The 72,089-nt window shown below is 34.0% G+C and overlaps 3 protein-coding genes across 4 annotated transcripts; 2 read left to right on the top strand and 1 right to left on the bottom strand.

The window, feature by feature from the left end:
* The first annotated feature begins 23,052 nt into the window (after window positions 1-23,052).
* Window positions 23,053-28,491, top strand: LOC130979869 (ATP-dependent 6-phosphofructokinase 3-like). Its single transcript, XM_057903414.1, has 14 exons — window positions 23,053-23,508; window positions 23,954-24,000; window positions 24,118-24,157; window positions 24,764-24,826; window positions 24,923-25,060; window positions 25,327-25,485; window positions 25,568-25,621; window positions 25,775-25,843; window positions 25,961-26,090; window positions 26,188-26,453; window positions 26,877-26,925; window positions 27,018-27,172; window positions 27,421-27,594; window positions 28,082-28,491. The coding sequence occupies exons 1-14, from the start codon at window positions 23,254-23,256 to the stop codon at window positions 28,163-28,165; spliced, it is 1,683 nt and encodes a 560-aa protein (XP_057759397.1). The 5' UTR covers window positions 23,053-23,253; the 3' UTR covers window positions 28,166-28,491.
* A 1,006-nt stretch (window positions 28,492-29,497) lies between these two features.
* Window positions 29,498-32,184, top strand: LOC130979686 (AP-4 complex subunit sigma). The gene is made up of 4 exons (XM_057903206.1): window positions 29,498-29,756; window positions 31,257-31,343; window positions 31,636-31,704; window positions 31,864-32,184. The coding sequence occupies exons 1-4, from the start codon at window positions 29,616-29,618 to the stop codon at window positions 31,996-31,998; spliced, it is 432 nt and encodes a 143-aa protein (XP_057759189.1). The 5' UTR covers window positions 29,498-29,615; the 3' UTR covers window positions 31,999-32,184.
* A 260-nt stretch (window positions 32,185-32,444) lies between these two features.
* LOC130979684 (glutathione hydrolase 3) lies at window positions 32,445-36,421 on the bottom strand. Of its 2 annotated transcripts, XM_057903203.1 has the most exons (7): window positions 36,164-36,421; window positions 35,151-35,488; window positions 34,457-34,975; window positions 33,985-34,220; window positions 33,601-33,865; window positions 33,223-33,360; window positions 32,445-33,130 (listed from the first exon to the last, which is right to left on the bottom strand). In XM_057903203.1, the coding sequence occupies exons 1-7, from the start codon at window positions 36,270-36,272 to the stop codon at window positions 32,882-32,884; spliced, it is 1,854 nt and encodes a 617-aa protein (XP_057759186.1). In that variant the 5' UTR covers window positions 36,273-36,421; the 3' UTR covers window positions 32,445-32,881. The 2 variants fall into 2 exon arrangements, with proteins under 2 accessions (XP_057759186.1, XP_057759187.1); XM_057903204.1 differs by lacking the exon at window positions 36,164-36,421 and having other exon boundaries at window positions 34,457-34,998; window positions 35,151-35,385.
* Between the last annotated feature and the right edge of the window lie 35,668 nt (window positions 36,422-72,089).

Below are 72,089 nucleotides of genomic sequence, written 5' to 3'. Positions count from 1 at the left end.
GATTTAGAGAGGAATCATATGGGGCTTTTAGAACTATATATGTTAATTCTTGGATAAAAGGGTGATATAGTTTTAGGAAATTATTTCCTATAATTAAATCTATTCCAGATTCTAATTTATATATAGATGGAATGATGAATCTGTAATTTTGAATGAAGACTTCAATCATTTCTGCTTTAAAATTAATTTTGTGTATAGATTTATCGGCTATTCTAATTCTTAGTGGATTTTCTAACTTTTTCCAGTTAAATCTTATATTTGAACTTGCAAAACATTTTGTTGCCCCTGTGTCTATGAAGGCATTAATAAATTTTTCTGTAATTTTTACAGTAATAAACGTAGCGCTATTACTCAGTTCCTGAGCTTGTCTCTGAGTCTGTTTCTGAGACATATTCGAAAATATATTTTAGTTCATTATCAGATTCTTCTAGAGGTTCCATAAAACAAGTTTTTGCGACTTCCAGTTGTTTAGTTAGGTCTTTTTTATCCTTCTTTTTTGGACATTCATTTGCATAATGTCCTTCTTCTTGACAATACCAACATTTACAGTTTTCTTTTTTATTTGGGCAATAGTTCTTTTGTTTTTTATTGATACTTCTTTCCCTAAAATATCTCTTTTTTCTCCAATTTGGGTAATATTTTCTTTTTCTAAAGTGATATTTTCTTTTTCTTTGGATATTTTTATAAGGATGGTATTTCCGAATATTTTTATTAGAACCATATTTTTGAGGAATTTCTTCGTTATCTTGACAACAAATTCTAATTATATTATTAAATCTTTTTTGAGTAGCTTCTTGCATACAGCGTTCTTTTATTTCCTCTCTTATAGCAAATGTTGCTCCACCGAAATTATTTTCAATTGTTTTATTATTTATTTCTCTAATAAACCTTCCCATAATAATTTCATTAGCAGGATATGGAAGTTTTGTGATATACATGCTAAGATAATGATTTTTATCTTCTTCTTTTAATTTATAATAATATATTCTATATTCACAGATATAGGATTCTATATAGCAAAGATCGAATATCTGAATATTGGCCAAATGATTTTTTGCCTCTAAATACTCTTTTTCAGAAATTTCTTTTCTATGATTTATGACATTTTTTCCAAAAAATTCTTTGTATAGAACCCTCATTATGTGTGCTATTCTATCATAAGCTGTTGTTTTTTCAGCTAATTCTTCTATTATTTTATTATCTATTGATAACATATAATTTCTTATGGTTCCTTTAGTGTGGAAACCTATGAAGTTCCAGATATCCATTTCAGATAATTCATTTAATTTTGGGTTCGTATAAGCTTCTAATAGAAAAGAGTTCATCCAATCTTCGAAAATTTCTTTTTCGTTCCTTTTGCAATCTAGATCAAGCATTTTTTCTCCTTCTAGATCTTGAATTTTAGGAATGTATTTAGATGATATTTTAGTATATTTCGAATTTTTGCTTATAAAACCTTTTTTGAAAGCATAATTTTCAAAACCCGTTTCCCATTTAAATTGGGTTTGATTATTATTATTCCCAGATGTTCCAGCTTCATCCTTTACTTGTACTGGATGTACTGGTTCTTCATCACTTGAATAGTCTAAAACATATTCTTCTCTTTCGGAATTTTCTGGTTCTTCTTTAATCTGAAAACCTTGTTCCATAAGATTGTCTTCTTGAGCCATTTTTAATTGTTTAAAAAGCATTGTAACTTCTTCTAATTTTTCATCAATATTCATAATTTTAAAGGTGGTCTAATCTTTAGATTTGTTGTATCAATTTTATTTTGGACTTCTTCTTTCTTAGGAATTTCTTTTTGGAAATGTTTATCAAGAATTTGTTCAATTTTATTTATCATATTAGGTTCTTCCTTTTCTTTATTTTTCTGAAATTTTAGAGAAACTAATATTTCTTCAAGCATATCTATTATAGAATTTAATTGTGGATTAAAAGTATGATGAAGATGGGGATAATTGTCTCCCTGATAACATTTTTTAGAAACTCCATGTGAAATATAAGTTTTTTCGGGCTTTTGAAGTCCTTCAATAAAACTTATAGTAAAATAAAGATTTTGAGAAAAATCATTTTGTATTGATTTTAAGAATTCGGTGTCATTACAATTGACATTAGTTAAAATCATTAATTTTTGGTCTATTAATTTTGATAGATTAATTATTTCTTCTCTTAAATTCTCTAATTTACTTTTTTCCATTAGGTGACGCTTTTCTTTGTGAAAGGTTACGCTTTTAAGTGTATCCTTAGCCACTATATATTTGTTATACCGAAAAAAATGGCAATATATGAAACTATTTTTTTATTAAAAAAAAAACTACACTTATAGATTACAGAAAAAATATAAGATTTATATCTAATAAAAAAGATAAATACATTTTATGATGAACTATTATTTAATAGAAGACATAATATTCGATTCAAAAGAATCTTAATATAAAAAAATAAAAATAAAGCTAAATCTTTTGCGTTTCTAAATCCACACATTAATAATAGAATGTTGTTTCTCTTTTTTTTTTAATATATCTAAATACTTTTTCAATCCTTAGAAACTTTTATGAACAACAGATTTTTTTTTATAGATGTCCCTCCAAAACTTGTGAAAATTGTATTACATGTTGTAAAATAAATATAAAATAAAAATATAAGTAGAAAATTTTAGTATCACAATTACTATTTTAATATAATAAAGATGATTAATATATTTACTAATATTATATATAAAGAGTGAGAGAGAAGAATATTCAAAAATACTTGTAAAATAACGAAAGAGAGAGAGAGTTGTATTAGTAATATAAAAGAGAAAGAAGATTTTATTGCTATGTGTAATATTCCTCATATTACTTCTCTATTTATAGGCATGTAAAGTTTACATTTTCAACTTCATTTAGTATTAAAAATAAAAAGCCGCCCATATTAATGGGCATCTAATTTGATCTTATCACAACACTCTCCCTTGAATGCCATTAGGATTATGTCTCATTAAAACCTTACTAAAGAAAAATCCAATGGAAAAAAATTTTAGTGAAAGAAAAAGAAGACAATATTCTTTGATGGGAACTGCCTCATTAAAAACCTTATCAAGAAAAATCTAATGGAAAAAACCTTACCAAGGGAAAAAGAGTACAGTCTCCCCCTCTTGTCGACATCATTTAATATCTCAAAATTGGCGCATCCCAATCTCATGTATTAGTATTTTAAAGAAGGATTTTGGGAGTAACTTTGTGAATAAATCTACCAGATTGTCACTTGAGCGGATTTGTTGGATATCAATTGTCCCTTAATTTTGAAGATCATGAGTGAAGAAGAATTTGGGAGAAATATGCTTTGTTCTATCGCCTTTGATGTATCCACCTTTAAATTGAGCAATGCATGCTGTATTATCTTCAAACAGGATAGTTGGAGCTATCTTATGATCAATCAGTCCACATGATGACAGAATATATTGGATCAAACCCCTGAGCCAAAAACACTCGCGACTAGCTTCATGTATCGCTAGTATTTCAGCATGATTAGAGGATGTTGCTGCAATCGTCTATTTTGTGGACCTCCATGATATAGCTGTACTGCCATATGTGAACAGGTATCCTGTTTGAGATCTCCCTTTATGTAGATCAGACAAGTATCCAACATCTGTATAGCCAACTAATTGTGAATTGGATCCATAGGGATAAAACAATCCCATATCAATCGTTCCATGAAGATATCGAAAGATTTATTTAATTCCACTCCAATATCTTCTGGTTGGAGAGGAACTATACCTTGCTAATAAATTCACAGCAAATGATATATCGAGTCGTGTATTATTAGCAAGATACATTGGTACTCCAATGGCACTAAGATATGGTATTTCAGGACCAAGGATATCTTCATTTTCTTCTTTAAGACGGAATTGATCCTTTTCCACATCCAAAGATTTTACAATCATTGGGGTACTTAATGAATGTGACTTATCCATATAAAATCTCTTTAAGATCTTGTCTGTGTATATCGTTTGATGAATAAAGATCCCATTTTTTGTATGCTCGATCTGAAGGCCGAGACAAAATTTAGTTCTTCCAAGATCTTTCATTTCAAATTATTCTTTTAGAGTTTTTATAATTGTTGGAATCTCTTCACGAGTTCCAATGATATTTAAATCATCAACGTATACAGCAACTATAATAAATCCAGATGCAGTTTTTTTTATGAAAACACATGGACAGATATTATCATTCTTGAATCCATTTTTGGCTAGATACTCAGTAAGACGATTATATCACATTCGTCTAGATTACTTTAGACCGTATAAAGATCTTTGCAATTTGACTGAGTATAACCCATGTGAATATTCATTTGATGGTTTAGATATCTTTAGTCATTCAGGGACTTTCATATAGATATCCCGATTTAATGAGCCGTATAAATAGGCTGTTACCACATCCATTAAATGCATATGCAGTTTATGATATGCAGATAACTGACCAAATAATGCAATGTTATCGCATCCACTATAGGGGAATACGTTTTTTCATAATCTATCCCGGGTCTCTGTGAAAAACCTTATGCTACAAGTCGAGCTTTGTAGTGTACAACTTCATTTCTCTCATTTAGTTTTCTCACAAATACCCATCGGTATCCAACAGGTTTCACATCTTCTGGTGTACGGACTACAGGTTCAAAGACATAACGTTTTGCTAATGAGTCTAACTCAGCCTTCATGGCTTCTTTCTATTTTGGCCAATCATTCCTTTGTCGACATTCTTCGACTAATCTTGGCTCAAAATCCTTACTTTCATGCATGATATTTAATGCCACATTATATGCAAATATTTCATTGATAACTGTCTTATTACGGTCCCATTTTTCTCCTATAAAGACATAATTTATCAAGATCTCGTTATTTTTACAATTTTTAGGTACCTGAACGTCTTCTGACGTTAAAACTATATCAGAATTTTGGACAACTGTAGGTGTCTTTACTATGTCCTTTTCAACAGGAATAATATTTATCTCTTTTCTCTTTCGAGAATTTTTGTCTTTAGAACTGACAGACCTGCCACGCTTCTGGCGTGAATTTGCTTCAGTGGCTATTTGTCCGACTGGGACATCAATTTGAATTCGGGCATTTTTCGCTGGTATATAAGACTTGGTTATCCTCTTTGTATCGGAAAATGCATCAGGCAATTCATTTGCTATTCTTTACAAATGTATAATCTTTTGAACTTCTAGTTCACATTGCCTTGATCGAGGATCTAAATACATCAACAATGATGCATTCCAATTAAGTTCCTTTTCAAGAAGCTTATTCTCTCCCCCTAATGTTGAAAATTTTGATTCATCAAAATGACAATCCGCAAATCGGGCTTTAAATACATCCCCAATTTGTATCTAAAGATTCCTTACTATAGAGGGAGAATCATATCCAACATATATCCCCAATTTTCTTTGGGGTCCCATTTTGGTGCAATTAGGTGGTGCAATGGGAACATATATCGCACACCCAAATATTTTTAAATGGAAAACATTTGGCTGCTGGCCAAAAGCTAATTGCATAGGAGAGAATTTATGGTAACTCGTTGGCCTCAAACGAATAAGTACTGCGGCATGTAAAATAGTATGCCCCAAACCGAGGTTGGGAGATTTGTTCTCATAAGTAAGGGTCTAGCAATTAATTGGAGGCGTTTAATAAGTGATTCTACTAACCCATTTTGTGTGTGAACATAAGCTACTAGATGTTCAACACTTATTCCATTAGCCATAAAATAAGCATCAAAGGCTTGAGAAGTAAATTCACAAGCATTATCAAGACGAATTGTTTTGATTGAATTTTCTAGAAATTATGCTTTTAATCGAATAATTTGAGCCAGTAATCTCGCAAACTCTAGGTTGCGAGAAGACAATAAGCATACATGTGACCATCTCGAAGATGCGTCTATCAGTATTATAAAATATCTAAAAGATCCACATGGTGGATGAATAGGTCCACATATATCGCCTTGAATCTTTTCTAGAAATTCAGAGGACTCAAATCCAATCTTTACTGGTGGTGGCCTTAAAATTAACTTCCCTTGAGAACGTGCAGCACAACAAAATTCACTAGATTTAAAAATCTTCTGGTTCTTTAGTGAATGTCCATGGGAGTTTTCAATAATTCTTCGCATCATGGTTGTTCCTGGATGACCCAATCGGTCATGCCAAGTTATGAATTCATTTGGGGTAGTAAACTTTTGGTTTACAGTGGCATGTGATTCAATTGCACTAATCTTGGTATAATATAACCCATATAAAAGTGAGGGCAACTTTTCTAATATAACCTTTTTATTAGAATCATAAGTTGTGATACATAAGTAATCATGACTTCTCTCATTCATAGTCTCAATGTGATATCCATTTCGGCGAATATCTTTAAATCTCAACAAGTTTCTTAGAGACTTTGTAGACAATAGTGCATTATTTATTATGAATTTTGTTTCTCTGGGAAATAAAATTATAGCTCTTCCGGAGCCTTTAATCACATTGCCTGAGCCAATAATAGTATTAACATATTCTTGTTTTGGCACAAGATGGGTAAAATATATATCACTTTTGAGAATGATGTGTGAACTTGCACTATCCGTAAGGCATACATCTTCATTATATATCCTTGCCATTTTCTTCAAAGACAAATAATAATAATAAAATGAGTAGTATGCACAGTTAAATTGAATACTTGATCGGAATTATTTTTGTAAGAAACAATGTACATAAAAATAATGTCATATACTAAAATTTTATTTTAAAACTTGACACATTTAATTATTTTAAAATTCATAAATATTAATATTTTATTATTTATATACATCATATTTGAAATTTAAATATATAGAAAATAAAACTTAAAAATAAGTTCTTTACATTATTTATTTACATGGATACTTAACAATCCCCCATATTAAACTATTCCATCATTGATCAAATGACCAATATTTCCTTCAGAATCCTCAAAGAAATTAGATACATCATAATGAGTGGTGGAATTTTCAGCATCATTTGAAACAAAATTCGTTTCCTTTCCTTTGTCGTCCTTTTTCAAAGATGCTTGATAAAGATCGACTAGATGCCTTGGTGTACGACAGGTACGTGACTAATGGCCCTTTCCACCACAACGGAAATACTTATTCTCTGTTGATTTATTTTGCCCAATATTTCTTTCTTTATCCCACTTCTGGTGAGATCATCTCTTTTGAAAATAATTCCTTTTTCTTCCATAATTTTTCTTGTTGCCAAAACCTTGCCATTTACCTCTTATGGAGTAATGATTTGACGCATTTACTTCAGAAAATGGGGCTGCACCAGCTGGGCGCGCTTCGTAATTCTTTAAGAGCAACTCATTATTGCGTTCAGCAACAAGAAGGTAAGAAATTAACTCAGAATATTTTTTAAATCCTTTTTCTCGATACTGCTGCTGCAGGAGCACATTCGAGGCATGGAAGGTTGAGAAAGTTTTCTCTAACATATCATTATCAGATATCTTTTTTCTCACATAATTTCATTTGTGAGGTTATTCGAAACATTACCGAATTATATTCATTTATGGATTTAAAATCCTGTAGACGCAAGTGCGTCTATTCATATCGGGCTTGAGGAAGTATCACCGTCTTTTGATGATTATACCTTTCTTCAAAGTCTTTTCAAAGATCAGCAGGATCTTTTAATGTGAGATATTCATTTTTCAATCCCTCGTCAAGATGACGACGAAGAAAAATTATGACTTTAGCTTTATCCTTCTGGGATGCATTATTTTTAGCCTTAATGATATCTTCAAGATCCATTAAATCAAGATAGATTTCAGCATCTAATATCCATGATAAATAATTGTTTCCAGATATATCAAGAGCATTGAATTCAAGATGAGAGAGTTTCGACATAATGAAAATTTGTTACCTGTCTTCCTAAAAATTTGATCAGAGTCTCGTGCTGATAACGTGTTGTAAAATAAATATAAAATAAAAGTATAAGTAGAAGACTCTAGCACCACAATTACTATCTCAATATAATAAAGATGATTAATATATTTACTAATATTATATATAAAGAGTGAGAGAGAAAAGTATTAAAAAATACTTGTAAAATTACGAAAGAGAGAGAGTTGTATTAGTAATATAAAAGAGAGAGAAGATTTTATTGCTGTGTGTAATATTCCTCATATTGCTTCTCTATTTATAGGCATATAAAGTTTGCATTTTCAACTTCATTTAGTATTAAAAATAAAAATCAATCGCCTATTTTAATGGGCATCCAATTTGATCTTATCACAATATTACAAAAGTTATAATCCTCATAAAAGAAAACTAATGTCACCGCACAAAGGAGATAAATATTCCAATAAGAGTTATTTTAAACTAAAATAGAAATCCAAAAAAAAAAGAAAAAAAATGAGATCCAAAACAAACACATATAACACAAATTGAAAATAAACAAGCAAACAGAAACAGAAGAAGAGGTTTATGAAGAAGAGGCAGTTAGATAGGCAATGGTAGGATCTACAATTTGAGGTGAAAGGAGGTGGGAGGAGCATCCATTGGGGGCAGAAGGTTTTAGGGGTGGCGGTGGAGTGAGACAATAGCAGACAGACGAAGAAGAATGTGGAAGAACTGGAGGGGCGTGGTGGGGGAAGTGGTGGAAAGGCGGTGGTGGCGAAAACTGTAACGACCCAATTTCTGGTACGTCATGATCATACTAGAAATTGAGCGCTACCAACTTGTCTACCTAATTATTATCTAATATTTATTATATGAGCCTGATTCATTGTTAAAAGCGTAGTTATTTTATGAGGTACTTTTTTTTTTTGAAAACATTTGGATTAACAAACGGTATCATTCATAATCAATTCACAACTAATAATATATAAAACATTTACAAACAACCACACATAAACATATCACAAGTAGTTGACAACATTCGGTGATTCAGCCTTTATTAGAATATAGACTGTTAGTTAGAACACCCCTAGATATAGCTAGATAATAACTATATACATATATATACATACAACATCCCAGGTCCTGACCTGTTCAAGAGGTCCCTAAGCTGGCACCCAGGCTAGCCTAGACTCTATACTCACCTAGTCCCTCTAAACTACTAAAGCGAGGGAAAGTACGTTCTAGGTCTTCAAAACTCAAGTCGGGTGGAACGTCATCAAAAGGTAGAACATCGTCTGCTGCTCCTCTGCACGATCAGACATTGCCATAGAACGTCTCTTTGGTACCACATCAAGTAGCCACACAACAGGAGTCTTGTACACGGGTTTTAGGTTAAAGTGCGCATACGAACGGGGTGCAGATGTTGGCTGGTCTCACATTATATACTTATAATCAGAGAACGAGATTCACCCTAGACTCAGAAGACTATCTAGAGCAGAATCCTCCTTGCAGAACCATCATCAACGAACTACGGTAAGGTACTCTTACTTCCATCTGAAGGGGAAGGGAGAGAGAAGGGGTAAGAACTGGGGAGTTCTTAGTAGGGTCGGGGTTATTAGTTACGTTCATTAATTTTGTGTTGTTTAGCAGACTAATACCAGAATATAGAGAAGTAGTAAATAGAAGATACATATAAATAGAGGGAATAGAGAAAATAGAAAACAGAACACAAACAGAAAAATACAAGAAAATACAACACAGACACAAACATAGAGAATAGAATGAAAACAAAGAAAGCATACATTCATGCAACAATCATAAAAGAGAAAATGCACAACCAAGTATGATGCATGTCTAGCCCTAGTGCAGGTAATGAGCTCATTTGTCGGTTACATACCCGCTCCCGACGTTACCCAGCAACCTTTGTCTGGATAAGGCTTTCCTGTTGGCAATAACCACTGCGAGCAACCTTTGTCTTGCAGGGTATCCACTGCAAGCAACCTTTGTCTTGCAGGGCAGCACTTATTAGCCAGTATACGCCCAACACACTGTAAGCAACCTCTGTCTTACAGGTGCAACAACACACTCACTGTAAGCAACCTCTGTCTTACAGGAGCACAACACACTCACTGTAAGTAACCTTTGTCTTACAGGAGCACATTCATCTTGATACCTCTATAAGCAACCTCTGTCTTACAGCAAAGCATTATAGCAAGGTATCCCAGGAAAGCGTTCTCAGTGGTCGTACCACCATCTATCTGACTGCCTTCATGCAGCAGATCATCACATAATCATTATCATTACCATCATTCATTATTAATCTCGTTATTCATCATCACTTTCACATTCTTATACATTACCTCTTTCTTTCTCTGTTCAATCACAACATAACAACTTTCTATAGGTGAACTTCGGCCTATAGAAATGGCACCTCTGTAAGTGAACTTCGGCTTACAGAAAAGGCGCCCCTGTAAGTGAACTTCGGCTTACAGGTATCATAACTCTCTGTAGGTGAACTTCGGCCTACAGGAGCAACACCCTGAGATGCACAATTGATATTCACTGTAGGTGAACTTCGGCCTACAGGAATAACAACTCACTGTAGGTGAACTTGGGCCTACAGGACCTCTAGGGCCAATGGAAAAGCAGCAGATGAACATACAACAGAACATCGTGCCACAAGGCTTAACTCTTTATTCTTATACTCTTCTCCTCTATTCTTTTTGTTATATTACTCTTTTCTCATTATCTCTTTACTCTGTTCTCTGTATCTTTTTACTCTGCTCTAGTTACTCTTTTCTCTGCTTAACGTATGTATTTAAAGCTTATGTAAATTTCGGTATGAATAGTTAGCCTGTCCCAAGTATAGGTTCATTAAGTCTATACTGAAACAGTTTAACTTTTCATATAATACTTAACCCTAGTCGCAACTCAAGGACTAACTATGATGCCCTAGTTCGTTCACTAATCTCTGTCTGTTTTTCTGCCATTAAAACATTACAGACTTTTTCTTCGACTTTTATCTTTTCTTCAACTTTTTATCTTTCTTTTATCTTTGCCTCACTAACATGTTATTACCACTCCCTAAGTGTTTTATGAAGGTAATTATGAGATTCTGCACTTAAAGTTGTCTTTCTAAAGCTTTTACAGAAAACTGCCTTTTCTGCATTATTTTATTATTTTTTATTAAAATATTATTTTTAATTAAATATTATTATTTAATATTTATTATTATTTATTATTTTATCATTAATTTTCGAAAATTAACTTTACTTTAACCTTTAACCTTTAAAATTCACTTTTTACCCCGGTAACTTTTAATATTTCTACTTTAACCACCCTAACTTTCAAAAATTACCAAATAACCCCTTAAACACCAAAATAATTACTTCCTTGCCCTTTCTAAGATCTAAAAGGTGTTCTTAAATGTTCTTCACCACACTCAAAGTGTTCTTCATGTTCTTCATAAATTCTTCAGATTCTTTCTCTGTTTTTACCCGTTTTTCAGTCTTTTCAGCAACCGATTTTTACCATAATTCAAAATAAAATTGCAGCCACTAAAACCCCATCTTTTCTACATGATTTCAACACAAATTGAACCCCAATTTAAGCTCTAGGGTTTCGTTTTCCAGCAGCCATAAGAACACACATTCATAGCTTGAATTTCATCAAATTTCATCAATTTTTTACCAAAATTTCAACAAGAATTACTCATACAAACAATCAATTTCAAGCACAGCCAAACCATATCATAATCACACAACTCAAACACAATCAATCAGGATTAAATTCGTCAAACCCTACCTGGTTTTGCTGCTCCTAATTCGGTTAAACTTTCAGGTGGTCCTTAAGCACTTTTTCCTCCTAAATCACATCAAGAACAACTTTAAATCCAAAAACTCTCAACTGACCAAATCTCACTCAGTATGTTAGGAAGAGATATCTCACCTTAGACTTGCTGGAAATTCACGTTTCTTGGCCCTCAAGTCAAGTTAAGCATGATTCCTAAGGAAAAACATCAAGAAAACACATGTTTACATGGTTTTCCTTGAAAACCGAATTGAAGAGGGAGGGAGACAGCCATCTCACCTTATTTCCAGCCTTGATAAGTCACATGGTTATGTAGAGGAAGAAGAGAGGATCATTTTGGTGAAATCGGAGTTTTGATTTGAGTTTTAGTTCAGAAGAAATCAAGCTTTGAAGATTTATGAACCAAGAACTTTCTCTCCTTTTTCTCTTGGTGATTTTCGGCCACAATGAGCAAATGAGGCAGCCTTGGGGGTTTTGGGGGTGTAGGGTGAGTTGTGATTGGTTGGCTTGGAGGTGGATTAAAATAATATTAAAATATCTCAGGTGTATAACTACTAAAACTAGATGTATCGGAACACTTGTAAAAACATCTCTAAAAATTATTTTCTGAGCTACTAGCATAAATGACACTAGTAACATATTTATTATGAGAATAGAACATGTATGATGAGGCCTTAGCATTGCTAAAGTCATCAGAGAGTGCTGGTGCTAAGCTGCACCAGTAAACTGTGAACCCGGTTAAACCGATTTTCTGTTTTTAACTAAAACTGACCAGGTAACCTTATAATATCATTCAAGAAGCTTCTAATACTCATATAATGATGATATTACCCTATTATCTCTCTTCTCTCATGAATTGAGTCCGGTTCGTCAAACTGAGACTATTTACGAAAAACCGGATCAAAACTCCTAACCAATACGGTTCAAAAACTATGTTCTTCATGACTGCGTTATCGAGCTTGACTCGGAAAAGGTTCTAGCTTAAAGATGACATAATGACAATGAGGATTGAGATACTTGATGATATATCAAAGGTTCTCCTTTTACCGATCCTCCGGAGTTCTCCGTATCTTTAGAAAAGATCTCACGTACTCGAAAATTAGGGTTGTTACATTCTACCCTCCTAAAAGAAAATTTTGCCCTCAAAATTTCAGCCGCATGCAAGAATCCATCTTCAAGCAGTCTATTTCCTTCAAGCCATCCTGACGAAGATATCAGTTCGTTCCTTACAGCATCTAAATATCACATAGCCATGGCCATGGAGATCATAACAGCTATAAGAATAGTTGTGCCTGACACGAATTTGTCGTTCGAAACTCGATTAAACCATGCCTATTCACAGTCATTGAGGTCTTATCCGCACCAAACAATCAATATTAAGGTGATCAGTCTTAATATCTCAAGTTAAGTACGAACATTCCCAAAATGAGCACTCATAGACATTCATGCCAAATGTATCTTAAAGATACCCTAACGGCGTGAGACACATAAGCAGAGTATGCAATGAAGCATAGTCAGTCCACTCCCCAGGCTCTACTGGGAACGAACTGCTCTGATACCAAATTGTAACGACCCAATTTCTGGTACGTCATGATCATACTAGAAATTGAGCGCTACCAACTTGTCTACCTAATTATTATCTAATATTTATTATATGAGCCTGATTCATTGTTAAAAGCGTAGTTATTTTACGAGGTACTTTTTTTTTTAAAACATTTGGATTAACAAACGGTATCATTCATAATCAATTCACAACTAATAATATATAAAACATTTACAAACAACCACACATAAACATATCACAAGTAGTTGACAACATTCGGTGATTCAGCCTTTATTAGAATATAGACTGTTAGTTAGAACACCCCTAGATATAGCTAGATAATAACTATATACATATATATACATACAATATCCCAGGTCCTGACCTGTTCAAGAGGTCCCTAAGCTGGCACCCAGGCTAGCCTAGACTCTATACTCACCTAGTCCCTCTAAACTACTAAAGCGAGGGAAAGTACGTTCTAGGTCTTCAAAACTCAAGTCGGGTGGAACGTCATCAAAAGGTAGAACATCGTCTGCTGCTCCTCTGCACGATCAGACATTGCCATAGAACGTCTCTTTGGTACCACATCAAGTAGCCACACAACAGGAGTCTTGTACACGGGTTTTAGGTTAAAGTGCGCATACGAACGGGGTGCAGATGTTGGCTGGTCTCACATTATATACTTATAATCAGAGAACGAGATTCACCCTAGACTCAGAAGACTATCTAGAGCAGAATCCTCCTTGCAGAACCATCATCAACGAACTACGGTAAGGTACTCTTACTTCCATCTGAAGGGGAAGGGAGAGAGAAGGGGTAAGAACTGGGGAGTTCTTAGTAGGGTCGGGGTTATTAGTTACGTTCATTAATTTTGTGTTGTTTAGTAGACTAATACCAGAATATAGAGAAGTAGTAAATAGAAGATACATATAAATAGAGGGAATAGAGAAAATAGAAAACAGAACACAAACAGAAAAATACAAGAAAATACAACACAGACACAAACATAGAGAATAGAATGAAAACAAAGAAAGCATACATTCATGCAACAATCATAAAAGAGAAAATGCACAACCAAGTATGATGCATGTCTAGCCCTAGTGCAGGTAATGAGCTCATTTGTCGGTTACATACCCGCTCCCGACGTTACCCAGCAACCTTTGTCTGGATAAGGCTTTCCTGTTGGCAATAACCACTGCGAGCAACCTTTGTCTTGCAGGGTATCCACTGCAAGCAACCTTTGTCTTGCAGGGCGGCACTTATTAGCCAGTATACGCCCAACACACTGTAAGCAACCTCTGTCTTACAGGTGCAACAACACACTCACTGTAAGCAACCTCTGTCTTACAGGAGCACAACACACTCACTGTAAGTAACCTTTGTCTTACAGGAGCACATTCATCTTGATACCTCTGTAAGCAACCTCTGTCTTACAGCAAAGCATTATAGCAAGGTATCCCAGGAAAGCGTTCTCAGTGGTCGTACCACCATCTATCTGACTGCCTTCATGCAGCAGATCATCACATAATCATTATCATTACCATCATTCATTATTAATCTCGTTATTCATCATCACTTTCACATTCTTATACATTACCTCTTTCTTTCTCTGTTCAATCACAACATAACAACTTTCTATAGGTGAACTTCGGCCTATAGAAATGGCACCTCTGTAAGTGAACTTCGGCTTACAGAAAAGGCGCCCCTGTAAGTGAACTTCGGCTTACAGGTATCATAACTCTCTGTAGGTGAACTTCGGCCTACAGGAGCAACACCCTGAGATGCACAATTGATATTCACTGTAGGTGAACTTCGGCCTACAGGAATAACAACTCACTGTAAGTGAACTTGGGCCTACAGGACCTCTAGGGCCAATGGAAAAGCAGCAGATGAACATACAACAGAACATCGTACCACAAGGCTTAACTCTTTATTCTTATACTCTTCTCCTCTATTCTTTTTGTTATATTACTCTTTTCTCATTATCTCTTTACTCTGTTCTCTGTATCTTTTTACTCTGCTCTAGTTACTCTTTTCTCTGCTTAACGTATGTATTTAAAGCTTATGTAAATTTCGGTATGAATAGTTAGCCTATCCCAAGTATAGGTTCATTAAGTCTATACTGAAACAGTTTAACTTTTCATATAATACTTAACCCTAGTTGCAACTCAAGGACTAACTATGATGCCCTAGTTCATTCACTAATCTCTGTCTGTTTTTCTGCCATTAAAACATTACAGACTTTTTCTTCGACTTTTATCTTTTCTTCAACTTTTTATCTTTCTTTTATCTTTGCCTCACTAACATGTTATTACCACTCCCTAAGTGTTTTATGAAGGTAATTATGAGATTCTGCACTTAAAGTTGTCTTTCTAAAGCTTTTACAGAAAACTGCCTTTTCTGCATTATTTTATTATTTTTTATTAAAATATTATTTTTAATTAAATATTATTATTTAATATTTTATTATTATTTATTATTTTATCATTAATTTTCGAAAATTAACTTTACTTTAACCTTTAACCTTTAAAATTCACTTTTTACCCCGGTAACTTTTAATATTTCTACTTTAACCACCCTAACTTTCAGAAATTACCAAATAACCCCTTAAACACCAAAATAATTACTTCCTTGCCCTTTCTAAGATCTAAAAGGTGTTCTTCAATATTCTTCACCACACTCAAAGTGTTCTTCATGTTCTTCATAAATTCTTCAGATTCTTTCTCTGTTTTTACCCGTTTTTCAGTCTTTTCAGCAACCGATTTTTACCATAATTCAAAATAAAATTGCAGCCACTAAAATCCCATCTTTTCTACATGATTTCAACACAAATTGAACCCCAATTTAAGCTCTAGGGTTTCGTTTTCCAGCAGCCATAAGAACACACATTCATAGCTTGAATTTCATCAAATTTCATCAATTTTTCACCAAAATTTCAACAAGAATTACTCATACAAACAATCAATTTCAAGCACATCCAAACCATATCATAATCACACAACTCAAACACAATCAATCAGGATTAAATTCGTCAAACCCTACCTGGTTTTGCTGCTCCTAATTCGGTTAAACTTTCAGGTGGTCCTTAAGCACTTTTTCCTCCTAAATCACATCAAGAACAACTTTAAATCCAAAAACTCTCAACTGACCAAATCTCACTCAGTATGTTAGGAAGAGATATCTCACCTTAGACTTGCTGAAAATTCACGTTTCTTGGCCCTCAAGTCAAGTTAAGCATGATTCCTAAGGAAAAACATCAAGAAAACACATGTTTACATGGTTTTCCTTGAAAACCGAATTGAAGAGGGAGGGAGACAGCCATCTCACCTTATTTCCAGCCTTGATAAGTCACATGGTTATGTAGAGGAAGAAGAGAGGATCATTTTGGTGAAATCGGAGTTTTGATTTGAGTTTTAGTTCAGAAGAAATCAAGCTTTGAAGATTTATGAACCAAGAACTTTCTCTCCTTTTTCTCTTGGTGATTTTCGGCCACAATGAGCAAATGAGGCAGCCTTGGGGGTTTTGGGGGTGTAGGGTGAGTTGTGATTGGTTGGCTTGGAGGTGGATTAAAATAATATTAAAATATCTCAGGTGTATAACTACTAAAACTAGATGTATCGGAACACTTGTAAAAACATCTCTAAAAATTATTTTCTGAGCTACTAGCATAAATGACACTAGTAACATATTTATTATGAGAATAGAACATGTATGATGAGGCCTTAGCATTGCTAAAGTCATCAGAGAGTGCTGGTGCTAAGCTGCACCAGTAAACTGTGAACCCGGTTAAACCGATTTTCTGTTTTTAACTAAAACTGACCAGGTAACCTTATAATATCATTCAAGAAGCTTCTAATACTCATATAATGATGATATTACCCTATTATCTCTCTTCTCTCATGAATTGAGTCCGGTTCGTCAAACTGAGACTATTTACGAAAAACCGGATCAAAACTCCTAACCAATACGGTTCAAAAACTATGTTCTTCATGACTGCGTTATCGAGCTTGACTCGGAAAAGGTTCTAGCTTAAAGATGACATAATGACAATGAGGATTGAGATACTTGATGATATATCAAAGGTTCTCCTTTTACCGATCCTCCGGAGTTCTCCGTATCTTTAGAAAAGATCTCACGTACTCGAAAATTAGGGTTGTTACAAAAACTAAGCCAACGAAGGCTATGATGGGCAGATGGTGAAAAAGAAGGAGCTTAGAAGGGAGAGGGTAGAGGAGGACTATTGCGGCTAAGATTAGGGCGGCTGCGAGGACACCAACCCTCAAAAAAGCGTTCTGCATGTGATTTATAGCCATTAATTAATTAAGTTCCGATCAAATTTTAATAAAAATAGTTTTAATAATGTAAAAATTTTTTTTATTAAATATTGACTAAATTTTAATAAGAGTGCTAATAAATCGAACCGATCATTGAACCGGTCGAGTAACTAGTTCAATAGTTCAATAGTTCAACCGTAGTCGAATCGTGGTCGAACCGGTTTTATTAAATATAAAATAAAATTATTAAAAATACAATATAAATCTTTTAAAATTTAAATTCAATCATTCATATAATAATAAAATTTAAAATTTCATAATCTATCCACTAACTAAGCTATATCTCATCTCATCATTAAAATTCTACATTCGAATTCAAACATCAAAATGTATAACTAAAAGAAATCATGGCACATTCAATCAACAATCACCAACATCAATAATTACTTAATTAGACAAAATTCACTCAATTAATGCCAAATTACTAATAATTAGATATAGCTATGAACTAATCTCAATAGTAATATTTTTTCAAAATGTGCAATACAAACCATGCCCTGCCCCCGAAAAACTCAACTTCCTGTTTCAGCCATTATAGCAATTATACTAAAATAAAATCTCAGCCATTATAACAATGACAGCAAAATTCAGAATTACAGCCATTCAAAATCCAAAATTATATCAATTCTGTTCAGCATTATAAAATTATACCAAAATTCAATTCAACATTCAAAATTCAGAATCCGAATTTATATCAAAATTAGGAGGATTATTAGAAGAATACATTATAGAATATAGAATTTCACAATATGTGATCACTAGTTTTCAATATCTATTCTTTATACTCTGTTACCACTGTATTCCATTAACAAAAACATGGAGAAGATTACGAATTTTTATAAACAATGTAGTAAAGCAATGCATCATAGCACTATCAACTGATAATAAAAAAAATCAGCAACAAGCAAGTGAAGCAACTCAGAAATCAGAATAAATAAAGTTAACAAATAATCAATGACTCCACAATAGAGGAAACAAATCAAAAACTAAAGTGAAACAGGGAGAAAATCAGTGAAAATAAAGAAGACCACTAAGAAGATGTTGAAGGATGGTGAAAATTGAAGATCTCATGGCGACGGTGAAGAGTCCACGGTGGCACGGGTACGTTCACACTTTGCACAAAGAGAGAGAGAGAAAGAGATATAGCTCGGAGACAGAGGCATTTTTGACGACGAAAAAGAGGCGGCCGACGACGGCGAGGACAGAGGCAGGCTTCACGACGAGCACAGAGACGGTGAGAAGAATAGTGGCGGCGGCTGAGACGGAGAGTGAGAGACACTGCAACAATGAGAAGAAGCCATGCACATCATCCTCAAACACAGTTCCACTGCCTCCTTCCTCTACCGCTGCCGTGCTGTGACAAGGGCGCCGCTCATTCTTCAGCTGCTCTCCAAAGCTGCCATCTTTAGAATTAGGGATTTTGTGCCATTTTGGTGAGTGAGACTTATGAGAGTGAGTGAGAAGGGAGAAGGGAGAGGGGATTAGCGCATTTGGGGGTCTTCAGGCGTTTTTTTTTAAACAAAATGACACCGTGTTTATGTTGAATGGAAGAACGAGACCTTTAAAAAAACTGGACAGTTCATCTAGTTCGTCAATTAACCACCGATTCGACTGTTTTTTCACCAATTTTTTATAGACTGATTTTAGACGTTAACCGAACCAACTAATTAACCAATTTTTGATTAACCGAATCGAACCGATCAGTCCGATCAAAATCTTGTCTGATACTTCAATTTTTTCATCCTAATATATGAATATATTTTATATTTATGGGTTTATCAAAATATAAAATAAAGAATATAATTACTCACAAGTATTTTATGTTCTTTCGAGTTACATAATCATCTGAATAAAATTTATAGATAAAACAAATTGAAAACACAAAATTGTCATGCTTTTTTTATTCCAAATTTTAAATGTTTTATGTTTATTATTTTTTTTTTGAGTGTGTATTTACAAGAATTTTATCTCTCGAGTTAGCATGAATGGTAAAAAAAATATTAAGTTAGAAATTATACTAAATTTATGCATTTAAAATAATACATATATCATGAAGTTATATTATAAACTTATCTTCATACGCGATTTTAAAATTATAAATTGTCTTTAGGTTTATCTGATTTTAAGATAATGACTTGTACATTTCTCTTATCTTCTAAGTTCAATTTTCTTATATCTATATATAATCACTATCATAACTTCTTCTTTAGGAGGGAATAATAGTTATATGGAAAAGTATAGGTAGATAATAAAAATACTAAATAATATGAATAATAGATAAACTAAAATAAATTATGAAAATTTAATTTATTTTTATTTTTTTATTTAAAATATTTGAGACAAAAAATATAATAATAAAAAATATAATTATAATAAATTAATAAAAATAATGAAAGAAAAATAAAAAATAAATTGTATTTTTTGTAGATATCTTTGTATTTTTATAGACACAAAAATATACTAATTCAATCTCTTTAAACATATTATTTTTATTTATGTTTTTTTTATTAAACATAATTTTATATTTTTATGTCTTTATCTCAATGCTTTATCTTTATAAACAAATCCAACCTAAATTTTTTCATTATGGGGTCAGACTCTTTGTTCATTACCAAGCTTAGTTAGTTGGTTAAAAGTTTGAATTTTGTATATAATAATATATTTTGAGTTCCATTTTAACTTTATTTGTAGATTTAAATTCTTAAATTCAAATCTTACATACACTTTAAATTTCTAAGGTTGACCTTATTTAACTGATATGTGAAAATAAAATATTCAGCCCTTCTATATTTTGTAAGATCAAATATTATTTATGTACGGTTAACAAAGTGAATTACTTAATGACAATAATAATTTGTATAAAAAAATAAAAATGTTGGGTTCAAATTTTTGCTCACTCATCATACGTATATATATTTTTATGAATATTCATATATATTAAGAATATGAATTAAATAAATAAAATTGATTTAATATTTGAATTTGATCTTATTTGCAGCAAATCGAATTGTCAACTTGCTTCAATTAAGTTGGAGCGAATTAGACTCCTGTAGATACGAGTCATGTTGCTTATCGCATTGCTGCTACTTATATTAATACAAAAAATTAGAAAATTTTTTTAAATAGTTATTGATAATTATTTTAAAAGATAACAAGATCTTTAATAAAAAAAAATTATTTTTGGCTCTTAATTTTTATTTTTATAAAAATAATTAGCTCTTATATTAATATTAATAAAGAAATTAACCGATTTTATAAAATTAAATATAAAAAATTAAAAAGAATATATTTTTTTTTATTTAAAGACTTCGTCATCTTTAAAAAAAATTTATCAAAAGCCGGATTGGTATTTACTCTACAAACTAATGTATTACATCTTCAAATGGTTGACGGAAATTCAAAAGGCAATTTGTGTTTATTATATAGACATCGTAAAACATTGGACAAAGGATGCTCTGTTTTCCCAAAACAGAGGAGTTTGCACTTAACCGTGTATGAAAATTCAACACAGAATATTATCAAAGTATCTCCAAGGTTTATTCTAGAAAGTGGCAACAAGTCCACCCCTTCGGGTCGTGCACCCAAAGATGGAAAACAAAATAGTTTAATTACTGTATTATTAAACAAAATATTATATTATTGTTTTTCTACTCGTTTAGTTTAAATCGGCAGAAATTTAAAAAAAAATGTGAAGCACCAATATCTTTAATATCCAAAATAATTTAGTTAAAATAAGTTATTTGTCTCTTTAAACAATTTTGTTGATTTAAGTAACAATTTTGTTATTATTAAATTTAATTAAGTTAGTCCAAATCTAACAAAAATCAATTTTATCGGTAAAAATATTCACTTTCTTTTTTTTTCTTTGCATTCTTTCTTTTTTTTTTTTTTTACGTTTTTTCTTCTGTTTTATGTGTTTTCTATCTCATTCTTTTTATTACTACTGTTGTTACTGTTTTTTTCCTTTTTTTTAAATAATTTTACAGTTTTATATTTTTTTATTTTATTTTTTTAAGAAAGTAAAACAAAAAAATTATGAAAAAATAAAAAAGATAAAAAAATAAAAATTTATATATAATTAATTTTATATGAAGTTAATAATTAAAAATTATTAGATAATAATTTAGTTAAACTTATTAAATTATCTAATCCTTTTTAATAATCAATTTTACATAAAAAATGATTATATGGAAATTTGTATCTTCTGAAAAAATTTACAAGAACTTATAAATTGTTAAAGAGAAAATAATTACTAAATATGCCATTTTTTATTGTTTATTTTTTGGGAGTCACTTAGATAAAGACGTCTAAAACGTCTTTTTTTAAAGATGTTTTTTAATAATTAAAATTTAATATATATAATCAATTAAATAATATTATTTTTGTCAAAATTAAACTAGATAATTTGATTTAACCGAAAAAATGGTTATCAAATCTTGAACTCATCTAAATTAATATTATTTTTTTATAAAAAATAACTACAATACCCTTATTATAGAAAATGATTAAAATACTCTTATTATATATATATATATATATATATATATATATATATATTAATTTTAAAAATTTTAAATCCTAATCCTACTATAGAAAAATAAAGAATTAAAATTTAGAATTCTCAAAATTAATATATATAATATAAGTATTTTAGTCATTTTCTATAATAAGATATTGTAATTATTTTTTATAAAAAATAATATTAATTTAGACCAATTTAAAATTTAATTTACTATTTTTTGATCAAATCAATTTATCTAGCCTAATTTTAATAAAAATAACACGATTTAATCGATTGTTTATGTTAAATTTTAATCATTAAAAAACATTTTTATAAAAAAACATTTTCATTGTCTTTTATCTGAGTAGCTCTCTCATTTCTTTTGTCTAATTTCTTTAAATAATCGTACACATGGCTATATTTGCAAACGACATGTTCGCTTAGTATACCATCACATTTATTCGTTGATTAAACTGAATTCGATGAAAGAATAGCCATACCATGAAACATGCTTAATATAAATATTTTAGAGATTTACTTGTTCTTTTCTTCCTAAAAACTTGCCTAATTTCTTAAACATACTTATCCTTTTACTCAAATGTTTATGAATTTAATTTTTATGATAGATATATTATTATCTTAATAAAAATGATTAATTTTTTAATTTATTATTAAATAATTCAAATCTATAAATCTAATTCTTGATATTTATTTAATAAGTCTTTTTAAAATTACGTAACACAAATTTAATTTAAGTATATCTAATTATATATCATCACATAATAAAAATAATTATCTTTTTATATCTATATTGATAGTGTAAATAATTATCCTAACTAACAAATCATCTAATTGATCGACCGAATAAAATATTGTGTATGAAAAATCAAATTTTGAAATAAAAATAAAAAGAAAAAAGGTTGTTCATGGATCCCAAAGCATAACAAGAGACCCTGAAAGACCTTCAAATACCACACGAATTCGCCCCATTGTTCCAGCCACCTGTTTCTCCTTCAAACCCCCTTTTCTTTACTTCTTAAAACTTCAACTACCCCTCAACCTTCCCAAAAAAAAAAAATCAACTCCCTCTGTTTTTTTTTTTCTTCGGTCAACTCCGTTTACTATAAATATGTTTACTTTGATCTGCTTCTCCGATCGTTGATATAACTACCTTCCTTTCTTCGAATGGGTTCAGTTACCGTTAGTAACAAAAAGTCTCAAACAACTTCCCTCAACAACTATAACAACCTCGCAACCGCTCCCGTCGCGAACAAAACAGAATCTGTTACGACCAATAATAACTGTAACGGGTGGATCGGTGGCGAGGGAGCATCAGCGATGACGTCAGCTCCCAATCCCAAGCCTAAGATAGTTTACGGCACCGCAGGTTACATCCTCGAAGACGTTCCGCATTTCACTGATTATATTTCTGATCTTCCAGTACGTCGTCGTTTTCTTCTTCTTCTGAACTATTCGACTCTGCTTTTCCCTTACGCTGATCACTCATCGTGTCTTAGCTTTCTTTTTTCCGCTCTGTTTCACCTTTTTTGTGCTCTTTTCTCGCAAAGTTTTTTTTGTCGTTATTAAATAAATAAATAAATATAGTTTTTTGGAAAAAATTATATTTCTCTATTACTAATCTTTTGGTTCATGCATCAGTCGGTGCCTCGGTGGTTTATTGCAGTTATGTATTAATGGTCCCACAATTATTTATTTATTTTTTGGTGTGTTAATTTAATAATTATACTTTTGCGAATTATTTATTATTTTTGGTATCAATTTTAGTGAAATAATTGTTTTTTCCTGCTTCGATAATTGGGTCAAAACTCAAAACCTGCGGCTGATAAGCGGTATATTTTTCCTATTTTGGTGTTAATTTTTGCAGACATACCCGAATCCTTTGCAAGACAACCCTGCTTACTCTGTAGTTAAGTAAGTGTTAATTTTTTTTTCTGTTCGTGTTGAGTAATTTTCCGTTTACTTTGCTACCTCTTGTTTGTGATTATTTACTTTCTTTTATGATTGATGTCTTGAACTTGTTTTTTGCAGGCAATATTTCGTGCATGTCGATGACAGTGTTCCGCAGAAGGTTTGTGATTATTATTAATTATTATCATCATTATTTTCAGCTCTTTTTAATGTATTTCAATTCATGTATTGTGTTCTAATCATATACCCGAAACACCCGCTGGCCTAATTAATCCACCTATGAATCTATGAACATTAATATAATAAACTGAATACTGATTTGTATATTAAGGTGGCGGTACCGTTACCCCCTATGCCAGATATGGACCCCCCCCAGTCCAAATAATGGAAACGATGACTAAGTTGGAAGCATGTTTAAGACTGTGGTCCAAAATCATGTTATCAAGGTCAATTTTTTTTTTTGGAGAGAGGGGGGGGGGGGGGGGTTTGCAAAAAAAATCCCGATTTACTAGCATCCCGCGTTGACGCAGTGTCCGGGAAGGACTGCACCCAAAGGGTGTGTAATGTATGCAGCCTAATCTGATAATTAAATCAGTGGCTGTTTCTACTGCTTAAACCCGTGACCTTGAGGTCATAGGAGATAATGCAGCAGTGGCTCCAAGGCTCCCCCTTCTTGTGGAAAAGCTGGCCTAAAATGTTGGTTGCAACTTAGACATCCCTAAAATCATGTTGTTCATTTCCATTTCTGTTTTTGAATCCTAAACAGGTTGTTGTTCACAAAGATAGTGAACGAGGAGTGCATTTTAGGCGTGCCGGACCTAGGCAAAAGGTATATATCCAGCTGTGTGGCTTTATTTGTGGAATAATGATTGGTATGTATGGTACTTTCTTATTGCTAATGGCCTTTAAAAATCGAAATTTTCAGGTGTATTTCGAGTCGGATGAAGTCAAGGCCGCTATTGTCACTTGCGGGGGACTATGCCCTGGTCTCAACACTGTCATTAGAGAGCTAGTGTGTGGCTTACACCATATGTATGGTGTGAAGAGTGTACTTGGAATTGAAGTAAGTTTATGTTTATGGCATTACTTACAGCCTTCCTAAATAGTTGGCTCTTCCCTTTTCTTTATTGACTTGTATAATAAATGTGAAATGGTTAAAATCCCATTAAATTGTACTATGGTTTTTCTTTAGTTCCCTCCTGTGCTGTATTTGGGTGTATAATGCTTCATTACCTTGCTTTCTCCTTTCTTTGTTGCCTAACAAGCAATAGCTTTCATACTTGGTTATTTTCATCCGTCCTAACTGAGCAAAAATATCGTGTTTTGTAGGGAGGATACAGGGGTTTCTATGCTCGCAATACAATTAATTTAACTCCTAAAAGTGTTAATGATATACACAAGCGTGGTGGAACTGTTCTTGGTACATCCCGTGGCGGACATGATACCAATAAGATAGTTGACAGTATACAAGATCGTGGAATCAATCAGGTATAAGACTCTGCATTTCTTTATATTTACTAGTGCATATGTTTTGTGTTCTTCAGACTAATAATATCTCTCTAAATTTCAGGTTTACATTATTGGAGGAGATGGAACTCAGAGGGGTGCAGCTGCAATTTTTGAGGTATATACGGTTTCAAAAATGAGACTGTTGACTTTGGGTTTAGGGATGTAACTGTTCTTTTACTTAGATTATATTGATCAAAGATTTAGGAGGCTAATTGTATTAAGATAAAGTAGCAATTTTCTAATAATTCAACTTTGATCATCCATGCAGGAAGTTAGAAGGCGTGGTCTCAAAGTTGCAGTTGTAGGAATCCCCAAGACTATAGATAATGATATCCCGGTACATATCTTGCACATTCCAGTTTCCATATCAAATGATTAAAATGCAATTATTAATTCGATGAGGATATGAATTGCAATTTCTTTGTTTTCCTCATGTCTCTCTTCTGCTTAATAGGTTATTGACAAGTCCTTTGGCTTCGACACTGCTGTTGAGGAGGCTCAACGAGCTATAAATGCAGCACATGTTGAAGCTGAGAGTGTTGAGAACGGTATAGGGGTTGTCAAGCTGATGGGTCGCTATAGTGGTAAGTTACTATGTTTCCCTGTTTGTTATAATAGTGGCTTCACTCATCAACTAATTAAACATGATCACAAGAACTTGACATTGCTTCCTCGGTTCAGGATTTATCGCAATGTATGCTACTCTTGCGAGTCGAGATGTTGACTGCTGCTTGATTCCAGAGTCACCATTCTACCTTGAGGGTCCTGGTGGACTTTTTGAATATATAGAGAAACGACTTAAAGAAAATGGGCACATGGTTATTGTTATTGCCGAAGGTGCAGGACAGGAACTTATGTCTGAGAAAATGCAAACCATGAACAAACAGGATGCTTCAGGAAACAAGCTTCTTCAAGATGTTGGGTTGTGGATATACCAAGAGATTAAGGTTGGATTTTTATACGCTTTGTCTGTAGTAGATGTATTTTCTCTTCTATGAGATCTTTGGTAGTATTATCCTCTTAATTACATTGTCAGATGTGGATTGCCTTGTTTATTTCACACATTCATAAATTTGTCTGCATGGTTGAATTCTCTAGAAGTTGTAACAGAACATTCTTTGTCTGTCATGCTGAATTGGAAATGTTTTCTGTTGTCTCAAGTTTCCAATTGATGATTTCTATGTCTATCTTTTGTAGAAGAGACGAAAGAATTTACTTTGAACTTAGTGTCTGAGAATGTCCTTTCATTAGTTTATGGTAGACCATGAAAAAATAGAGTCTATTTCTTTCTTCACCATTTCCTTTAACTATCAACAAACGTTTTGTGAATATATTTTCTGCTGCTTATTTTCCGCATTGTGTTCTTCCAGGATCATTTTGCAAGAGAGAAGACGATGGCCATAACTCTCAAATATATAGGTTTGTGAAGATTGAACTTAGAATTCTATGTATTGACACACTACAGATAATGATGACACTGAGAGTATTGCCTTCCCTTTTCTGTTTTACAGATCCAACTTACATGATTCGAGCCATTCCAAGCAATGCTTCTGATAATGTGTACTGCACACTTCTCGCTCAAAGTGCTGTTCATGGAGCAATGGCAGGTTACACTGGCTATACAAGTGGACTTGTCAATGGAAGACAAACTTATATACCCTTCTATGTAAGTCCATCATTGAACGTTTGGTTCTCCATTTTCATTTTCAATGTTTTATATGTTCATATTTTTATGAAGCTGCTTGTTTCCCTCTCTCTCCTTTGCATTTGTTTTCTCATTCTAACCAAAAAATAAAGCAAGTTAACTTTTGCTCAGGAAGTAATAGTAGCAGACTAAAGAGTATTACATTTTGTGGTTGCAAAATTTGTGGAAGTCTTTTGGCCTAACTCTCTGTTGGGTTCATTTTTATGCAGAGAATCAATGAGAACCGGAATCATGTAGTGATAACTGATAGAATGTGGGCTAGGCTGTTATCTTCGACGAATCAACCCAGCTTTTTGGGCGACAAGTGTCACAACGAAGACAACGTTGAAGAAGAACCATTAAACCAGTTGCCAAATGGATATCTTTCAGATGATACCTTGAAGGTTAAGAAAGAAATCAGCAGTATTTAACAATATGCTTTCCAGATGATATTACCATTCCTTCACACCCCTTCACCGTGCTATATGCATTTAATTTTTAGTAGTATATATGAGCTTTTTCTTCTCTTTTTTTGCCCCCTCCACTCCATAAGATGGCTGTGGAAAAATCAGCCTCACATGAACAAGATTTCAGTTTTTTTCTTTATATGGTTCTGTCTTGTACCTTGTGAGCCAATAATTGGAGTGTCTGCTGTATCCACAAACGAATATTAGTGGCTTTGATTATGTTGTTATGTGCTCACTATCGGCATTAGGCAATTCAAATATCTATAATAATGTAGGCAATATAGTAGAAAATTGCGTCATTGAGGACAATGTTAATAAATAAATAATATATGTGATTTGTGTGGGATTGGATACTTTGGAGTTTGAATTATATTATTGGACGTATATGATATTGGTGGCATTCAATGTTTCCATGATCTAACAGGTGAACATCACATGCTGCAAAGGTGGTTGGCAAACTCGTGGAAGAAAGGGGAACAAGAAAAGAAAAAAGGGTTATGATGAATAGATATGATACGTGAACGTGATTATTGCTGTTTGAATTCAACTGATGATGTTTGCAGAAGGGTCTAGCTTTGGAAGTTTGAGAGTTCTAGAAAATAGAAAACGTGTATGATAATGATTCCCCATCCTTGTGCACCATCGCATGGGAAACTTGTAAAACTTGCACATGACATGATGATACCCGGCGGCACCGGATTAGATGGCGCAAGGTGTTTGGACCATTAAATAGTTTCATACCAGCATATTTTTTAAATTTTTTAATAAACGTTAAATGGTCTTTATTTAATTTTAATTATAAATTAATTTTTTATATATTATTTAATTATAAAATTTATTTTTTATTTTATAAATTATTTTATCATTCAACTATCATATTTATTGATAATAAAAATAAAAACAATAACAAATTAGATCTTCTATTAATCGTAATAAATATTTTAGCAATTCTAATCAATTATAATCTTATTTTTGATTCGTATAGATTTGTGAAATCGTGTTTGTTAGATAATCAATCAATTGGATGCACAAAATAATCGATTGAATTTCTGATTTTTTCAAAATTCAATCGATTGTAATTGATACACAATCGATTGAAAACAGGCACTTTAGAATGGAAAAAATGTGTCTAATTAATCATATAATTTTTTTATAATAACATATTTATATATTACAAAATTTATCAATGTTAAATTATTATAGAAAAATTATATAATTAAAACTAAAATTTTAAATTTTTTTTATAAAATCACTTGTATTTAAACGATACGTGAAAACATAGAATTGAAATTAGTGCATCTAAATTGAGAATTTTGAGTTTTAAAAATAAAATGAGAAAAAAACGGGTGAAGGACTAGTTTGATGTATGATATTCAATTTTAGAGACTAAAATGAGTCACTTAATACAAAATAAAGGACTAATTTAGTACATCTATAATGATAAGTGACATGTGATACAAACTGTCATGTGGCCAAATAGTATTGTGACACATGGCACAATTGTCTACATAAGTTTGACATGTGTTATTGGTCAACACATCATCATATTATTACACGTGGCTAAATTATAGAGTGACATATGTTACTAACAGTCCACCACTATGTCATCATGCTGTTAACGAAAAATGGGTTAGAAACTAACGTAGTGCATTTTGTCAATTTTAGAAACCTAATTGGTGTAATTATAAAGATGAATATGATTTTATTATAAAGATGAATATAATTTAATTATAACTATGAATAAATTTAATTATATAAATGATAAATATAAATTTAATTTAATTTATATTGATGATAAAGTTCGATAAAAAATATGAATTTGAGTTCCTTCCCTGTTGCTCTACACACATTTTTTTTTAAGAAATTGTTAATAAAAAGTATTAACAAAATAAAAATGTCAGGTGAGTGAGGGTATGTAAGAACTTAGAAGAAAGGAGGAGGAGGTAGAGTGCACAAAAATGGGGATCCGATTCGTGCTGATGGTGAACAAACAAGGGCAAACGCGACTTGCCCAATACTACGAATACCTCACTCTCGAAGAAAGACGAGCCCTTGAAGGTGAAATCGTTCGCAAATGCCTCGCTCGTAACGAACACCAGGTACTAACCCTAATCCCCCTTTCACATGCTCATCGAAATTTACCGACTTTAATCGCATTCTGAGCAATTCGATATCTAGTTCTCAGAACACACGATCATAATTGATTTAGATCTACGTTGGTTTTCATAATTTTTTAGATTCAGGTGCTGGGTAGGGAAATCTAACCTAGCCTAAGCCTCGTTATGATAGGATTTTCCTGATGCTTGAAGAAGAAATTCAATTAATTGATAATGATGATTTGGATTGACATTATAAGATTTTAAAGGCCTGTTTGTGACACATTGTGTTAATTGCATGTTGTAAATTTTAGAATTTGTGCTCTGGTATATGTAGTTAAGTTCATTGTTATATCTGTATCAGCATGGAACCTTATCAAAATGTAGTTTTTGGGATTTGAATTTTGATCATCTAAAGTGAGGACTGAAAAGGTTTGTAAAGCAAGAAAGTGAGAGAGAGTAATGTTTTGATCAATAAGTTTTAATGTGTATGGGTCCCACTAAATAATCTGAGAGTGGTTAATCCTTACTTTCTGACTTTGTGGAGGAGTTAAACTCCAGTTTCAGTCTGTATGTTCCAAAGGGTGTGTTAATAGGTATTTTGTCCCGAGATCGGTTGCCATCATATGCGAATATCGCAAGGATTTCTATCCAATGTGGACATATTCAAGCCTCTGAAGCCTAGATTACTATTATGCATAGAAGCATTTGCTTAGCTTGTTGTGATTATATACACCATTGTTAATACTTTTGTGGTTAGCATACTCCAACTGCATTGAGGAGTCTTATCATATGCCTAAGGAATTAAGCACTTGGCTATTTTTCTTAGCAATTTCTGATTTAGGCATTACAAAGTTCCTGTGAGTTGGTGAAGGCATTTCAATTATTAGCTTAAATTGAGTTGCCTGGGTTACCAGGATGCCCAGTATTGTAGGAGTATGTATGTTTATTTTTCTAGCCTCTTATTTTCTGCAATGTGTTATACATCTATTGTATTCTTTTAACTTTTTAGCTGAAGTATATCAATCTTAGAAATCGTCATATTTTTGTTTTGAAATTACTTATTACATAATTCATGCTAGTATAAGTGTGCCTTCTATGTGTAATGAGTACAAGCCAAAACTGTGGACAGAAGCGGTCAATAAGAGCAGATGGAGGAAGAAAGAATTCATATTACACTGAATAACCTTAAATTATTGATTGAATATCAGAAACCTAATACGAATTACAGACAATACTAATAATAGAATCAACTACTTATACTGTAAAAAAAACCTACTATATATAGGAATCAGTCATTACTAAAAGTAACCAATTTCCTAAAGGGGTATAAACTCTCTAATTGGTTATTGGCCTAACTAATATGACAGCATTCCACAACTAATATCTGTCTCCTAACATGCTTACATTTGTCTTGACAAGCATTTAGTCTATTGCAAATATCTGACTTACCTTACTGTTGATGCTGTTCAAAGTATAATTGATGCATTTTCTTGATGACAGTGTTCATTTGTTGAGCACCGCAACTACAAAATTGTATATAGGCGCTATGCATCTTTGTTTTTCTTAGTTGGAGTTGATGACGATGAGGTAAATAAATTTTTCTCCATGTCTTATTTTATTTGGTTTGAGGAATGAATGAATTTGAAAATAACAAATCATGTAATACTAAGTACTCACTGCTTTGTCATCTGCATCCAAAACATAAAGGAAGATTTTGCTTGTCCAAAAGAAGAGGAGAGAGCATTTCAATAAAATAAGAAAACATGGAAATTATTAATCTTGTGAAAATATCCAACTTTTTCTGTAAAACATAGAGTTATAGACTGTAGTTTGAAAGTATGCTTGATTACATAATCTTCTTCTATGGATACTGTTGCAGAACGAGCTTGCTATTTTGGAATTCATACATCTATTAGTTGAAACCATGGACCGTCATTTCGGCAATGTGGTAAGAATAGGAGCCTATGGGGTTTTTGTAGTTATTTAGTTTCCTAGTTTTATCTTTGAAACCTACATTACAAATCATTGTTCTGCCATTTTCGTCCATTTTCTGAAAGTAGATTTCCCATTAAATAAATATGTTGCGATGTCTCTTTTCTTCTTACAGTGTGAACTAGATATCATGTTCCATTTAGAAAAAGCGCATTTTATGTTGGAGGAAATGGTCATGAATGGTTGCCTTGTGGAGACAAGCAAATCAAATATTCTGACTCCAATTCAGCTGATGGACAAAGCATCTTGAAGTAGAAAAATAAGAAGAATGGCCGATGATTTCTGTATGATTATTGACTTTCAAAGTCATTGTTCTGTGTACAATATCATCATTAATATTTCTGTTTGTTTTTGTTCTTTTCCTTCTTGTATGAATGATTTTGTACCAATAAGAACTACACATACTGAAGAACATTTTGTTTGGAATTTTGCTTCACATGTATATGTTTCTTGCATTCTTATCGAGATGCCATGCGTACCATTCTTTGGCAATTCTTCTTTAATGGAGATTTAGATGCTCTGAAAGTATAGTTAACCACTCTTTGATCATTAAGTAGGAACTACCATACCAAGGAAGTTACAATGACATTAGGTCAGTTATGACACAATTCATAACTGAACAAAGTGGACATCTAGTTGCAATAATTTTGAATTTGCAGAGAATAAAAGATGTGTTAGTGTGGAATTGGCATGAACTTAGTATTCAACTACCTCTTAATGATTTTGAATTAATATCAGAAATTAAGAACTTGTAGAAGTTACATCAAATGCAGTGTCCTCAAGCTTGTTCATTAGGTTAGCTCATTTGTCTGTTTAAACAAATGTCAAGAATTCAAGTTTCATTTTATGTATACAGCCATTCATTGGTCAGTAGTAGACTCTTAAATGGAGTTTTGATCTGCAATGACTTATTGAACTGGAAAATACCGTGAGAAACCAAAAAAGAAACAAAATACAAAGACAAAGGCTTATAGTGGTGCTAGATTTGACAGACAAATTTTTCTAGTTATCTACCTTTCCATAATAAACAATTAAACAAGAATTGAATATGTACAAAGTATTTTATACAACATGGCTAAAAATCTTTCTTTTTTTTTTTTAAATTCCAATCTCAATTGATAAAAATCAAAATATTAAACAGCTGCAGGACGTCCACCCTTTCTGGGGTCACTAACACCTGTTAGAATGCCATTCTTTTTATGTAGATTTTTTATGTCTTCACTCTTAGTAGTTTGAACAATAAGCTGAGTAATAGCTAGTGCTCCAGATTCACTCAATTGATGGCCTCTCTCTTGTAGGAAAATCCTACTTGATTTTAAAAGCTCAATGTGATCACCATCATTAGCAGTCAAGTTCTCATACCTAACTACATTTGGTATTAGCTGCATGAAAATGAAACATTCATTTAGATTGTACTTAAGGAGCATAGAAGTTAAGGGAAATGCTTGAACAAAGACTAGTTATTAGTTGGAACCTTGTGATAGATCCTTGGACTTTGAACTGCATCCAAAGGTTCCATTCCCAATATGAAGTGATTCATGAACACTTGAATCACTGCTGGAATAATGTTAATTCCACCACTGGCTCCAATTACCCCAATCAAATGATCATCCTGACATAGAATAGCAACAAGAAGCTTAGTGCATTACTCCGGAAGAAAAGGTGTTCTCTCTCTGTTCCAAAATATCTGCTACTTATGAAAATTTAGTATATCAACGATTCCACATATCTGGCTACAATTTATATCAAAATATGTGTATAGCAAAGATCATTATGTTGCAAAAAAAACCATTTCTTTCAGAATCCAGACATTTGTTAAAAGAAATCATCATAAGCAAGCTGCATGCAATACCTTTGTGATGATAATAGGAGTCATGGAAGACAGAGGTCTTTTCTTAGGTTCAATAAAATTTGTTGGAGCTGGGGGAAGTTTATCAGGGGATATATCAGTTGGTATAGAGAAGTCATCCATCTCATTGTTGAGCACAATGCCAGTAGAAGTAGAAAGAACTCCAGCTCCAAAATGAGAGTTCACTGTTGTTGTCATTGATACAGCATTTCTATCAGAATCCACAATGCAGAAATGGCTTGTACCATGATCTCTAAGTGGACTCCACCTGCAGGACATGGTTATAGATTAAACCTTGTTCATATCAACAACATTACTATGCAACATGCCAAGCAAAGAGAGTTTTTTTTTCAATCAAATTACTATGGCAAGTGGATACATTCATACCTGTTCAAGTAGTACTCTGAGGGGAAAGTAGTGTTGTCAAATATCCTGCGCTGAATTTTTTGTGCAAAGGATGGGGAAAGCATTTCAGATTCAGTGTAACTGATGTCTACAAAGTCCGGATCGCCCAAGTTCATTCGGACAGCATACATGTGTTTCAACGCTTCTATTAATCGATGAAGGCCTAGATCGCCCTTTGCAGCTTCAGGATCTCTATAACTGTTGAAGATGTTTAGAACCTGAAACATACCAATAATCAAAATAAAACATCATACAGTGGAAAATGACAATAACAACAACAATTAAATCTGGTATTACTAGTTGGAGTCGGCTATATGAATCAGATAAAAGAAACAATAGTTCCTTGAACCGATACAACATATATGCCTCTTTCCATATGTTTTATACCATAATCATTCAAGAAAGGATAATGTCATTTAAAAACAAATGAAGGGATAGAATGTAATGTACTCACCAAAGCTAGGCCTAGTGTTCCACTTGAAGGAGGTGGCATTCCATATATTGTGTATCCCATCATATTCAAAGTTACTGCATCTGTTATTTTCACCTTATATTTTCTTAAATCCTCCATTGTTAAAATTCCACCACCTTCTCTTACATCCTTCACTAACTTCTTACCAATAGTCCCATTGTAGAATGCTTGTGGCCCTTGTTCTGCGACTGCCTCTAAGGTGCGGCCAAGTTCCACATTAGAACACAATTCCCCTTCTTTTAACAAAACTCCATTAGGTGCATATATGCTTTTTAAACCAGGATCATTGAATATTTTATCTGAATCATCAGCAAGGTAATCTTCAAGAGTTGGAGATACCAGAAAACCATCTTTAGAGAGTTTTATAGCCGGTTCGAATAAGGTCTTCCATGGCAATCGTCCGTACTTTAACCATGCCGCGTGAAGGCCAGCTATCTCGCCAGGAACTCCCATTGCTAAGGCACCTGAGCTCTTAGCTTTAGGATTATTCTGATACATGTTCTGTTTTGTTGACATTAATATATCTAAACAAACATTAGTTGCTATTTTCAGATTTATAAGCAAGAAAAATTATCAAAATCGAAGCACATCGGTTAGGTGCAAACCTACAATTGCTTCATTCTTATCAATTTTGTATCCTAAATCATTTCATTTAACATGAAAAGTTAACTCAAACCTTTGAAGCATGTGAAGGAGCGGTTTCTCTCATGTCAAAAGCTTGGGCTTGAGAGGTTGAAGAAGACCGGACAACCATGAAAGCGCCGCCTCCAATGCCACTTGAAGCTGTGAAAACAACACCAAGGCATAATGCTGTTGCCACTGCTGCATCAACAGCATGGCCACCCTGCCTAAGCATTGAAGCACCAATCTCTGAACACCGCGCATCATCGGCTGCAACAACTCCATGTTCTGATTCAACAATGTCTGCCTGATTTCTTAATGCACCTTCATTAGAACTTTCAAACCTTGGTACAACCTCAAAATTTATGCTGCCTCTAAATGCAAACCCAACAACTGAAGAAGAATAGTGTGATTAGGCAAATATAGTAAGTTTGAAGCTGGTCGAAGGGCATAGAGTTCAAAATACCAGTCACTTTCAAATCTACATCATTTTTCTAGATTCTGCTTCTCTTCTATTTGTGATTCTTAGTCATTTTGGTGGCAGCATGAGAAAACTACATTTCTAGGTATATAACGTGGATTTAATTTTGATGCCCTGTTGTTGTAACTACTTTTCAGATGGCATGAATAGTCATCCAAAAAGGTGGATGTGATGGACCCACTATGTAACAAAATTAAACTCATAATACATCTCATAGAATCTTAATTTTTACAAACTAAGGGTTATTTTTGTCTCTGGCATCTAAACTAAATTTTATGCTAGATTGCAAGTAATCATTAATCTGAATATTCATAAAATCTAATCCAATTTGAAAAGCATTCTGCTTTGAGTTTCCCTGGCATGAATGAATATGGTGAGCACTGAGCAGTGAAAATGAGAAATTCAAGAAAAAATTTTGAACGGTTGCATATAATTTGGGTACTCAGCACACACTTTTTTTCAAACAGATGATAGAATCAAACTTTTTATCCATACAATTGATTCACAACATAAACAACAACAACAATCTGAGAGTGGAAGTTCCAACAAAATAGGGAAAATGAGAGAGAGAGAGAGAGAGAACTAACAGCTGAGAGCGACCACAAGGGTTAGAAGGAAGGTGAGAAGAATCTTGCATTTTCTAAGATTGTTACTGGGGAAAGAATCGGTTCCCAAGAAAGGGGAAGAATCCATCATGCTGTTACTGCAAACAAAGGTCAACAAAACAAGAGCTTATATATATAACACTCCAGTGGTTGTTGGTTGGATTTGGAAAAACTCAAAATCACAATTCCCAGCTGATCATGCTATCTAACTATCTTACAACTCTTTCGTACATTTAAAATTTCATGAATCTAAAAATAAATTACGTCTAAATACATTTAATTTTAAAGTCACGGATATTTTAAAATTTAAAATATCAATTGCTTTAAAAGTTAAAACTCTTAAATATCTTTATATTTAGCTTTTTCTTTCCATCTCATACTCATTCATGAGAAATATATAATTGGATGCTGCATCATTATTTTTAATGAAGGTTTAAAAAGATTCCAGTGGTGATTTATTAGTTTATATTTTCGTAAAAACTACGAAAATATTCTATATGCGTAGAAGGTTTCAATGTCACATAGTTTTGGGATTTTTTTTAAAAATAAAATAAAAAAATTATTATTTTTTAAAATTCTATTTATTAATTTTAATTTTTTAAATACGATTTTTTTTTATTCAAAACAAGTTTGCCGTATTTGCCGACAAACTCTATAATATTTATAGAGTTCGCCTAATTCTCCGCTAATTCTACTTTAAATTTTAAAAAAAATTTGCCAACTCAAATTTTAAAGCTTTACAATGAATAATGACAATTATTATTATCGGCTCAAAAAATAAGTCATATTTTTATTAAAAAAATAATAATTTTTTATTTATAATAAAAAATTTTTTTATTAAATATGACTTATTTTCATACATCTTTATATTTTTGAAGATTATAAAAATAGTTGTCATTGTCACCATTAAAAAAGTCATGCTTGTTATCTCTGTATTTTTATGTACTTATATGTATTTTTATATACAATGATAATAGTTTAAAAATTTGAGTTTTATATTTAAAAATTAAAATTAAAAAATAAGATTTTAAAAAATAATAAATTTTTTTATTTTATTTTAGTGAAAAATCGCATAGTTTCGTGTGTGCCTAAAAAACAATAAAAAATAATAAATATGGGCTTGTTTGTTTTCTACTTTTCTCTTTTGTGGCTGGTTGTCATTGTCATATTTCGCTTCCTTTTCTTATTGAAGATTCTTTTCTATTATTGGTTGGTAAGCACTAAGCACCTCAGATCTTTTAATAGTTACTATTCGCTCATTTCTCTCTACTAGTATAGAACCCGGACTTCACCCGGACCAAATATTATTTCAATACAAAAATTTGTTAGTCCCTATCTATTAATATAAAAATTATATTATAATTTATAAGTATAATTTAAATAATTGAGGTTAATTTTTAAATTCCTAAACATATATTATCAAGTAGATTTATAAAATACAAATACTATTATGTGTTCTAATATATTCTGTGTCATTTTAAAAATGTTAATATTTTAGTAAAAAAATAGTGATTAATTATATTAATTAAATTACAAAATATATAAAAAAATATTATTCGTATACTAAACATTTTTTATATCCATATGAAAATATAATTGTTATTAATTAATTATATATTTAAATTTTTTAATTAACAAAAATAATAAATTCGTATATAATTGTTAAGAAAATACCAATATCAAAACAATATTTACTAAATAAATATGTACACATTGAGAAAATTAAAAAATTAATCATTTAATACATTTTTTTAAATATTTATTATTAATAAATTCATAAATATATTTTATCTTTTATTGCAATATGTCCTCTTCTATCAAAATTTTAAATAAAATAAAAAAATTTAAAATAATAACTGTCAAGACTATATGTTTTATTTATTTATTTAATTCTTCCATAAAAAATGCTATACAATACCTAAAAATAAAAAGACAAAAATACTCCCTATAAAATTAGTAGTAATAATATACATCATCATCATCAAGTAAACAAATCTTAAAATAAAATAATAATAATAATAAATCTGTATATAACTGTTAAGAAAATACCAATATCAAAATAGTATTTACATTAGTTATTTAATATATTTCTTTTAAATATTTATTATTAATAAATCCATAAATATATTTTATTTTTTATTGTAGTATGTCTTTTTTTACCAAAATTTTAAATAAAATAAAAAAATTTAAATTATTATCTAGTATAATAACAGTCAAGACTGTATGTTTTATTTATTTGTTTAATTTTTCTATAAAAGAATACTATACAATATCTAAAAATAAGACAGAAATACTCCCTATAAAATTAGTAATAATGATATACACCATCATCATCAAGTACACAAATCTTAAAATAAAAAAAATTATATATGAGATCAAATATCATTTTTAAATTCTATAAGAAAGATCACTATTAATACAAAAAAAATAAGAAAAATAGTGAATTAGTGAAAAACAAATAATTTTAACAAAAAAATTATATACTCAAAATTATATATGACACTAATCATATACTTAAATTTAAAATTTTATATTCATTTTACTCTAGTTATTAAATTTTTACTATTATTATACAGAAAATTATCAAATCACATTCAAAGGACACTTGAATATTTCTAGTTTCAAGATACAATATCAAAATAAATTAAAAAAATAAAATAAAATATTAGTTAAATAAACTCTTAAATGCCGACAAAGTTTTCTAGAGTTCACATCCATAACAAAATAATATTGTTCTTCCATAGTCTAGAATATTACTGATGATAGTATGTTTATATTGTATACTTATTCAATAGTAGTTTGTGTTGTACATTTAATTTTAAATTATATATATTAACTAAAACTCAAATATTACTATGGATAACTATACATTGAATGCAAATAAATTGTTTAAAAAAGTATAATAATATCTTTTTGGCACCTTATTCTATTAGTATTATACTAATATTTTTACAAATACTACGAACTTACATAGTTAGAGGCCTAATCACAACTCCAATTTTTTTAAATATATAAAGTTAACACATTTTTAAGAAGTCATTTCTTTTACACTCCCACTAAACTGCATTTTTTCTTTCTTTGCACCTTTTGATACTCCTAATTATGAAAAGTTGATTATGACATTTTAAGTCAAAATCTTATCCTAAATCAAATAATAAATCTCTCAACAGCTCTCTTGTTTAGAGGTTCATTCTTGATATTAGTCACAGATAAATAATCAAGCAAACAAAATAAATATGAAGTGATGACATATTGAACTTTAATAAAATGCATAAAGTACAAATTAACAGAAACAGAAAACACTTTTTTTTTTGCAAAAAAAATAAAAAAGATATGACCAAACCATGTTATTCTCTCATTAGTAACAGATGCATATAGAAACAAAATCACATTTTTTATGTAATCTTTCGGTATCTTCTTCTAATACTTAAAAAAATATACAAATAATAAAGATCAAGCACAAAATAAACAAAACAAAAATCTTTTGACAATTTTTAAAAAGTCAAACTTTAAGAATGAGCGAATATATAATGTCATACACAAATTCACTATCACACTTTAGTTGACATGCTATCTCTGCCAAAGCCTTTATTACTCGGTAGTTAAATTTAATATAAATGTTTATCAAAATCTAATTGTAAAATAAGATAATTCAAAGGGAGCTGACTATGATCGAGATTAACGTAAAATAAAAAAAATTACAAAACTTAATAAAAATGAGTATACATAGGTGTCAAAATTTTTTAATATACAAATCTTAAAATTACAATAAAACTATCTCGTCAAAACATCACATATTTAAGCTGCAAACACAAAAAAAACAGCTCCATGTTCATAGCTTGGAACATTTTAATGTAGCAATTATTGTTTTTATTGGTTTAAAAAGAATCTTAAAAAGTGTCAATAAGTTACTATCATAAACTAACTAATGATAACAATTTAAAATAAAAAAAAATAACTAAAGAAACTAATACCTCTATTTTAATTGGTTTTCTTTATCTACCTAACACAGGAGTTTAAAAGTGAAAATTTATACAATTCAGTAATGAAATATTTATTAACAAAAGAATGCATTCAAATGTTTTACGATAAGATAAGAATTCTATGATAAAAGATAAGCACAACTTATTTGCAAAAGTTACTTGATATACTGAAGGAATGATCAAATATTTAAATATAAGCTTAACAAATCTCCAATATATGTAACAAAAATCATAAACTAATGGAAGCAGTTAAGTACTGGAAGCTAAAATGTAACAAAGCAGTTAAGGACTGAAAAGAGCTCTAATAACAGAGTAATAAAAGAACTGGAAGCTAGTCATTTAATCCTCTTACACCAAATTAACAAATTTTCTAAACTGCAACTTGAGCTGCTGCAAGCCTTTTAATTGAAACCTTGTAAGAGTCTTCAAATTTTAGTTTAATAGTTGAATATTTAAAATTATTTATTTTTAAACTAAAAATCTGACGTAAAAGAAGAATATAAGATAGAACAAGACCAATTTGAGCAATGAATGCAATAGAAGATGGCTAACACCATGCTCTCCTCATATTGCAACCTGATAAACCAACTGAAGGTGTTAATTGCTGCAGCACCTTGATGAGGTACAATAATGCATAGAATAGAAGAGCTACATGCTTTTATGTTTATGCAATAATATTTGTTTAGTTAAAAAATCTCAATAAATCAATTACTTATAATCCTCCCTTTAAGTTTGGTCTGACAACACGAATTTTTCTGGGCACAGCTTGATGAGTTGACCCACTCCTTTCTAGTCAAGTATCTATTATTATTGTCAAACAGTTCAAAAATCTCAGCAACCATCTTTCACATATCCTCATTGAGCAAATAAATGTTAGATAACTAACCTCAAATGAATCACTCTGCAGAATGCCGCTTGATAGGTAAATGGAAAGAAATTTTTCAACATCATCTTCACTATACTCAAATGTCATTTGGATAAAGTCATTAGTTCCAAATGAAAAGAACTTAGCTTCATCAGCAATCTACACAAATGGATAATAAAATTAGAAAATTAAAATAAATAATTAAGAGTAAACTATTCTCTTTAACTGTCTTTCTTTCCCAAATTCTAAAATTGTAATTGTAATATATAATACAATTAAAAAAAAATCATAAAATTATCTAATACATGAAAATGATTTGCAATTATAAAACAGCAATAAAATCCTAGTAAATAAAAATAGATACCTTATATGCTCCAGCTGAAGATGATTCGAAGTTGCTGGAGGGGGTGCCGTCGTAATCACTACAAATCAGTCGTACCACCATTAGCTCCTCTGCCAATCCAACCCACTCCAACCTCAACCTCCAGCCAAAACAGAAGCAGATTAAACATAAATAAATATTTTTCTATTTTCTTAAAATGTATATAAATAAATTTCTGCTTTTTTGAAGAAATTACCTCTATAACATCACCGACGGCAGGATCTCAGAGCTCTCCGTTCTCTACATTAATGTTGTCAACTTATTGTCAAATGCTCCTTCTTCACTGATGGCTGCAACACACTCACCCTTGCCGCTTTTCTTTCTACTCGATGCTGTATCAACAGCCACCATCAACTTTGACTAATTGTTCTTCATCTTTGCTACTCGCCAGAGGAAACAGACTCGAAGCCTCTGTCGTGTTCTTATCTTTTCTTCGTCAAACGCTCTCCCAACCATAGCACCGACCACCATCATTCTCTATCTTCTCTTCCAGTTACTCCTTCCATCACCGCGACCTCCTTCTTCCTTGCCGGTGATAATTTCTGTGCATTTTGAACTATCACTCCATTTGTTTACTCCACATTATTTTCATCAATCAGATGGAGAGAGCGCACAAAAAAGAAAGAAGAAAGAGAGAAATGCAAAGAATTCAAAATTTGTTCACTCAATTTTTGATTTTAAATACTCAGATTCTGTGTTCAAATTCCGATCTTTTTTGGGGAAGAATCCGCCAAAACATCTTCTCCTTGCATACTTATTTTGTCCAACTTTTTTGTGCCACTTGTCATGTAAACAGACTCGACATTTATTGAGCAAATAAACTATACACTTGTCGAACAACGAATCAAGCACTAGTTGCTTATTATATATTAATAGATTATTCAAGTCCAATCATTTTAAAATATAAAATTTTTGTATTGTTTATCGCATTTTTATGATATTGTAACCTAGATTCATGTTAACAAAATTAATAATAATTAAAATTTTAATTTTATGTTTTTATATAAATAGAATGAACAATTATATTATAATTTTATATATAACGAGGATTCGGTAGTATTTCGTGAGACAATAACTTTTTTCTTACCTTCGTTCGTGTTTATTTGTGGGAGAGACTTGGTGAATCTTTATTTTTGTCATATTGTCAAATAATTTCTATAAATGTGGGTTACCCGAAGGAGGAGAGTGGTGGCAGATAGTGGTCTCGTTGGAAAATACACCGACGCAACAGAGACGTGATTGGGGAAGAGAGAATGGTTGATGGTGGAAGCTCAACACCTATGACACCTACCAGGGCTGCGACAACGGCGGTTCCGGGAAAGGACTTGAACAGATCGAGGGAGGAGATGCGCATATTTTTTTGGCAGCAAAATTCGACGATAAATTAGATTTTTTTTTAAATGAAAGACATCGTTTTACAATTGTTGTTTATCATTAGATTTTTTAAGCCAAAAATTGGCGATAAGATATGCGCCATTTTAATTGTTGTTTTGTGTCATTTATTACCGTCAAATTTTTTGACGAAAAAATAAATTTGATAATAAATCTTTTTATTAACAATAATGTTTTTAAATAATTTAAAAATATGATAAAATGTCTAATATTAAGTATGTGTTTTTAAAAAATATTTTAGAGATTAAATTTTTATACAATTTTTTACAAAAATGATTAAAAAAATATTTTTTATTTTTAAATTTTGGTGATTTTTTGCTAAGTATATAATTTTTTTTGAGATTTTTTCTTAACAACCAATAATATTTTTAAAAAATAAAATAAAATATAGAGATCAAATTTTTATCCTATTTTTTGTGTATATTTTTTAAACAATTATTTGAAAATTTTTATAAAATTTTGGATGAGATGCATAAGCAGTTTGTCAAATACAAAAGTTATTTATCACTTATATAATAAAATTCGAATACATTTTGCCAACGATAAAATTATTGAGGTCTATTTTTAGTAGTTTACCCCCTTTTAAATTAATGATAGGTATCTATTAAAATTTTCCTTCAAAATTGGATTACAACCAAAATAGTAGATGCTTTTTTATTGTTCATTATTTTCTTTCATTATTTTAAATTAAATATCTCTTATATTCTGAATTCATTAAAAAAATTATATCTAAACAAGCATTTGTTTAAATATATATAGGATAAAATAGACACTTATTTTTAAAAAGAGGGAATATAGAAAAAAAAAAGGATTAGGAGAAATTCTTGCATATAATTATGAGACTTTGTTCAGTAATATTATTCTTAAATTATTCTTAACTTCAAATTTTTATGGTAATTATGAATTCAAAAAAGTGATAAATAAAAAAAATAAATAAAATACCTAATTTAGAAATATCTACAATAGTTTGTTTTACAAAGTACACTTTCTGTCTTTCTTAGTCAAAAACCGGATTTTACATGTGAAACTTGTTTAACCATAATTTAGAGGAAATTAAAGAATAAGTTTCCGTTTCAGTTTGCTGAGAAATCAAATTTGTGATGTGCAGCATCCTTAGCTTGACCTGTCCCTGTCTATGCCAAACTTTTCCCATTTTGATAATAATAATAATAATAATCTAATAGTGTATTTACCTTTGATTTTGGATGATATTCAAAAATTGCACATTCTTATCGTGCTGAATCTGAAAAAGAAATACCATTTTGAGTAAACATTCTTTCTGGATTTTCACAAATTATTTGAAAGACAATAATTTTTTACAATTTAAAAATTTTTATTCGATCCTTAATTATTCAAGTAATTGATCTAAACAGTTTTGACATATTAGTAAGTCACTATTTATAAAAAATCGTTTAGACTTATTACTTAAATAATTAAAGATTGACTAAACTAATTACTTAAGTGATCAGAAACCGATTAAATTTTTTTGAATATTTACTCTAAGAGTTTTTCAATACATCATTGCATATCTAATGCAATATACAATTTGAATATAGTTACTTTTCCAAAAGAAGCAAGAAGTTGGTTCTATGAATTGGTAAATAATGTACGAAATGGCCTACTAGACAAACTTTCGTGTCACTACCCCATTTTTAAAAATAAACGTGTTCTTCACGTTTAATTTTGATGGAATATTAGTGTATGTTAACATAAAATGTTACTAGATGTATGCTCATATGTCATATCACTTAAACCAACTTGGGTTGGTCCAGTGGTCAGCTCACTCGTCCACTTAAGTAAGTGTCAGGAGTTCGAACTCGTATTTGAAAATTAGTAGTATTTTATCCTGAATATTCATTTTTTAACTCATATTAGACCAAATAGATAGTCCATTATACACATTATACAAATACCTCATTGACTTCCTAGAGAAAATCTTATTAGAAACATGAGTTACCACAGATTTAATAAGATTTTTACTTTTTTTTCTAAAATAATTTATCAAAGTTAATTTTTAAAAGATGCTCTTTAAAAAAAAAATAGAACATCTATATAACCAAACACAAAACAAAATACCTAAGCATTTCTCTAAAATTATTTACCAAACTAAAGGTTAGAATGTTGCTAACCATATAAAATACATTGTAAATTAGCTGGTATGACCTGCTCCTCCTACTCCTGCTTTGGAAGTTCCCATGATATATATATATATATCTTTCGGTTTTTTCACTAAAATAAAATAAAAAAATTTTAAACTTTAATTTCTTAAATACGATTTTTTTAGCATTTGGACAAATTCATCGCACCCGACTCTATAAAAATTATAGAATTTACCTTACCCTCGATGAACTCTATAAATTTTATGGAGTTTGCCTTACCTCCGGCAAACTTCAATTCAAATATATCATATTGAGTTTGAAAAGTTAACAATAGTAACTATTATCATCGTCTTTAGAGTAGTACACAAAAGTATACAGTAATAAGTCGTATTTTATTTTTGGGAAATAGTTATTTTTTAATTTATAATTAAAAAAATCCTAGTTAAATATAACTTATTCTAGTGTAGCTATATATTTTTGGAAACGATGATAATGGATGAAATTGTTAAATATGCTTTTGTTCATACCCTGGCCCAATGTTAAGGGCCCAGGTCCAATTAAAAGACCTAATCCAATAGATTAAGCCTAGCTAAGCACCGACCTTCACATAAGAAGTCGGTGTTCACCACGACTTACTCTAAAGAAGTCGGACATGAGATTAGCTGGCAGATAAGCACTCATTCAAATGAGTAACCGCCCCTAAAATCTCTCTTAAGCCATATCTTAACCTCCCTAAGATAATGGGACGGTTAACATCCTAAAGATACGGCACTACTTCAACGGTGGTTATTGGCTCACCACTATAAGTACACTGACACTTCTCAGGTATTTCTAAGCCCAATACTCTCTAGACCTGCTCACACCCTTGCTAACTTAGGCATCGGAGTGTCTTTGCAGGTACCACCCCCCATTCACTTGTGAGCACAAGTCGGACGGAATCTCCCGAGCTGCATACCCAGACGGAAACTTCCTCCTCCCCACATCTGGGCCAGTTAACGCCATCCGTCCAATCCATCTCCGGTTACCCACCGTAACATTGGCGCCGTTGCCGGGGACCCGAGAGATCATCCATTGATGGCGGATAGATCCCACGAAGAAGGCCATGCGGAAACAGATTCCGAAGAAGAGAATCTGGACGCAGGTAATAACAATGTGGACTTAACCCTCCACCAAGAAGTTAACGATCAGCAAAGAGAGGGCACCTCCGGGGTAAAAAACCCGAAGGCAAACCCCTCAGACGAGCGAGAATCAGAAAAAGGCGGACCATCCCACATAACTGAACTAATGGGGTTAGTCCACAGCCGCCTGGAGCAGTTAGAACATGAGCGGGAACGACAAAAGGAAACGGAGAGGTATCTAAAAGAGGAGATGGAACGGCGAAAAGAGTTAGAAAGGAAACTCTCAAAGCTGGAATCTTCCCTCAAGAACCACAACTCCCGCGACGAACAAGAAGAGTCACTCTTAGGTGAAGAAGATCCTTTTAGCGAGGACATAATGAGGGCAAAAGTTCCGAGAAACTTCAAAAGCCCTGATATGGACCTCTACGATGGAACCACGGATCCAAAGCATCACCTAAGCAACTTCAAAAGTCGGATGTACCTAGCTGATGCTTCCGACGCTACTCGATGCAAGGCTTTTCCGACCACCTTATCGAAAGCAGCGATGAAGTGGTTCGACAGCCTTCCCCCAAGATCGATCACCAGTTTTGAAGACCTCTCAAGGAAGTTTTTGATGAGGTTCTCAATTCAAAAAGACAAGGTGAAACATGCACCGAGCCTCCTGGGAGTAAAACAGGAGGTCGGAGAATCTTTACGAGCCTATATGGAAAGATTCAACAAAGCATGTTTGGAGATCCAGGACCTGCCCACAGAGACAGTCATAATGGGGCTAGTCAATGGGCTCAGAGAAGGTCCCTTCTCACAGTCCATATCTAAAAGACACCCCGTTTCTCTAAGTGATGTACAAGAGAGAGCTGAAAAGTACATCAACATGGAGGAAAACGCCAAACTGAGAGACCTGAGTGGACGACCTGGGCTCCCTCCCTCAACAAAAGAGAGGGAAAGGGAAACCAAGAAAAGAGAAGAGCTCAGTCTCGAAAGGCCAAGGAAATATCACTCTTATACTCCCCTGAAAGTTTCTATAGTGGATGTATATAGAGAGATTTGCAACACTGAAAGACTGCCACCCCCTAGACCCATTAAAAATAAAAAAGGGGGAAGCCGCAGCGACTACTTTGAGTACCATAAAATATATGGTCACTCCACTAACGACTGTTACGACCTTAAGAATGTGATAGAAAAGCTGGCTAGAGAAGGTCGGCTTGATAGATATCTCATAGAGAGGTCGGACGGTTACGGAAAGAGAAAGCGAGATGATATGGACAGAAGAGACCCACCACCGCAGACCCCAGAAAGACATATCCATATGATCTCAGGGGGATTTGCGGGAGGGGGACTCACCAAATCCTCTCGCAAAAGACATCTCAAAAGAGTCTATCAGGTCGGGGAAGAGTCACCCGACCTTCCTACCATTTCATTCACAAAAGAAGATGGGCAAGGAATAATCCCTGGACACGATGATCCAGTGGTAATAACTATGATCCTAGCAAATGCCCATCTCCACAGAACCCTAGTAGACCAGGGAAGCTCGACGGACATTCTCTTCAAGCCCGCTTTCGACAAGCTAGGGTTAGATGAGAAAGAGTTAAGGGCCTACCCCGACACCCTGTATGGATTAGGGGACACGCCAATAAAACCACTGGGATTTTTGCCCCTCCACACCACTTTCGGAAGAGGGAAAAAATCAAAGACTCTGAGTATAGACTTCATAGTCATCGATGTGGGGTCAGCTTATAATGCTCTAATCGGTAGAGCTACCCTCAATCGACTCGGAGCAGTGGTATCTACCCCTCACCTCTGCATGAAATTCCTGACCCCAGCGGGAATAGCAACGGTAAAGGGAGATCAAAAGCTAGCAAGAAAGTGCTACAATGAAAGCCTAAACCTAAGAGGAAAAGGCAGAGAAGTTAACACAATAGAACTCGGCGGTGCAAAGGCCAAAGAAGAGCTGCGACCACAACCGGGAGGAAAAACCGAGGAGATTCAGGTTGGTGAAGAGGAAGGGAAAAACACTCATATAGGAGCCAACCTAGGAGAAACTCTAAAACAAGGGTTGACTAAGCTCCTAAGAGATAATTCCGATCTCTTCGCCTGGAAGGTCTCCGACATGCCTGGGATTGACCCCGAGCTCATGTCCCACAAGCTCTCGGTTTATCCAGGATCCCGACCTGTACAACAAAGAAGACGCAAGCTCGGCCCAGAACGAGCCCTAATAGTAGAAGAGCAAGTACAGGCGCTCCTGGAAGCTGGCTTTATTAGAGAGGTCAAGTACCCAACATGGCTAGCCAATGTAGTGCTAGTCAAAAAACAAAATGGTAAATGGAGAATGTGCGTCGACTATACCGACCTAAATAAGGCATGTCCTAAGGACCCTTATCCCCTACCAAGTATTGATACCCTAGTGGACTCCAGCTCGGGGTACCAATACTTGTCATTCATGGACGCCTACTCGGGATATAATCAAATTCCGATGTATGAGCCCGACCAGGAGAAAACATCATTCATCACACCCCGAGCCAACTATTGCTACGTGGTCATGCCATTCGGATTAAAGAATGCAGGAGCCACATATCAAAGGTTGATGAATAAAGTGTTTTTCCCTCACCTGGGGGCCCTGATGGAGGTATACGTCGACGACATGCTAGTAAAAACCAAGAAAGAAGTCGACCTCTTATCCGACCTCTCACAAGTCTTTGACACCATAAGGCTGCATGGGATGAGACTAAATCCGGCAAAATGCGCCTTCGCGGTGGAGGCAGGAAAATTTCTAGGATTTATGCTAACACAAAGAGGGATTGAGGCCAATCCCGATAAATGTAGAGCCATCCTAGAAATGAAAAGTCCGACTTGTTTGAGAGAAGTCCAGCAGCTCAATGGCCGACTTGCAGCCCTCTCCAGATTCTTGGCAGGATCGGCACTAAAATCCCTTCCATTATTCTCCTTATTAAGAAGGGGATGCCAATTCGAATGGACTCCGGAATGCGAGGAGGCGTTCCAAGAGTTCAAAAAGTTTCTAAGCCAACCTCCTATCTTAACCCGACCAGTACCAGGGAAAGACCTCATTTTGTACTTATCCGTAGCAAACAGGGCTGTCTCGTCAGCCCTGATAAAAGAAGACGAGGTCGGACAGCACCCGGTCTATTTCATCAGTAAGGTCCTACAAGGCCCTGAACTAAGGTACCACAAACTTGAAAAGTTTGCCTACTCTTTAGTGATAGCCTCACGAAGGCTACGACCTTACTTTCAGGCTCACACAATAAGAGTCCGCACAAACCAACCCATGAAGCAAATCCTCCAAAGGACGGATGTTGCAGGGAGAATGGTTCAATGGGCAATAGAGCTCTCCGAATTCGATCTAAAATATGAAACTCGGACAGCAATTAAAGCTCAATGTCTCGCCGACTTCGTAGCAGAATACGCAGGAGACCAAGAGGAAAAGCCGACTACATGGGAACTCTATGTAGACGGATCCTCCAACAAAACGGGAAGCGGCGCAGGCATAATATTGGTAGATGAAAGAGGAACCCAGATTGAGGTTTCTCTAAAATTTGAATTCCCAGCCTCAAATAATCAGGCAGAATATGAAGCCTTGATTGCTGGGCTAAAATTAGCAGAAGAAGTCGGTGCTACAAAGGTGATGATATACAGCGACTCGCAAGTGGTGACCTCCCAAATAAGTGGAGAGTATCAGGCAAAGGACCCAAACATGAAGAGGTACTTGGAAAAAACTTTGGAGCACCTTGGGCGCTTTGTAGAAACCGAGGTAAAACACATAACTCGGGATCTGAACAGCAGAGCAGATGCCCTATCCAAGTTAGCAAGCACCAAACCAGGAGGGAACAATAGAAGCCTGATCCAAGAAACCCTCCAGGAACCCTCAGTAATAAAAGATAAGCAAGAGGTACTTGAAGTAGTCGGTTTGAACCTCGAATGGATGAATCCCTTGGTCGAATATATGAAATTCGATATCCTCCCTAAGGAGGAAAAGGAAGCCAAAAGAATCCGAAGGGAAGCACAACATTACACTTTGGTGAAAAATGTCCTTTACAGAAGAGGGGTATCGACACCATTGTTAAAATGCGTACCGACCTCAAGAACCACTGTGGTGTTGGAGGAAGTACATAGCGGGATCTACGGAAATCATCTCGGAGCAAGGTCACTAGCCAGAAAAGTTATCCGAGCCGGATTCTACTGGCCGACCTTGCAGAAAGATGCCACAGAATTTGTGAAAAAATGTCAACCGTGTCAGATGCATGCAAATTTCCACGTGGCTCCACCAAAAGAGCTCATTAGTATCACTTCTCCATGGCCTTTTGCAAAATGGGGAATGGATTTGTTAGGTCCTTTTCCCCAAGCGCCAGGACAAGTCAAATACTTAATCGTGGGAATAGATTACTTCACAAAATGGATAGAAGCAGAACCGCTGGCCACCATCACCGCTCAAAGAAGTCGGAGATTCCTCTACAAAAATATCATCACAAGATATGGGATACCTTACTCCATCACTACGGATAATGGAACCCAATTCACCGATGCTACCTTTAGAAGCTTAGTAGCCAGTATGAAAATCAAGCATCAGTTTACCTCAGTAGAGCACCCACAAGCCAATGGGCAAGCTGAGGCAGCTAACAAAGTCATACTGGCAGGACTAAAGAAGAGATTGCAAGAAGCAAAAGGAGCTTGGGCTGAAGAGCTCCCTCAAGTACTATGGGCCTACAGGACAACACCCCAATCCGCCACGGGAGAAACACCTTTCCGACTAGTCTATGGCGTGGAAGCCATGATTCCAATAGAAATCAATGAGCAAAGCCCAAGGATAATTCTCCATGATGAGGTCAGAAATATACAGGGACATAAAGAAGAGCTCGACTTGCTCTCCGAAGTCCGAGAAGGTGCCCAGATAAGAAAAGCTGCGCTGAAGCAAAGAATGACTACAAGGTACAACAAGAAAGTCATTCGAAGAACATTTGCTACAGATGATTTGGTCCTAATCAGAAATGACATTGGAGTCAACAAATCGGGAGAAGGAAAGCTCGCCGCAAATTGGAAGGGACCATACAAAGTTAATGAAGTTTTAGGAAAAGGTTATTATAAAATAACCGACCTGAACGGCACTGAGCTACCAAGGTTGTGGCATGCTTGTAACATAAAAAGGTACTACAGTTAAAAGCGAACTCTACTCCCTGATGTACTCTTTTCCCAACTTCATGATTTTTTCCCAAAAAAGGGTTTTTTCTGGAGAAGGATTTTTAACGAGGCATCATAGTAGAGACTAAGGGAAAATAGGCTATCAAGACCCTTAGTAGCAAAAGAAGGTACCTCCCCAATTAATAAAGATCTTTTTCATTCATAATATCTCTTATAATGTCCTTCTTTATTTTTCTAAATCTTTCTAAGAAACGCACCGACTTAAGCTCGACAAAACGTAAAAATCCCATGAACCGACCTAGACGGTCGTCAGGATAAAACGACGAGGTACAAGTCGGCGTAAAGAGGTTATATGAGTCGGTCGTAAAAACTCGGAAACAAATCCGACTCTTAAGTCGGAACAATATTCCGAGTAGGAAAGCTCGTGAAACACTACAATCCATAAATCAGAATGTAGAACCGAGTAGAAGAAAAACGCATCGCAAAAATAACCTAAGTCACAGGAACTCGCTAAAACAAAAGTTGAGTAGGAGGGATAATAAAAAAGAGATAGGAAAACCTAGGAAGAAGTTTAAAGGATGATCCGAAAATCCTTAAACGAAAAGCTCCGAAAAACAAACAAACCAAAAAGAAAGGTTTTCAAGAAAAAGTCAAGGGGAATTCAGAAAATTAGAAAAGCATACACGCACAAGGTAACTTAAACCCTTATCCAAAAAAGGATATTTATTTTGTTAATCTAAAGCCCTTATTCAAAAAGGGCACTCGCCAAAATATTTTGTTAACGGCCTTAAAAGGCCAAAAGAAATTGTTCAAACTACACAACCAAGAACAACATAAATAAAGAGTTTAAAAATGGGGGGCCCACAGGCCGGACCCCCAAAATAGCCAAAAATCATTTTTTCAAGGCAGACGGGTCACCACTACCAGAATCGGGAGGAACACCAGAAGCATCCATGGGAGATGAAGGGATCGGAGGAACATCTGAAGAACTCGGAGCATCCTTAGATCGTGGAGGGGACTCAATGATCCTCTGCCCACGAGTCTTCAATTCTGACTCGGAAACCACTACGGGGGCAGGAGGATCCACGATGGCACCATCAATAACAATTTTATCAGGATGTAAAGGAGAAAGATCCAAGTCGGGAGCAATGACCCTGACTTGCTCCAAGAAAATCCTCCAAGACTCCTCGGCGCCATCAGCAATTGAGTCCTCCAACTCATTATATGCCTTCCGAGAGTTCAGCAGATCGTTCTTCACAGACACAAGGTCCTTGAATAAGCTTTGATAACTGGCCTGCGCCGTTTTTCTCAGCTCCACCTCCATGTTGTACTGGGCCTGCAAAGCCTTCCCCTTCTCCCGAAAGGTATCTCTCTCCTCCCTCAGCTTGGCAATTTCTTTCTTCAATTCTCCCTCATGCTCCTGATATGAGCGAAGCCTCCCCTCTAGCTCCTCGACCTTCGAGGTCGTCCCTAAAGAGCTTAGGGGAGCCTTCTCAAAAATATCCAAGAGCTTACCACATACCCCCGCCGCCTTGAGACTTTCCTCGACCATAGTGGTAAGGTGACCCCGAACAGACATATCATCCATGCCTATACGAACATGGGGATAGATATTCTTTCGGACAAACTCAAGGGCATCCGCCCTAGCCTCAGAAGCACCTGACTCTAAAGTCTTGCGCTTCTTTGGATCGGGGGAAGGTCGGACGACGGGGAGCGACTGAGAGGGAGCTGAAGAAGAAATTACAATAGGCTTGGAAGAAGTCCCAATGTTGCGAGGGGGAGGAGGAGGAGAGATAACCCTGGCGCCACCAGACCGAGCGCGAGACTTAGCTTTAGCCTCCTGGACCCTCTGAAAGGATTCTTGAGCATTTGTCTTTGCCATTTCTGGAAAAAGAAAACAATAGTTAAAGAATCAAACAAGTCGGGATAATCAGTTAGTAAGTCGGAAACTTAGCAGATCAGAAAAAACTACCTAGCTGTGATTGAACAAAGGTCGGAGACCCTTGGAGAAATTTTTTAGTATCCAAATATGGGGCCCTCCCCCACACTTCTCGGAGGAACCCCACGACAGCAGCCTCTACCTCATCCAGGTCATCCAGACCATATTTCTCACAAGGGGAGGCCTCCAGCCAGTATAAAGGAAAGCGAGGAAAAGAATTATCATCCAGAAAAAAGGGGTGATGACCCTCTACAGCTTGCACTTTGAAAAAGAAATTTTTAAAGTCATGAAATGATTCATCAAAAAGGGTAAAAATCCTCCGACCTTGTATGGCTCGGAAGGAAACCCATTGTTGTTTATTATTCAACCCACTAAAAGGCTTGGTCATATGAAAAAGATGGAAAAAGATTTTCAGAGAAGTCGGGAAATCCAGAGCATGGCTAATAAATTGGTAAATTTTCAAGAAACCCCAGGAGTTGGGGTGAAGTTGGGTAGGTGCAACCCGACAGTGCTGCAAAACCGACATCTCAAAATCTGAAAAGGGCAGAAAGACGCCCAGACGGGTGATCATGCACTCATACATAAAGAAGAAATGGGAAACCGTTTCGTTGGCTCTCCCATGACAGACTCGGTCCTCTGAACTGGGAATAAGCAACTCATATTTAGGCTCATCCTCATCCGAAGTACAGAGCCGATGATGGGTGCGAAGGTGAGTAATAAACTCCGCATCAACCAACGGCTCCTCCCCCAGAACAGTAACGTCAACCCAATCTACGGAGGCCATTTTCTTTCTCTAAGAAAAATGAAGAAACCTACAAAAGGAAAAAAGAAAAAGGAAGGAAAAAATCAAAAAACAAAGGTCTCTAAAAGAGGAGAAAAAAGAACCAGTCGCAAGTCTACAAGCCTATTTCTCTACAAAGCGAAGTCATATGAAAAGTGCGAAAAAGGAGAAAGAAACTAACCTCTTTTTGAATGAAGGTAGGAAGAAGCAAAAGTCTCCGGAGCACAAGAATGTAGTACGAGTAAACACGACACGTACAAAGAAAGAAGAAGTTTGAAAGATTGCAGAAACGGAAAATGGAAAGAGAGGGAAAGTATTTATAAACATGCTAAGGGGCATAATGGTAAAAGCGGAGCAGTCATTAATGAGGTTGCACCGTTACCAAAGCCCTCAATCCCTAAATGCTTCCCCAACGGACACGACGCTTGAATTGACGTAACTGTCAGAAACAAAAGGTCGCGAAAATCACGTCGGTTTCAAAACCCGTGAAAGTCGGCTACGAACCCGAGTTAAATACTTGAACCCAAGCCTTAAAAAGATCTTGGGCTCAAGTAGGGGCACTGTTCATACCCTGGCCCAATGTTAAGGGCCCAGGTCCAATTAAAAGGCCTAATCCAATAGATTAAGCCTAGCTAAGCACCGACCTTCACATAAGAAGTCGGTGTTCACCACGACTTACTCTAAAGAAGTCGGACATGAGATTAGCTGGCAGATAAGCACTCATTCAAATGAGTAACCGCCCCTAAAATCTCTCTTAAGCCATATCTTAACCTCCCTAAGATAATGGGACGGTTAACATCCTAAAGATACGGCACTACTTCAACGGTGGTTATTGGCTCACCACTATAAGTACACTGACACTCCTCAGGTATTTCTAAGCCCAATACTCTCTAGACCTGCTCACACCCTTGCTAACTTAGGCATCGGAGTGTCTTTGCAGGTACCACCTCCCATTCACTTGTGAGCACAAGTCGGACGGAATCTCCCGAGCTGCATACCCAGACGGAAACTTCCTCCTCCCCACATCTGGGCCAGTTAACGCCATCCGTCCAATCCATCTCTGGTTACCCACCGTAACAGCTTTTTTATTTATAATTAAAAAATCGTTGAAGGAACATGCTTGTTGTCTGTGTATTTTTGAGTACTCCTCTATACGAGTTAAGTCTCAAAATAGTCCCTAAACTTGCACTCGAGTCTCAAAGTAATCCCTTAAGTTAATAATTACTCAAATTCGTCCCCAATTTTATACTTCGGGACTCATAATAGTCTCCGAACTTGTATTCCAGGTCCCTCGAGCATTTTCCGTTCATCGAAACCTCAAAACCTTAAAACGATGTCGTTTTGAACAAAAAAAATAAAAAAAAAGAAAGCAGCGCCGTTTTGAACAAAAAAAAAAACAAAAAAAAAGAAGCGTACGCGTCGTTTTATATTAGAAAAAAAAAACAATTCTCTTCTTCTTCTTCAACTCTGTTGTTCTTCTTCTTCAACTCTATTTTTCTTCTTCTTTTTCAAAAGGTCACAAAAATAAAAACCAACACCACAAAATATCACAAAAAAATCAGCATTAATCAGAAAAGTTTAAACAACTTAAATAGCATGCATCAATCAACTTAAACAGCAACAAACACAAAAAATAGCAACAATAAAAAAATCAGTAATAATTACATAATAGAAAACAACTAAAATTAATCATTGTTGTTATATTAAAATAGGATCAACAATAACAATCACCCAGAACATTAAAGAACAATGATTGAATAACTAAAAAAATTAAAGAAAAGGAAATTACCATGATTGAGAGAAAGAACCGTGCCAGAGAAGAGAAGAGAGCGACTGAGCGGAGATGGAGGCTGGCGAGTAGCGGGACAGTGAAATGGAAGCCGGCAGCGGCAGCGAAGATTGAGGAGAGCTCTTATGAATGTGAAAGTTTGGTTGGAAAAAGGGAAGGCATCAGATTAGAAAGGAGAAAAGGAAAGAAAAGAATCTCAGGTTGGGGGAGCAGAAGAGGAAGGGGAAAGAGAAGAGCGTTGGGGAAGCAGAAGAAAAAGGAAAAGGGGAAGGGTTGGAGGAGGGAAAAGGGGAAGAGTTGGAGATGGAGAAGGGAAAGGAAAAGGTTGGGAGAGGGAAAGGGGTTGAGGATAGGGAAGGGAACAGGAGGGTGGGGGTGGGGGTTGGGTACGCTATGCGTTCTTTCTTTTTTGGATTGGGGGTTTTAAATTTTTTGTTCAAAACGACGTCGTTGTAAGATTCTGATGAATGGAAAATGTTTGAGGGATTATTATGAGTCCCGGAGTATAAGTTCGGAGACTATTATGAGTCCTGAAGTACAAATTCGGGACGAATTTGAGTAATTATTAACTTCAGGGATTACTTTGAGACTCGAGTGCAAGTTCAGGACTACTTTGAGACTTAACTCCCTATATACTATTTATACTATTTGGAGATCTATATACCATTTTGGAGATGATGATATGGATTAAAAATGTGGGTTTTTAAAAATTTGAGTGGAGTTCGCCGAGAATAAAGCGAATTCTATCATTTTTATAGAGTTCACTGTGGGTGCGGCGAATTTACTCTAAAAAAAATCGTATTTGAGGAATTAAAGTTAAAAAAATAATAATTTTATTTCAGAAAAAAAAATCCTAGATCTTTCCACCGTTATTCACTTATTCTACTAATGATGATGGATTGGCTTCTTCCCAAGACCCCGCTGGTCTCGTTAGGCCTTCAATATATATGGTATTAGAAGGAAAAAAAAAATCCAAATATGTCAATTGATATAGAAATTTTGACAACTATCAAAGATTTGACTGACATTGTTTGAGCTCCAATCGAGTTTAACAATGAGTTCATATATTAGATAATGAAAAAGGTAGTGACACCTTTGCAAGAAAGACAACTATAACCAATTCCAGCTATCATAAACTTTTCGAGTTTAAGAAAAAAGCACATTTTTATGTGAATATGATCCAATTTTAACTCAACATTAGATTGAGAAGTTAGAAAAGAAAAACTTTAATATCATAGAATGTGTAGATGCACAAAAAATGAAGTTTGCTACATTTATGTTAGAAGATGATACATTAGTAGAGAGGTGCTAATAATTTACTAAAATCTAAGGAGATTAAGATCATTTGGGAGATATTGTAAACTACATTTTTCGATGAGTATTTTTCTGACAATGTCAAAAAAAAAAAAAGAAAAAGAGAATGAGATTATGCAACTTAAACAGGGAAATATGACCACTAGAAAGTATGTAGATAAGTTTAAAGAGCTTTTCAAATTCTCTATGGTTCTTAGACTTAGACACCACTCTGATAGTTAGCGGAAAGCCAAATAATTTAGCTTAGGACTAAGGTCGGAGATTAAGTAAAAAGTAACAACTTTAGAAATAAAATATTAAAATCCTCTAATAAATAAATGTAAAATAATATATAAAAAAATTATTTGGAAATTGAGTTTAATAGAAAAAGACAAATCTTTTTTAAGAAAAAGGAAGATACAAAAACACACACAAAAAAAATAACTTTACAAAAAAACGAATTCTAAAAAGAATAAAAGGTATTTTTTAAGGATAAAATTATTTTTCTTGTGTGCTTCTGTATCCCTCTTTCTTCTAAAAAAAATTGTCATTCTCTCTCAAACTCTATTTCAATATATCTTTTATGTTTTTTTACATTTATTTACTAAAATGTTGTAATTTTGTATTTCTTAAATTGCTACTTTTGCCTTAATCTCTGGCCTTATTCTAACTTAAAATATGTGACTTTTCACTAACTATCAAGGATGATGTTTAAAGAATACAGAAAATTTGAAAAACTCCTCAATCTTATCTACAAACTTTTCAATGGTCATATTTTTCTTTTAAAGTGCATAAATTTGATTTTTTTAAAAACATTGTCAAGAAAATATTTGTCGAAAAAAAAAAAGGTTTAGAACACCTCCCAAGTGATATCGGTTCTCTTAGATTCTAGTAAATTTTAACACCTCTCCACTAGAAAGCCTTTGGCTCTTACATAAAAATAGCAAAAGTCACTTTTGTGGATCCAAACACTCTATGGCATTAAAGTGTTTTTTTTTACCTTCTCAATCTAACGTTAAACCGAAATTGGATCATATTTACATGAAAAGAAGATATTTTTCTTAAACTCGAAAAGCGTACCGTAATTGGCTGTGGAAAAAAATTCAAATTATAAATTTTAAACCTAATCTAAACCAAACTATTTAAAAAAAATCATTTTAAATAAAAAAATATTTTAACCAAATTGCATCAATTTTATAATTTGATTTTTTAATTCAAACTATTTAACCAATTTAAATTCGGATCCGGATCCAAATCCGAATTAGGATCCAAAAATAGAAAAAAATCCTAATTCGGTGAACTAGTTCACATTACATACGGACAAATCAACCGTGTTGTCTTCTCCTTCGGCTCTTCTCCTTCAAGCATATAGTCCGCCACAGCCGACACCGGAGCAGGCAACTGGCACCGACACCATGTTGTCGCCGTCAACTAGGGGTGGGTTGACGTGGCGGAAATTAGCCGATTAAGAAATTAGTATAGGAATAGCGTTGCGAGTACAGTTCTTAACCGACGAAAATCTGCTTATCAATTTAAAAAAGGGTTGTCACAATTTTAGAATAAAAATACTGGGAGTAGAAATCTTAGGTCGTCTCCCAACGAGTTGACAAAAGAGTGCTATTTTATTAGTCAGGGATTTTCTGAAAAAAATTTTTGAGAGTTGAGGAATAGAAAATAAAATGATGGTAAATTAAAGCAATACGAATTAAAAGCGATTTATATATTCAAAGTCAAAGCCTTGATCGAGGGTAGATTAATTGGGAGTTCTATCCTTGTTGTTTTCACTTAGTTAACTCTTACTAAATAAAGAAAAGTCAAATGATTGAGCTAACTCTTATTCACAAGTCCTAATTCTCTCCCTTGGGAAGGATTAGCGTTAGTGCCTAGAGAGTTAGCCAACAACTTCCAATTTAACTAATCACTTGAGTATTCTAACTCAAGGTTTCTTTTTAATCAACCCCAAGTCAAGTTGGGAGTCTACTCCATTGAAATGAGTACAACGTTCACAGGCATATGAAGGGAATAAAAAGAAGACATGATAAGCTAAATAAAATTATAATTGACAATTAATTAAAGATAAAAATAGTACTTTGCATTAATAAATCCCAAAATGCAACATCCTTATATGAACATGATTAATGGGCAATTAAAAGAGTAAAGGAATAAGGAAACAAACTAGAATAGCAACTTCAACGGAGGTGTTCATACCCTGGATCGAGCTGTCCGACCCGGGATGTTCTACAGACAAAGCGACCGACCTCTTCAGGTCAGACAACCCGACCTCTTCTCAAAGAGGTCGGACAAGTCACAGGAAAGCCCAAACAAAGGGCCCAAATAGAGGAACACGTCCCAAAATCCAAGGGCAGCCCAAGCCCGAAGAGATAAAGGCGGTTCCCTTAAAGATGACCTCACTAAGAGATAAGATAAAGATAAGATAAGATAACTAACTTATCTTATCCACAGGAGGCCACATCTCACCATTATAAATATACTGGAGCACCCAGGTATAACTCATACTCTGATTCTACTAAAAACCTGTTTAATACCCATGCTAACTTAAGCATCGAAGTCTCTTGCAGGTACCCCCCACCCTCCGGAGACGAAGGATCAGCACCATCACCAGGTCCAACAAGTCGGACACACCAGCTCCGGCCGCTACACACCTGCCGGACACGTCGGCTCCGACCAGCACAGAAGATCTCGTCCGAGATCGACCTACAGTTTCAGGTAACCCCCGGAACATTGGCGCCGTTGCCGGGGACCTGGAAGTCATCCCATTAACATGGCAGATGACCATGACAACGACCACGATTCAGGTTTGGAAGACAGAACGCCGCATAAAACGCGGACACGATACTAAAAAATACTCCAGAAACCAACGGAGACAAAAATTCATCAAATCCAGGAGTAATAAAAGCACTTCAAAATCGATTGGAGCAACTTGAGAAAGAAGCCCAACATCGACGTGAAAAAGAAGAAGATATACGCCGGGAGATAAGGCGGCGTCGAGAATTAGAAGATAAGCTTATAAAACTCGAAGCTGATCTCAAAACTAAAGCTACACGACCATCCACAGAGGATAGCTCTCAGAAAGATCAAGATCCATTCACCAGAGAAATTATGAAAACCAAAATTCCTAAAGATTTCAAGCTTCTAGATATGACTCTATATGACGGCACCTCGGACCCCAACCATCATCTCAACAACTTCAGAAGTAGAATGTACCTCACTGATGCCTCAGATGCAGTTCGCTGCAAAGCCTTTCCAACAACTCTCACCAAGACAGCCATTAAATGGTTCGACAACCTACCTCCAAAATCCATCTCGAGTTTCGACGACCTGGCCAAAAAGTTCCTGGCCCGATTCTCCATACAAAAGGACAAAGCCAAACACGCACCTAGCCTACTAGGGATCAAGCAAGGAGATCGGGAGAGCCTTCGCAACTACATGGAAAGATTCAACAAAACATGCATGGACATACAAAGTCTTCCAACAGAAGCTGCCATTATGGGCCTCATAAATGGCCTACGAGAAGGACCATTTAGCCAATCTATATCAAAGAGATACCCGACATCCTTAGACGAAGTACAAGAACGGGCACAGAAATACATCAACATGGAGGAAAATTCTCGACTTAGCGAAGCCTCAAGGTTCGGTTCTGCCTACCGAGATAAAGAATCCAAGAAAAAGGAGGATCGCTCCGGAGAGAAAATAAAAAAATATCATAACTATATTCCTCTTAGGGTATCCTTGGTAGATGTTTACAAAGAAGTCTGCCATATAGAGAAAATCCCTCCAGCTCGGCCACTTAAAGGCAAAAGAGGAGGAGGAAATCGGAATGAATACTATGAATATCACCGACTTCGAGGGCATTCCACCAATGAATGTTTCGACTTGAAAAACGTCATAGAAAAACTAGTAAGAGAAGGAAAACTAGATCGGTTTTTGGCTAATTGGGATGACGAACCAAGAAAAAGAAGAAGAGATGAGGATGTTGGACGATCTGAACGATCACCTCGCACACCGGAAAGACACGTTCACGTAATACACGGCGAATTTGCTGGAGGAGGAATCTCCAAATCATCTCGTAAGCGACACCTCAAAGAGGTGTACCACGTCGAAGGAAAAAAGGAAGCCCCAGACATCCCAGCAATCACGTTTACTAAGGAAGATGCATCCGGAATCATCTCGGGACATGACGACCCCATGGTCATTATGATCATACTGGCAAACGCCAACCTTCACCGTACACTAATTGACCAGGGAAGCTCTGCCGACATCTTATTCAAAATTGCCTTCGACAAACTCGGTCTAGAAGAAAAAGAGCTAAGAGCGTACCCGAACAGCCTATTCGGACTAGGAGATGCCCCAGTTCAACCGCTGGGATACGTATCGCTGCATACAACCTTCGGAAAGGGGAACCAATCCAGAACACTCAAGATAGACTACATCGTGGTCGACGTAAGCTCAGCTTACAATGCCTTAATAGGTCGGACAACGTTAAATCAACTCGGCGCAATAGTTTCGACCCCACATCTATGTATGAAATTTCCAACTGTGGAAGGTCTTCAAATCATTTCTACAGTCTACATCTCGGCACTCATCAAAACAAAATCCAGAAAAGAAAACAAAGGAAGCAAAAAATGCAAAGGTCCACCCTTCTGCAGTTTATCAGGAAAAGCATTGCTTCTACAGTTTATCAGCACTACTGCTACAGTTTGTCAGAACACCAAAAAAGGCCAAAATGGAAAAATAGCAAAGGCACAAACTTTTCAAAATCAAGCAAAAATCATCAGCCAAAGGCACAAACAGAAACGGCGGCAGCATGCAAAAGAAAAAGATTCAAGCAAACAAAAAGATTCGCACTGAAAAAGAGGAAAAACCAGAGCATGTAATAAGTCAAGCACGATAAAAACAGAAAGATCCAAACTTTCTCCAAAAAAGAAGATCAAAAGGAAAACCCCATTGCAAAATCAGAAATAAACGACGAAAACACAAAATGAGACTAACCTGGAGAATAGAAAGGAAACCTCGAAGAAAGCCGAAAAGCAGAAGCAACAAAGCCACCCCCTCGAAGAGGAAAAATGCGAAGACAGAAGGAAGAAATGTGGAAACAGCCCTCTTCCGAAAACGCAGTAGCATAATAGACGTCACAAAGAATAAACTACAAACTCTGGGCAAGAAACAGAAAATGAGAGAGTAAAGGAAGGAGTTACGGAGAAGAAGTGAAGAAGAGAAACCGTTTTTTGATTAAGAGATTCAAAATAAAAGCCAAGAGAGAATGGGGCAATTAATGCCAATTAAAAGCGAATGTTAAAACCGCTTGCGTTCCCAAAAAAGCACTAAATACAAAAGCACGCGCTTTTAGAGGAAAACGTTCTACATTCAAAAAAGACTCTACAAAGAAAGGAATCGACAAAATGCTTGAGTTCGACTTCACTGAAGAAGTACCGAAGTCAAAGACTCGGCCTCAAAAAAGAAGACCGAGCTCAAGCAGGGGCACTGTTCATACCCTGGATCGAGCTGTCCGACCCGGGATGTTCTACAGACAAAGTGACCGACCTCTTCAGGTCAGACAACCCGACCTCTTCTCAAAGAGCTCGGACAAGTCACAGGAAAGCCCAAACAAAGGGCCCAAATAGAGGAACACGTCCCAAAATCCAAGGGCAGCCTAAGCCCGAAGAGATAAAGGCGGTTCCCTTAAAGATGACCTCACTAAGAGATAAGATAAAGATAAGATAAGATAACTAACTTATCTTATCCACAGGAGGCCACATCTCACCATTATAAATACACTGGAGCACCCAGGTATAACTCATACTCTGATTCTACTAAAAACCTGTTTAATACCCATGCTAACTTAAGCATCGGAGTCTCTTACAGGTACCCCCCACCCTCCGGGGACGAAGGATCAGCACCATCACCAGGTCCAACAAGTCGGACACACCAGCTCCGGCCGCTACACACCTGCCGGACACATCGGCTCCGACCAGCACAGAAGATCTCGTCCGAGATTGACCTACAGTTTCAGGTAACCCCCGGAACAGGAGGTAATGACTTTTCTTATTATCCAAAGCAAAAGCATCAAAAGCATCAAAACTAGAAATCTAAGAATGTGAGGAAAACCTAGAGGAAGTAGTAATTTCTCTATAAGATTCCAATCTAAAACTAAAACTATGCGAATGAGAATGTGTGTTAAGTCTCTGCTTGTCCCCTGGCTCTAGTCTGTGTTTCTGGGCTGAAAACTGGGTCCAAACTCGGCCCAAAATCGCCCCCAGCATTTTCTGCGATTTCAGCAGGTAGCGCATGTCACGCGTACGCGTCAGTCACGCGTACGCGTCGCTGGTCATCCTCGCGTGTCACTCATACGCGTCAGGCACGCGCACGCGTCGCCATGCGAACTCCAATTCACACGCACGCGTTAGGTACGCGCGCGCGTCGCTCCTCGCTGGCTGTCTCCTTTAATTCTTGTGTTCCTTCCATTTATGCAAGCTTCCTCTCCATCCTCTAAGCCATTTCTGCCCTATAAAGCCTGAAAACACTTAACGCACAGATCACGACATCGAATGGTATAAAGGAGAATCAAAACAAACAATTTAAGAGCTTAGGAAGCAAGTTTTCAATTGTAGAACAAAACTAAGAAGGAATTGTAAAACTATGCAAATTGTATGAATAAGTGTGGAGAGACTTGATAAAAACCACTCAGTTGAGTACAAGATAAACCATAAAATAGTGGATTATCATGGGCATGGTTTGAATTTTCAAAAATCCAAATTGCTTCCACTTTAGAACCAATTTTATGGTTCATGAAACCAAACTGAAACCAGATTAAAAGAGAAATCTGTTTGAAAAAATAAAAACTTATTTCAAATCGGTTTTAATATTTAAATCTGGTTTTAAATATAAACCGATTTTAAATCTAGTTTTTTAATATCTAAATTTAAAATTCAGTTTTAAATATCTAAATTTAAAATCCGTTTTTTTTTTAAAACCAATTTTTAAAAATCCATTTCCAAACCAAATTTTTTAACCAAAAACCCAATTTAAAACCAGTTTTTAGAAAAATCAATTTTCAAACCATAATTTTTTTAAAAGTAAAATTAATACTAAAACCTTTTTAAACTATATAGGTTCATTACAATTAGGATTTGGCTCTTTATAAATCTAATGACAACAGCTAATCTATATAACACTTAATCATTCTCAAAACATCAAAATAATACCACCAAAAAATTTTCCTAAAACAACAATCACAAAATATCAAAAGATGCCAACAAAGTCATCAAACAACCACAACCTTTGAAGAAAATATATAAGCAAATAACAAAATATATCTTTGTCATTTTGAAAAAAATCTTTGAATAAAAGTATAAAACCAAATGTGAATACTAAGCATACCTAGTCATCATCAAGATTATCAATTGATATCACCATAGAACAAGTACCATCATTAAAGAAAAATATATCTGTCAAGAAAAACAAATTAACTATCAAGTCAATATTTAACAACTTTTAATGGTAACTAATATTAAAAAAAAAATTCTATACTTTGATCAAGTTGTTGAAGAGCTTCACTATCATCATCATCTAAAGCAGAGAAAAGATCTTCCTTAAGCCAATCTCTTATGCAAACTAAGGCCTCTACCATTCTAGGTGTTAAAGAAATGCAGTATAGATCGAGGACTCTTCCTTCAGTACTAAATTCAGACTCCGAAGCTACCATAGAAACAGGTACAGCCAATACCTCACGAGCCATATTTCCAAGAATTGAAAATCGGATTGAGTTGACTTTCCACCAATTTAGGAAATTGAACTTATGGGAGTATAGTTCGCATGCTTCTTGTAAATATCTATCAAGTTCAGATATTGAATTTGTTCTACGACCTGTTGCTTGCAAAAAAAAGCCCATGCCATGAGCATCAGTATTAATGTTGTTGGCTTGAACATCTTGCGTATCATCTTCACTTGCTTCCTCAAAATTTTGGTATTGCTGATAAAGTAACTTTATGCACTTGGACAACTTTAACTTCAATTCGCCCTCTTTTTCTTCTCCAAATAAGTAATCCAAGAAATAATTGACATACTCAATCTTTTGCATTGGATTAAGTACGATAGCAATCAATAACAACATATTCACCGAATCAAGATTGCCCCAATACTTCTAATACTTAACCTCATCCTTTCCATCATTGACATAGAATTGAAATCAACAGAATCACAAGAATGACAAATAAATTGTCCAATTATAAATACTTCCTTCATATACATATCACTGGTAACATATAAGGTACCAGAAATACGTACAGTGGCATCACTGAACACTCGTAAAAATGGTACAATGGACTCAGCATACTCCCAGTCTGAATCAAAAGGCACATCTCTCCTTTTTTCTCCACTCATCTCTCCTATATAGGTATTATCTTTCAAAGCAAGCAACTCAAATGCTTTGCGATGCTTCAAAGCTACCTCTAACATTTGATAGGTAGAGTTTCACCTAGTCTCAACATCTATGCAAGGCAAGTCTTTATATTGAATTTTTTCTAACATATTTTACTGCACTACGAATCCTCAAGACTGATTCATCAATCTCTTTCAACCCTTCTTTTACAATTAAGTTTATAATATGTGGACAACACCTCATTCACCATTCAAAATAATACTATTCCAAGAACTTAATCGCTGCTTCAGATATTTAATTACAACATCATTAGACGATGCATTATCAACTCTCACACTAAATACACGATTCAAATTCTAATTATTTAAACAAGATTCAATTGTTGCTCCTATAACCTCTCTTGAATGATTTGTCACTTGACAAAAATTAAGTATTTTTTATGTAATTTCCAATCCAAATCAACAAAGTGTGCTGTGAAACTCATATAATTAAAATTTTGAATTGAAGTCTTAAGTGTCAGTGGTTAGACATACTCTACCACATTTTGCCAATAAAAAATCTTTGCAATTTCATCTTCTCTTTAGCATAATGAGCTCCAATGTCACATGCTATTGTAGTCCGTAAAGGAACTTTAAATCTTGCTTGTAGGGCATGCACAAATTTTCAAAATTTCAGGCTCTCAACGAAGAAAAATGGTAGCTCTTCCCCAATAAATATTTTCACAAGTGTCCTTTGATCCTCCTCTTGGTCAAATTTGGAAGCACTGGGTGAATTTAAAATATCATGATCATTTATAGTCGATATGGTCATTGTTTTTCTTCTTTTGTTCGAATCATTATTAGGATTTTGCTTGCATCTTCTCAAATGACCATCCATTGAGCTGGTTTCGTTTCCATATTGTATTAAGCTACCACAATATTGTATTTAGCCTTCTTCTCGGTAGCATTCTCTACATCAAAATGATCCCAAACAGCTAACCAATTTTTACGAACACCTAATGGTGGAGAAGATGGTTGAGTGCTAGTGGACATCCCTGCTGCTTTAATGTTACTATTTTCATTCATTTTTCTCTACATATAAAGTAAAGTATATAACTCAAAATTTGGTGCCAAACATACTAAAATTAACACAAACTAATCCAAAGAAACAGTAGCCAATGCTGTTAACAGCAGCCAAAGAAACATATTACAATCTTTACAGTTTGTTTGGATTAATTTGTGTTAATAGCATTGGCTGCTGTTTCTTTGGATTTGTTCCTGTTAATTTTAGTATGTTTAGCACCAAATTTTGAGTTATGTACCTTGCTTTATATGCAAAGCAAGATGATTGAAAACAGTAATATTAAAGTAGCACGGATATTCGCTAGCACTCAACCATCTTCTCCACCATCAGGTGTTCATAAAAATTGGTAAGCTGTTCGGGATCATTTTGATGTAGAGAATGCTACCAAAAAAAAAGGCTAAATGCAAATATTGTGGTAGTTTAATACAATATGGGAACGAAACCAGCTCAATGGGTGGTCATTTGAGAAGATGCAAGCAAAATCCTAATAATGATTCGAACAAAAAAGGAAAAACAACGACCACACCAACTATAAATGAGCGTGGTGTTTTAAATTCACCCAGTGCTTCCAAATGTGACCAAGAGGAGGCTCAAAGGGCACTTGTGAAAATGTTTATTGGGGAAGAGCTACCATTTTGCTTCGTTGAGAGCCCAAAATTCCAAAGATTTGTGCATGCCCTACAAGCAAGATTCAAAGTTCCTTCACAGACTACATTAGCACGTGATATTGGAGCTCTTTATGCTAAAGAGAAGATGAAATTGCAAGATTTTCTCTCGGCAAATTGTGGTAGAGTATGTCTAACCACTGACACTTGGACTTCAATTCAAAATTTTACTTATATGAGTTTGACAGCACACTTTGTTGATTTGGATTGGAAATTACATAAAAAATACTTAATTTTTGTCAAGTGACAAGTCATTCAAGAGAGGTTATAGGAGCAACAATTGAATCTTGTTTAAATAATTGGAATTTAAATCGGGTATTTAGTGTGACAGTTGATAATGCATCATCTAATGATGTTGCAATTAAATATCTGAAGCAGCGATTAAGTTCTTGGAATAATATTATTTTGAATGGTAAATTTATTCATATGAGGTGTTGTGCACATATTATAAACTTAATTGTAAAAGAAGGGTTGAAAGAGATTGATGAATCAGTCTTGAGGATTCGTAGTGCAAAAAATATGTTAAATCTTCCCCATCTAGAGCCAGTAGGTTTCAAAAGCGTGTTGAACTAGAAAAAATCCAATATAAAGGCTTTCCTTGCATGAATGTTGTGACTAGGTGGAATTCTACTTTTCAAATGTTAGAGGTAGTTTTGAAGCATCGCAAAGCATTTGAGTTGCTTGCTTTGAAAGATAATACCTATATAGGAGAGATGGGTGGAGAAAAAGGGAGAAGTGTGCCTTCTGATTCAGACTGGGAGTATGCTGAGTCCATTGTGCCATTTTTGCGAGTGTTCAGTGATGCCACTGTACGTATTTCTGGTACTTTATATGTTGCCAGTGATATGTATACGGAGGAAGTATTTGCAATTGGATGATTTATTCGTTATTCTTGTGATTCTGTTGATTTCAGTATTATGTCAATGATGGAAAGGATGAGGGTTAAGTATGAAAAGTATTGGGGCAATCCTGATTCGGTGAATATGTTGTTATTGATTGCTATCGTACTTAATCCAATACAAAAGATTGAGTATGTTAATTATTTCTTGGATTACTTATTTGGAGAAGAAAAAGGGGACGAATTGAAGTCAAAGTTGTCTAAGTGTATAAAATTACTTTATCAGCAATACCAAAGTTCTGAGGAAGCAATTGAGGCTGATACGCAAGATGTTCAAGCCAACAACATTAATACTGATGCTCATGGCATGGACTTTTTTTTGCAAGCAACAGGTCGTAGAACAAATACAAGATTTGAACTTGATAGATATTTATAAGAAGAATGCGAGCCATACTCCCATAAGTTCGATATCTTAAATTGGTGGAAGGTCAACTCAACCCGATTTCCAATTCTTGGAAATATGGCTCGTGAGCTATTGGCTATACTTGTTTCTACGGCAGTTTCGGAGTCTGCATTTAGTACTGGAGGAAGAGTCCTCGATTCATACCACAGTTTCTTAACACCTTGAATGGTAGAAGCCTTAGTCTGCACAAAAGATTGGCTTAAGAAAGATCTTTTCTCTGTTTTAGATGATGATGATGGTGAAATTCATCAACAAGTTGATCAAGGTATAGAACTTTTTTTATATTAGTTTTCAATTAAAAGTTGTTGAATATAGACTTGAAAATTAATTTGTTTTTCTTGACAGATATATTTTTCTCTAATGATGGTGCTTGTTCTGTGGCGGCATCAATAGATAATCTTGATCAGGATTAGGTATGCTTAGTATTCACATTTGGTTTTATACTTTCATTCAAAGATTTGCCTCAAAATGATAAAGATATATTTTGTTATTTGAAGATATATTTTTCTCAAAGGTTGTGGTTGTTTGATGACTTTGTTAGCATCTTTTGATATTTTGTGATTGTTGTTTTAAGGAGATTTTTTGGTGGTATCATTTTGATGTTTTAAAAATGATTAAATATTGTATAGATTAGCTATTGTCATTAGATTTATAAAGAACCAAATTCTAGTTGTAATGAACCTATATAGTTTAAAAAGGCTTTAGTACTAATTTTACTTTTAAAAAAATTATAGTTTAAAAATTGAATTTTTTAAAAACTGGTTTTAAAACTAGATTTTTGGTTAAACAATCTGATTTGAAAATGAATTTTTAAAAACTGGATTTAAAAAAATTGGATTTTAAATTTAGATATTAAAAAAACCAAATTTAAAACCGGATTTTAAATTTAGATATTAAAAAACTAGATTTAAAATCGGTTTATATATAAAATCGAATTTAAATATTAAAATCGGTTTAAAATTAATTTTTTTTAATCAGTTTAGAATCGATTTCCCTTTTTAATCTAGTTCCAATTAAATTTTATGAACCATAAAATTAGTTCTAAAGTGAATCCAGTTTAAATTTTTAAAAATCCAAACTATATCTATTCCTAGTTATAATTATCTCTTTGTAGAAATATCACTATTTTTTTCATTCTAATTTTCAGTTTTATCTCATCTATAAACTCTTTGATGGACTCGATTTGATCTTAAAAAATCTCAGTAAAATATTTAATAACTCCAAAAATGCATGCCGAAATTTCATTTGACACAATTTAATATATTTAGAATCTCTTGTCCTCCCAATATCATATAGTCATACAAATGCAAATATATTTGCCTTCTTGATCATTCTCTGGATAAAAAATAAATAAAATATATCGCAGTACGGGTTGTAAAATAAATAAACAATGAAGATATAATAAATATAAATAAAAGAGTGAAGGATTAATATTCACTAATATAATTATCTCACTATAATATAAATAATTATATATTTATTAATATATTGCAATTTAAAAAAATTCACAGAAAGAAATAGAAAGAAAGAGAATTTTATATGTTAAAAAGAGAAAGGTAAGTATTTGTTAATATTATTTTTCTGTGTGTTATTAATGGAGGCTTAACCTCCTATTTATACACATATTAGACTTTGATTTTTTAAACTTCATTAAAGCCTTCTTTCATTGAGAAACTCAGCCGCCCAAGTATTAATGGACATCCAACTCATCCCTAATCACAATACTCTCATTAGATTACCATTTAGGATTATGCCTCGTTAAAATCTTACTAAAAAAAATTCAATGGAAAAAAATTTTAGTGAAGAAAAAAGAGTACAATATCCTTTGTGATGGAGACTGTCTCGTTAAAAACCTTGTTAAGAAAAACCAGTTAGGGACAAAACCTGACCAAGAAAAAAATAGTACAATCTCCTCCTTTCTTCAACATTATTTAATGTCTCAAAATCGGCGCATCCCAATCTGATGTACCAATCTTTTAAATGAGGATTTTGGAAGTGACTTTGTAAATAGATCTGCCAGATTATCGCTTGAGCGAATTTGTTGGACATCAATTGTTCCTTGATTTTGAAGATCATGAGTGAAGAAGAATTTGAAAAAAATATGTTTTGTTCTATCACCTTTGATGTATCCACCTTTAAGTTGCACAATGCATGCTGTATTATCTTCAAACAGAACAATTGAAGTTATCTTATGATCAATCAGTCCACATGATGATAGAATATATTGGATCAAACTCCTGAGCCAAAAAACACCGCGACTTGCTTCATGTATCGCTAGTATTTTAGCATGATTAGAAGATGTTGCTGCTATCGTTTGTTTTGTTGACCTCCGTGATATAGCTGTATCACCATAAGTGAATAAATATCCTGTTTGAGATCTTCCTTTGTGTGAATCAGACAAGTATCCTGCATCTGCATAGCCAACTAGTTGTGACTTGGATCCATATGGATAGAACAATTCCATATCAATCGTTCCTTGAAGATATCGAAAATTTTGTTTGATTTCATTCCAATGTCTTCTGGGTGGATATGAACTATACATTGCTAATAAATTCACAGCAAATAATATATCAGGCCGTGTATTATTAGTAAGATACATTAGTGCCACAATAGCACTAAGATGTGATACTTTTGGATCAATAATATCTTCATTTTCTTCTTTAGGACGAAATTAATCATTTTCCACATCCAAAGATCTTACGATCATTAGGGTACTCAATGGATGTGACTTATCCATATAAAATCTCTTCAAAATCTTTTCTGTGTATGTTGTTTGATAAATAAAGATCCCATTTTTTGTATGCTTGATCTGCAGGCCGAGATAAAATTTAGTCTTTCCAAGATCTTTCATCTCAAACTCTTCTTTTAGAACTTTTATAATTGTTGGAATCTCTTCAGGGGTTCTAATGATATTTAAATAATCAACGTACGCAGTAATTATAATAGCAATTATAATGAAGTCAGATGCAGATTTCTTTATGAAAACACATGGTACATATTATCATTCTTGAATATGTTTTTTGCCAGATACTCAATACGACGATTATACCACATTCGTCTAGATTGCTTTAGACCATATAAAGATCTTTGCAATTTGACTAAGTATAACCCCTATGAATATTCATTGGACGATTTAGATATCTTTAATCCTTCAAGGATTTTCATATAAATATCACAATCTAATGATCCGTATAAGTAGGCTGTTACCACATCCATTAAATCCATATGTAGTTTATGGTATGCGGATAAACTGACTAAATAACACAATGTTATTGCATCCACTACAGCGAAATATGTTTCTTCATAATCTATATCGGGCCTTTGTGAAAAATCTTGTGCCACAAGTCGAGCTTTGTAGCGTACAACTTCATTTTACTCATTTCTTTTCTCACAAATACCCATCTGTATCCGACAGGTTTTATATCTTCTGGTGTACGGACTACAGGTCCAAAGACTTCACGTTTTGCAAGTGAGTCTAACTCAGCCTTTATAGCTTCTTCCCATTTCGGCCAATCATTTCTTTGTTGACATTCTTCGACTGTTCTTGGCTTAAGATCCTTTCTTTCATGCATGATATTTAATGTCACATTATATGCAAATATTTCATTGACAATTGTCTTATTTCGGTCCTATTTTTCTCCTGTAAAGACATAATTTATCGAGATCTCGTCATTTTCACAATTTTCAGATACC

This window comes from Arachis stenosperma, chromosome 5 (assembly GCF_014773155.1).
Source record: "Arachis stenosperma cultivar V10309 chromosome 5, arast.V10309.gnm1.PFL2, whole genome shotgun sequence".
NCBI lineage: Eukaryota > Viridiplantae > Streptophyta > Magnoliopsida > Fabales > Fabaceae > Arachis > Arachis stenosperma.
The sequence above is the reverse complement of the archived record's forward strand: the minus strand, read 5'-3'. Positions and strand labels throughout refer to the sequence as shown.

Bases quoted from the DNA above. Each gene is read 5' to 3' on its own strand.
- LOC130979869 (XM_057903414.1), top strand. From the start codon at position 23,254: ATGGGTTCAGTTACCGTTAGTAACAAAAAGTCTCAAACAACTTCCCTC. The intron at 23,509-23,953 runs GTACGTCGTCGT...TAATTTTTGCAG, and splicing joins ATTATATTTCTGATCTTCCA to ACATACCCGAATCCTTTGCA. The intron at 25,486-25,567 runs GTATAAGACTCT...TCTAAATTTCAG, and splicing joins AAGATCGTGGAATCAATCAG to GTTTACATTATTGGAGGAGA.
- LOC130979686 (XM_057903206.1), top strand. From the start codon at position 29,616: ATGGGGATCCGATTCGTGCTGATGGTGAACAAACAAGGGCAAACGCGA. The intron at 29,757-31,256 runs GTACTAACCCTA...TCTTGATGACAG, and splicing joins TCGCTCGTAACGAACACCAG to TGTTCATTTGTTGAGCACCG. The intron at 31,344-31,635 runs GTAAATAAATTT...ATACTGTTGCAG, and splicing joins TTGGAGTTGATGACGATGAG to AACGAGCTTGCTATTTTGGA.
- LOC130979684 (XM_057903203.1), bottom strand. From the start codon at position 36,272: ATGATGGATTCTTCCCCTTTCTTGGGAACCGATTCTTTCCCCAGTAAC. The intron at 34,221-34,456 runs GTGAGTACATTA...GGTATGTTTCAG, and splicing joins GAACACTAGGCCTAGCTTTG to GTTCTAAACATCTTCAACAG. The intron at 33,361-33,600 runs GTATTGCATGCA...ATTCTATGTCAG, and splicing joins CTCCTATTATCATCACAAAG to GATGATCATTTGATTGGGGT.